Here is a 71,343-nt window from a genome sequence, read left to right on the forward strand (position 1 = left end):
CCGGCCAGCGGTGAACCAGTTGTTTCTGGTGTTTACGCTGCTGCTTCGGACTGCCATGGCGCCGCCACCGAACAAACGCCTGCGCAAGTTCGTCTCGAAGGTGTTTCACAAGGTAATCCTGATATTGTCCTTCCTTTGCAAGAATTTGATGTTGCATGTGACTGGTTAGAACAACATACCTTGATAGGGTATTTTGTTGGTAGGACCCCCCCTGAAGCTATGCTCAGAGAATGGGTTAACAAAAGTTGGACCCCTCATGGCGTCCGCCTTGACGCTGTGAAAAACCTTACCAAAGGTTTTTTTTATTTCGCTTCGCTAACCCGTCGCAAGCTGACGCGGTTTTTACCAACGGCCCTTGGTCTGTGCGTTCCTCTCTGCTTGTTTTTCAGAAATGGTCTCGAGACTTCTTTGTCTCGGAAGATAAAAAGCTTAGGGTTCCTGTTTGGGTTGAATTCCCAGGTCTACCCTTGCCCTAGTGGCCTTTTATTGAGTCTATTGCCCAAGCCCTTGGCAAAGTTGTTACCAAGGAGCCAGAAAAAAATTTTAATGCTCACCCGCAGCGGCGTGTTTGCATTGAAGTTGATCTTTCTAAAGATCTCAAGGATTCGGTGGAAATCCAGATTGGTGCTCAAACCTTCGCACAAAAGGTGCTTTACTTGAACCTACCTAACACCTATTATAGGTGCCAGTCTGCAGAACACAAGATCAGGGACTGCCCTTTGGCCACGCCTAGGGTCAAACCCGAGCCTAAAGCGATGCCTGTCAAGCAGGTCGAAGGAAAAAAAGAAGAATGGGTTACTGTTGGGCGCAAAGGCAAGCCTGCCTTGAATCCTTTGGCCCCCAAGCCATCCTATGCGGTCATAACCGTGATTCCTCCTGCTTCCATCGAAGTGTCAGCACCTACTAGCGTGAGACGCCAGCGGCTTCTGTTGCACCGATTTTGGTTCCGCAAGTTTCAAACCCTACTGGCTCACAGGGGATTAAGGCAGCCGCCAGGACCTCATCCTTGGCTGGGGCTCGTTCTCCTCTTACAGTCTCTTCCATAGTACCACCAACAACAAGGCATTCTCGCAGTCCTCCTGGACATGCGGAGATATTAGGGGTCAAACGGTAGGCTGTAAGTCCAAAGGATTTTTCATCTGACTTTCACCCAGTTTCTACCTTTTTGTAGAATAGTTACTCCTTTCTCGAGGACGAGGATGATATGGAAGAGTTTTCATGAACTTCCTCTCTTGGAATGTTCGAGGTCTTACAGACCTCCCCAGAAAATTCTATGTCCGGGATACCCGTCATAGACTTGGGAATTTAGATTTTCTTTGCCTGCAAGAAGTTAAGATTTCTGGTTTCATGCTTTCTGCTGCATGCCGCGTCATTTGGCAGGATAGCATCATGTTTTCTTCTCAGCATGAAGCTGGCTGAGGTGGTGTAGTTACTCTCCTGTCACCTCACCTTCATTCTGCTATTATTTCGCACGGTTCTGACCCCACACATCGTATTATTTGGCTTTTGCTTTCCATCAACAATCATTCTTTTGGAGTCATTAATGTTTATGCCTCCAATGATGCTGTGGAAAGGGCGCAAATGTGGGTTTGGCTTGGTGACAACCTGCCGCCAGCTACTTGGATCCTGTGTGGGGACTTCAATATGGTTGAAGTGGCCTCTGACAAAGATGACATTCTGCCTTTTCGTTGGACAGCTGGGGAAAGAGAAGCATGGTTTTACATGCGTCATAAAATGGGCCTCTTTGATCCCAATACTAGCCGCTGTCATGATAATGGGGTTTGGCACACTTGGTCCAATTTTTGAGCTGGTCCTGACCGCATATTGAAACGTCTTGATCGTGTTATGATCTCGGCGCAATCTTTTTTTTATTTTTTTGAAGATCATGATCTACCTATCATTCCCCTGACAGATGTGACGTTGTCAGACCACTATCCCATTTATTTTGGCATTTCTTGGCAAACAGCTATCCTCAAAGTGGTTAAGTCTCAATTCTTCCTCAACACGTCTGTGCTATTGCATGCCTCCACTATCTCCCACATACAACGTGTCTAGAATTTGGAACCATGTCCACATTCCCATTGAGGTTGGATTCAATGGTGGAATGATGCCATTACTAGAATGGCTCATTTTTTGCGCATCTACCAGCGTCAGCTAGCAATTTTTAGAAAATGATCTTATGAAGCCAACACCCTTGCCCTCAAAAAAGCCTCTGAAGCACTCACCTTCAACCCCTTTGATGTGGATTTGCAACTTCAACTTGCCAAGCTTCTCCATGAAAAGCAAATTACTGATAACTATGCTGCCCGAGGAGCTCAAATCAAAGCCCGTCTCCACTAGTTGGAGGTTGGCAACAAAGCCTCGAAGGAGTTCTTCCAGGCTCTTCGAGCCCGTCATACCAATACTGGGATTAAAAAGATAAAACATGGAACTGATGTTCTTTCCAGTCTGCTAGACATCCTGCAAGCTTTTGTTCTTCACTATGAGAACGTTTTTGCTTCGCAGGGCCATTCGGTTGCTCAGGAGGAGGCTCTCAGAAAGTGTATTACTGTTACTCCAAACTGCCTCGCGGTTGAGCAACGTGCTTTCTGTGAGCAACTTCTTTCCCTTCGAGACCTTAAAGAGGCAGCTTACTCCATGGCGGATGACAAATCCCCTGGGTGTGATGGATTTCCCTGTGAATTTTACAAACATCTTTGGGAGCAAATTGGTCCTGATCTGCACAAAGTCTATCTTGAAGCATACCATTCTAAAAGCTTAGGAGAGATCATAAATAAAGGCAATATTAAATTCATACCTAAAGCTGGTGATCCTGAGGACATCTGCAACTGGAGGCCCATCACCCTCCTGAATGTGTTTTATAAGATCATTGTTAAGGCGCTCTCTCTCAAAATTTGCCGTATGCTTCCTCTAATTGTGCGGCCTAAAAAAACTGGCTTCATCAAATCCAAGTATATTCTTGACAACATCATTGTTGTCTGGGAAGGTATGGAATGGGCCCGTAAGTCCAAGCAGCAGGCTATCTTTTTAAAGATAGATTTTGCTAAAGCCTATGATCGCATTGAATGGCCTTTCATTTTGGTTATGCTTTAGGCTCTGGGTTTTGGTCCCAATTTCCTTCAGTTCGTGGAGATGCTCTTTGGTGACACTAATGCTTGCATCACCATCAATAATTCACAATCTGAAGCTTTTGGACTTTTTCGTTCCATCAGACAAAGTTGTATGTTAGCTCCTACGCTTTATGTCCTTGCTGCCGAAGGTTTTGGTTATTTACTTGTTCACTCTGTGTCTTCTGGGCTGGTCTGTGGCATTTCCTTTCCTGATTCTTCCTCCTAGTTAGTCAATGGTCATTTTTCTGACAATTCTTTTCTCACTCTTCTTGAAGATGAAGAAAACATAAAAAATGCATTACATTGTATTGACACTTTTTGTCAAGCCTTTGGCTCTGCCATTCAATGGCATAAAACGCTCTGTTACCGATAGTCTTTTTCCCCAGCTCCACCTTGGCTCAGCCAATTCCAATGGAAATGGGTTACTCATGGAGAAATTTTCTGCTTTCTTGACATTCCCTTTGCTTTCCAGGCTTCCCCTATGGAACTTTGGAATGTTGTGCTTACAAAGATTACCAAAAAGCTTGATTATTGGATCACTAAGCCACTTTCTCTTGCTAGTAAATTCTAGATTTGTTCTAAGATTTTGGCTACCACCCATGTGTTTTATTCTTCTTGTTGGGCTCCCTCCAAAGCTTCATACCTCAAATTAGAACGTTTGCTCAAAGATTTTCTTTGGGCCTCTGATTCTAACCATCATGGTTTTCACAGAGTTGCTTAGGATTTCTTTTGTCTCCTGAGGGAATCTGGGGGTCTCAGCTTGCTTTCCACTCGAAAGCAGGGCCTTTCCCTCTGTGCTAAATGGATTATCAAAGCTATTTCTGTAGATGAAGCCTGGAAAATTCTTGTCAGACATTGCATCTCTTCAGGCTTCCCTGCTAACAGACTGGCGTGGAAGGGAATTGGTTTTCAGACCCTTCTCACTATGCGAGAACCAATGGTCATACAGGGCTCTTTCATTATAAAGAGCATCTAGAAAGCCTGGGAAGCTGTTAAACCTTGGCTTCGTTGGGCTGGTAATGAGTTCCGCAATGGGTTGTCCTTAAATCAGTAGAACATTTGGTGGTCTCCCCTGTTTGCCTTCTAGGGTATTCCTCTTGCCAAGACTCAAGGTGCCAGTGCTCTGCGTTTCTATAAACGTGGCATTCGCACTACTAAGGATATTTTTTCAAGAGTCACCATGAATTTCAGGTCTTGGGAGGATATGCAAGTTCAATACTGCCTTGTACGTGCTGATCGCCAGACTTATGAGCTTCTGTTGTCTTCCATCCCTATGCACTTACTTCATAAAGTGGGGATTCAGTCTGTTCGACCTTGGTGGTATCATTGGAAGTGGTTTCCTGCCACTCCATTTACCAATTATAAGCCCAATATGGGATACAGATGGCTTTCGCCCCACCTTCCGATGGTGGACACGCTTAATCAACGGTGGCATTTGCATTCTTTGCTTTCTCAATGGAGAAAATGGTTCGACACCATTTGGAGTGCCATTACAGAACCTAAGATTGCTCACTTTTCTTGGTGCCTTGCTTTCCAAGGTCTTCCCTTGGGGCCTCAGCTCAAGCACATTGGGGTTCCTGATCCCAAATGCCCCTTCTGTGGCCAACTTGAGTCCTTTTTGCATATTTTTTGGTTTTGCAAATATGCTCAGAATTATTGGCACTGGATCCATGATTTTTTCAAGCCTTTCAGGCTTGAACCTTTTTCATGGCACATGATCTTTTCGGGTGATTCCCCCATATTTCCTTGGAAGTTTTCCCAAATTTGGCATACTTTCAGGATGGAAATTTTGTTTTCTCTATGGAAAGATAGGAATGCAGTTTTATTCACTCACAATTTTTTGGATGTTAACATTGCAATGTACACTAAGGCATACATTTGTAACAATGTCATTATGCAAATACAGGTGCAAGCTAATAAATTTTCCCTGGAGGTTGCCCACTTACAAGAATTGTTAAACCACTGGGGCAATGCTCCTTGTACCATTGCCAGAGTGCCTCTGAATGCCTCGACTGATGCTTCCTCATCTCGTGGTCATCATTTCAGATGCCAGTCCTCTGGCTGCCATTCGCACACGCCGCGCTCCCAGGGTCCCCGCCACCACTCTCCCAGCGGTGGTCATGGTGGTTGGAGGCGCCGCTCCGCTTCCCCACCATGTGGTGGTTTTGGCTGGTCCCCGGCTCCCCCTCCTGGGAGGGCTTCTGGCTGGTCTCCAGCTCATCCCCCTGGATGGGCACACTCTGGCAAGTGTCCCCGGTTAGCCTTGGCAATCTCTCCTTCGTGGCCAGACAAGAAGGATGCGGAGACTGCAACTAACCCAGATCCTGTGGATGCTGCTGACGGCTGGACTGTTCCTAGTCCGCCTCACAATCCCACTGATGCGTGGGGATTTCCTGATAAAGATGATCCTCCTCCCTCTGTTGGTACTGCCTTGGCAGCATGAGGTTGTTCTAAATATTTTTTTTGATGAATAGTTTATAGTTGTTGGCTGCGGCCATGTTGTTTGCTCCGGCTTTGGCCGATTGAACTCATTCGCGGGGTGATCCTGTATCCCCCAGCCTTTTTTTGTGAATTGTAATCTTAGTAAATTTTATTAATTGAAAAGGACTATTCATCAAAAATTGGTAACCAATGCCATAATGTCATATAGCTTCTTGGAGTACTATGAAACTATTATGACCTTGCACATGTTTTCCTATTTCTTTTGCCTTGATAGTATTGCTATGCATAATTTATAGCCAATATTATAATTATTTTTTAATGGTGGATGGCTGAGAGGATTCACTTTTCAAAGTATTACTTTCAAGGTCATTATTGAATCCCTTCCCCATGCCCTTTTTCATCTAGTGATGGTCAATCATTGGTATTAGTGTAATGTTTTTTTATGGAAATATTAATTGCTTGAGGTAGATCCAAGATGGCTAGTGAAAGTGTCTACAAGGTACCTAAATTGATGGAATAGATTATAGCTTTTGGAACAAGAAAATGGATTCACATTTCTTGATTCTATGACATATGATGTTCTTGACATTACCAAGAATCGTCATGTTCCTTTAGCATCTCATGATCCTTCTATAGTAGTTGAAGGAAAATCTATGGTAACAATGCAAAGGTGAGAAATTTTATTAGTAGTAGTTTAGGTGATTCAAAGTTGTTAAAGATCATGTGCTATAAAATTACATTTGACTTTTAAATAAATCTTCATAACATTTTGAAGGAGAAAAAAAAAATCAAGAAAACTAAGTTATAAAATCTAAAGCATAACATTGATTCCCTATAAATTTCTTAAGGATAAGAAAAATGAAAGATATATGCACCAAGTAAATAATATTTTCAATTATATTATAGGCTCTAATGGAACACTAGAGGATAATTAGGTAATATTTTAAATGATTACAACTAAGACTAAGATGTACAAGACCATTTTAATCGATATTCAACAAAGTTGTGATGTGGAGAAATACAATTTGTAACATATCTATCATGTTGTTGTTACATTTAAGTGGGGTGAACTTAAAGAGTAATAATATGATCTAAGATGTTTCTGACAAGGGAGCCAAGAATATCAAAGATTAATCTAATTTGAATAAAGAAGCCAATTTGGTTCGAAGACTAATGAAAGGATCCAAAAACCACAAAGGTGAGTAGTAGGAAACTATTAGCCTAAATTTATTTTTAGGGGGAATAGGAAGATACATGATGAATGTGATGAAATGAAATGAAGATACATAAGATGCAAAAAGAATGTAAGGGAAAATACGAGTGATAAGGAGAAGTTTTTTTTTTTTTTTTCGGCATAATGGATACTCATTCTATAAAGGATGATGAAAGGCATGATCCAAATAATGAAGAATTATTTTTATCAATCAAAGGAAATGATAATGACATATCTAAATGATAGAATACTAATTGACATGTGATAAAAGAATCCAAATCCAAGATTATTGATTGCAATTATTCAAACCATATGACAAATGAAAAAAGAGTATTTGTAAAAATTAAAAGCTATGATAAAGAATCATTCACTCTTTTTAACAAAGTATATACACCTCTATTTGGTAAGGGATTTAAAATTTCTATTGATAGGATGTTTGAGGCTATTGATGTTTACTATGTTAAAAGTACATAAGGCAAAGCATTTTTAAAGTAAGTTAGTTATACAATAAGGCATTTGAGGTTAGCTTTCTCAGAGAAAGATGTGAAATCTAAAAGTTTCTAGAAATATTTTTGGAGAAGAGATAAGATACAAAGTAATGTCTATTATATACAGAAGTACAATTGAGGAAATTTTTTCCTAGCACTAAATTATGAATTTTACTTCTAGCACAAAAGAATGGGATGTGTCAACTTTAGCAAATTGATGAGGATCAATTCTCTTACGATTATAAAGGACATGCTAAAGATTAATAGAACTCAAATGGGAAAAAAATGCATATAAAAATTCAAGAAAAAATCATATTTAGCTACATGTCTTGTAGAGACAATACATATCTGTGTCCATTTCTAGGGGATCATTCTACATGTGAAATTCACTTTTGGTGGAGGATACTTTTCAAGGGAATGTTTTCAGAAACTTAAAACACATTATAGGTATGAATCATAAATTTAAAATATGAAATTATGGGTAACTAAGAAAGGATAAATTCTAGATGAGATATAAGAATAAAGAATTGTATCAAATATAGAAGAATCAAATATGAATATTGATACCAAGATGATTGGATACAAATATAATTGGAAATAACTAGGTACTCTAAAATAAGATAAATAAAGCTAGATAAGTCATTACAAAACAAAATAATATTAGTATGTTAATGTTATACTCAAATTAATAGAATAAATTTTGAAGAAACATTTTTTCTACTAGCTAGCATGGAAGTTGTTAGAGAGTTTCCAAAAAAAAACTTACAAAAAAATCAAAGTATATGAAATGGACACTAAGCCTATTTTTTTAATGGAGAGATAGAAGAAGTTTAAAAAGAAAGACCTAATGGTTTTATTCTATTAGATATATAGATATGATGTAACACCCCGCTAGGGAACCCAAAAGAAATTAACTTAAAGTTTCACTAAGTTTGTCAAACATTTTTTTTAAAAGATAATAAACTTAACAACATCAAAGAAAATATGTTGGAAGCATTAACTCACATACACAACACCATCATAAACAAATTACATCTCCTAAGGGTCCCATGACGTTGAATCATATTTAAGTTTAATTAATACTAAAACCAATATATAACACATCCACATTAAATAATAACTACAAGTACAAATCCATTTGAATAATATACAGTTATCCTAAATGCCAATTGGAAATAAATAGAATGCACAATCATCCACTATACAGGTCATAGGGTATGAAAGGCTGAAAGAATATACATCATAAAATAGATTACATCATCTCTTAAGATCGATGAAATCAGATACAATACACTTAGAGTCTAACCATCCATCATAGAAATACAAGATCAGATAAAAAGGAACATCTACAGAAACACATCCAATAATGGTATCTGATAGTCAAATTTTAATGGTATAAGAAAAAGCACTACCACCCTACCTTATGGAATCCAAAAAGGCCCACTCCCACCATGCTGAGGAGATAAACTCAAGTCCCAAATAGGATAACAAAACACAAGTCAAAACCAACATCTAGGTCTAAGGAATCCCTTGAAAGCAAACCATATCAAAGGGTACCAAGACACAAGTATCAACTAATCCTAGAGGCAACACAGACATGTAGGAAATATACTATGCAAGTGGGCAAGTGTCATCACATGAGCCAACTCTAATGTTACCCTAGCAACCACAACAGGCTCTAGACCCCCTAGTATCTCTATGTGGCATCAGTATCCTTTGTATAGACAAGGCATACTAACAAGTCAACTCTAAGGTTACCGTGGTAGTCTTTTAATACTCTAAACCCCCTAGTGACTTTCTATGGTACTAATATCTTATTAATTCATTTTAAACCCATTTGATGAAATGTTATCACTTATTAAAATAACCTACAATGGGTTACCTGTCAACCTCTTTAGGGCCTTGGCCTCCATTGGAAGCCACTTCCCAAGATGACATACAAAAAACCTACCCTAAGGTTAGCAAAAGAAAAAGATCTCAAATGAATATAAACCACACATCCATTCTTAAACAAGAAATTGAAATGTACTAAAAATATTATTGATCATAATCACAAATTCCACCAATATGATCATCCTAATAAGATTGATCCATAAACAAGTACACATAAACCAAACCCATGTCATAACATGACACTACAAAGAACAAATCACATAATCAACTCATTCTTATACAAGTGATTGGGAAGAAATAAAAAATAATTGGTCAAAGACTCAAAAGGTTATACCATAAAAGTTACACCATTCACTTCAATTCTACACAAGAATTGGAAAGCACATCAAAATCTCTGATCAAACTCATCATAGCACACACATGAAATATTACCATGGTCAAATATAAAAGATAGTAACTAGAATATCATCATGACACCATAGAACAAAATTCTCAAGCCTCCGGTAAACATCTTGACATGGTAAAAGCTAAGTCAACACCCAAAACCCCAACATCAATAAACCACACATCGCATATAGTACATACAAAAGTGAATTTCATAATTTATTAGGTTTTGAAAACATAAATGTTCAATTTTCACTTATAAGTTTTCAAGTTTTCATTCTTGTTTCCAAGTGTCATAAATACCAAGTTAAACCCGAAATCCAACATGAGATACATCATATAGTTCATAAAAAATTTAACAACCATTTTCATAGATCATCTAGCTTTCAAAACAAAAAGTTTCTATATATAATCAAGGTTTTAGTTTTCATTTTCATTTGCAAAACACAAAGATTCAAAAATGACTAGGGTTTCAGTTTTCTTTTCCAAGTATTATTATTTATAGAGTTTTCAATTCCAAACAGGGTTCACACTTTCATTTTCATTTCCAAAAATTATAGTTCATAATGTTTTTTTTTATCTCAATCAAGGTTTCAATTTCTCTTTCTCTAGTTACTAGATTCACTATGGTTTCTAAGTTCACTAAAATCCTAAATGTTTCAACAATTCATATAAAGTTGTTATAAAAATGTTTCATGGTTCAACACAATATCAAAACACATTATTCAATAAACAACTAGTTAACAATTTTTTGTCTTTCAAAGTATTAAGATTTCTAGGGTTTTCGAAATATAAAATTTTCCTAGTGATAAAAATCATTTACATTTAAAACTGACTTGCCTTGAGAAAAAATCTAAATTTTATTAGAATAATCATCTCTCCAATTACAATTATCAATTATTGTACATATGCATTTTAATAATACATTAACTAAAACCTCAAATAATATTATTAAAATTAAAATCAATAATCAATAAATTATTAAAGATAATAATTATTGATTTATTAATAAAATAACTTACATTAATTTACAGGCAAGAACCTACAACAATACGGTAAATTGTGAGCCTCTTATCGAAGAGGTCTTGGGTTCGAATCTTCTTGCACTTAATAAATAAAAATAATAATTAATCACATACATAATAATTAATCTTGGCTTCAGCCTCTTACCAATTAATAAAAATAACTTAAATTAATTTATTAATAAAAAAATTATTAACTAATAATAAATAATTATTATTAAAAATAATAATAATATAAATGACTTTTGACATTTTAAATTTATTAAAAATTTATTAAATTTAATTAAACAGAATATATATAAAATGTTATTTAAATTTTTAATAAAACAAAAACAGAAAAAAAAAAAAAAAAGCATAAATTTAAAAGTGATTTAGGCCCACTAGCCATATACGACAAAGCTGCCATGATAGCGCTACTACAGCAGCAATGTACTATCGTAAAGGCAATACTTGCTACTACGGCAGTAGCCCTAGCTATTGTGCAGCCCCTCCACAAGATCAAAGTGTGGGTGGGGGTTTGGTGGCCCTACCCACCATTTACTACACACACACACACACACACACACACACATATAGGTAAAAGTACAAAGTTGTGTTACCTTTCAGGCTAACTTATTAGAATAACTGAATTTGAGTATTTCTATCTAAAAATTTTTTTTTTTTTCAAACATATGATCTTGATAAAATTATTCTAGCTAAGTTATATATGGTCTCACACTTTTCCAATTGCAAATGTCTATTAAATGCATATTTTGTAATAGTTAATATCCAATTACTTTAAAAATACAATTATTTTAGAAAATTGACTTTTCAATAGCTCTTACTATTTATTGTGATATTTTTTTAATAACATATAGTCACCATTTTATAGAGCTCAAAGTCAAGAATATTCTCATATAGAGTTCATAGTGTTTTAATTAGATATAGTATAGTGTAATTAAAAAATTCTACAAGTACGTATTTTAATACTCGAGAAGATGCCAATTTTGAGAAAGAAAAAGTATCAAATAATATATTAAAAAACTAAATATTATATGACATTCTAGAGGAGAGAGTCCTCTTCTAGAATCTATAATTTTTCTTTTGGTTGGAATAGACTTATTTTGAGAAATGTGGTGGGAGATGAAAACTATCGATTTGAATAAGTTGAAATTTGAATCGTTATAAAAGAGAAAATATAGGTCTAAAGCCCATTTTTATTTTTGATTATTCGAGCTACATATATTATCAATAACATAATCTAAGATCAAAGGGAAATAAGTTCATTTCCATATAGTTAAATGTGATGGGAACTAGACCCCTAATTTCCAAGGTTTTTTAGCAACTAAAATTTATCTTTCAAAAAAAGAAAACTATATAATTTATTATTCCAAATAATTATTAAAAATATAATCCTAAAATTCATCCATTTATACACATTTCATTAGTTTACTTCATTTTAAAATTCTAACTAATAATACCATTTTTATGTTATTGAATATGAACAACTATACTTTTGTTATCCTTTTCCTTTGTGTGTGTGTGTGTATTATTATTTAATAACATATAGATACCATTTTATACATGTCAAAGTCAAGAATATTCTCATATAGAGTTCATAGTGTTTTAATTAGATATAGTATAGTGTAATTAAAAAATTCTACAAGTACATATTTTAATACTTGAGAAGATGTCAATTTTGAGAAATAAAAAAGTATCAAATAATATATAAAAAAATTAAATATTATATGATGTTCTAAAGGAGAGAGTACTCTTCCAAAATCTATAATTTTTCTTTTGGTTGGAATAGATTTATTTTTTAAAATGTGGTGGGAGATGAAAACTACCAATTTGAATAAGTTGAAATTTGAATCGTTATAAAAGAGAAAATATAGGACTAAAGCCCATTTTTATTTTTTATTACTCTAGCTACATATATTATCGATAACATAATCTAAGATCAAAGGGAAATAAGTTTATTTCCATATAGTTTTTTGGTGGGAACTAGACCCCTAATTTCTAGCTATTTTCAGCAACTAAAATTTATCTTTCAAAAAAAAGAAAATATATAATTTATTATTCCAAATAATTATTAAAAATTATAATCTTAAAATTCATCCATTTATACACATTTCATTAGTTTACTTCATTTTAAAATTATAAATAATAATACCAATTTTATGTTATTGAATGTGAACAACTATAGTTTTGTTAGCCTTTTCCTGTGTGTGTGTGTGTGTGTGTGTGTGTGTGTGTGTGTGTGTTGTTTTAAAAAACAAAGGAAGCCCTCCACCATTAAATTTGACTTTAATAATGTAATTACATAGCAATCACAAATTACTATGTAATTGCATTATTTAAATTATTTTTTTAATTTCAAATTTTTTTTAATTTAAATTATTTCAAAATCCATTAAAATTTTCATTTTCTTTACAAAACCCACAACCCTTCAAATCCATTGAACAAGGGTTTCAAATTGATCCCTATTCTAAAAACAAATTTGACAAAGAGCAATAATCTCAATACGAGGGTTTTCAAACTCTCAAAGTTTAAACAAGCATTTATCAATCAAGGAATAGTCAACTCGCATACAAGGGTTTCAACCTAAAAACATTCTGAAACCAGACCACATAATAGGCATAGAGAAGATAGAAGTTCGAAGAACGAAAACTAATATGCAAATAAACCATAAGTTCCTACCTAGATCTTATGCTAAAATGACAATCACATAGAGCATACAATTATTTCCCTTTTTCTGAATGCCTTCCTCCCTAAAATTACTCCTCCAAAACCTGTGTCATTGCAAAATGAGCTCTAGATATCTGATAAAGAGTTCTCCCCTAATTTGAGGCTCTGATTGTGCAATCACGCGAGGGAGCTCACTAATCAATTTCTTTTAATATTTTACATTTCCATACACAGCTCTTTTAGATATTTAATTACAAAAAATCTTTACTTAAATAATTATCTTTCTCTCTTTAATTAATTTTTGAAGCAATTTTAGTAATATATTTATTAATTTAATTAATAACATTATTTAGAATTTATTATTAAAATAAAACTCCTAAATAACTATCATTAAATTAAATAAATATAACTACACCACAATTAGAACCATAACTTTATCTTTGAATTTTATTCTTTTATTTAATTAATTCAAAAGAAATTTTTAATAATATATTTATTAACTTACTTAGTAACATTATTTAGAGTTTATTATTAAAATTAAACTTCTAATAATTATCATTAAATTAAATAAAAATAAATACATCCAAAAAAATAGACTTTAATAAAATCTTTTAAATATAATTATTTTATTAAATTAATTTTTCAATTAATTAAATATAATTAAATATTGAATTTTCTTTGTAAAATTTCTATTAAATTAAATCATTAAATTATCTTTTAATTTGAATTAATTAAAACAAAAAATCATCTCAGAACCACAAGACCAAAATATGAAAAATCCAACATAAAGTACAAAATACCAAAACAAACTCTAGGGTCAAAATCATGAATTCACATCTCTTGACGAATTCAAAAAGGTGAAATTGACTCAGACACTTGTCTTATTTTCTAGGATAATTGGCTTAGGTTAGGATTTGGAATCAAGAGTTATCTCCCCACTTATATCATTGATGGAAGTCGATGTCTGGTACTTGTAATCTACATAAAATCCATGCATGTACAAACACATATATTCTAAACTAAATAGGCAATGACAGGAAGAGGTACATCATTTAGATTCTAACTGGTAGGTGACTATGACTCTATTCCTCAACCACATCATAAATGTCATACATAAATAAAATGTACACATACACCATACACATGCAAGTATGGGGTAAGTAACTATAGAACTACATATAAATAATCCATCTAACTAATCATCATGAGATAACTAAAATCACTAATTGAACATACATATATCATCATTGAAAGTATAAACGTCAACACATGAAATAACTTAACAACTCATCACATAAATCAACTGAGTATGAAATGACATATAATCATCCGGTAACCAAGTACCAATAATCATATAACACAATCAGAAAACTAGCCTAAAAGAATCCCACAATACAATTAGAAAATTCAACAAGGGGTAGGCATTAGATAAGATATGAAAACTCTACAAGGCAATATATGAACTTAAGAAATCCCATGAGGCTTGGTATGATAGACTAATATTTTTTTGCAACAAAAATTTAACAAAGTTATGTAAAAAGGAGATAATATTTTCATTTCTTAAACTAATTATATCAAAGATGTGTTGAAGTTTAGAATGAAAAACCCTAAGCCAATTGCAACCTCTATGGCTACTAGTTCTCCATTCAGCATGGATGACAAATTTGTGTACATTGATTAGAAATTGTACAGATCTATGATCATATGTGGACTACTAAAATTATTCTTGGCCATAAATTATGTCTATACAATCTACTTGGCTGCTAGATATCAAATCAATATGAACAATATCATGAGGTTCTAGAGAAAAGTATATTTGGATACTTAAGGGGAATGTTGAAAATTTTCCTATGGTATAAAATGGATGGAAAGTTCCCATTGAAAGATTTTATAATGGTGATTGGGATAGATACATTGATTATAGAAGAAATACAAGTAGTGGTGCATTACTTTTAGGAGATGGGGTGATCTCTTTGACTAGAAGAAACAAGACTCGATTTCATTATCTACATAGAAATATAGAGCATATTGCAAAATCATCTTGCTACATTAATATAATTTGGATGAAATATACTCCTAAGGATGTGAAGGTAGTTTTTGATGAAGAAAAATTGATAACGTGTAAGTGTTGCTAAAATATAAAAGAGTTAACAAAGGAACTCAAAGAAAAAACACATTTCAATTTTCTATGACTTTCGAAGGGGAAAGTTTTCAAAAATAAATTCAAGTTGAGTATGTGTGTATAAAGAAAAAATTAAAAATATCTTCACCAAGGCTCTAGATAAGTATTCTTTTGAGTAGCTTAGATGGAAATCAAGGGTTATTACCCCTCCATTTTCAAACTATATACATAAGAATAGAACATCTATCTAGGGGGTAATAATCACTGACTACCTTATGTCTCTTGGATTAATGTCAAGACTTTAATCTCAATGAGAGAAGTATAGTTTGTAGGTTGTAGAAAAGGATTTTCAAGAATTGGTATCTTTAAGAGTAGAAGTTTAAAAATAGAAGTATTTTCCAACAATATATTGAGAATTTCTATTGTAGAATGTAAGGGGGAGAAACCTTTGTATCTTTTGATCATGATTTTGAAAAGGGGAAGGGAGTTATCCTTGTTTCTCTTTAATGTTTCCAAAAATGAAAAAGGGAGTATATTTTTACAATTATTTACTCTATGTGGTTATTAAAATACTTTTTGTGGCATTGATGTTAACTTATCAAGGCTAATAAATTCCTAAGGGTGTAGTTTTGATTGATGAAGAAGATATGAACACTATTATGTTGAAAAGAGTATTTTGTGATTGAGATGTTTGAATGAGTTTTTAAAGAATAGTGATTGTTTCACATTGAATGTCCAAATGATGATTCTTAGTAAGTATGGCATATATCTAGAAATTGTACTCTGTAGGAAAGATTATTCAAAGACCTTACAGAAGCATGGTCAAATTTCCCCATATAAAATAATTTTTTCATCTAGAATAGTTATAGAAGACATCCATTACAAATATTGCACTGCCACATTTTTTGGATCCCAACTAATCATTTCATAAAGTTATGATTTGTTAAAAATTTAAAATAGTGTTGGCTATGAGGAAAGAATTAGATAGTTTTGGAGATATTTTTTATCGTTATTTTAAGGTATGCAACTTGGCATACATGCTCATATTATTTGGATGATGTTTAAAATTAGATCTATATTTTGATAGATTACTTTGCTAGTGAAGATTTATTGTCACATGCATGGTATAATTGCTTGTGTTGTCTTTTGGAAAGCTAAGTTATTTGTGGAAACAAGATTTGAGTAGTATTGAGTAGGATATAGGATAACGAAATTTCTCAAAGGTTAAGGATGATCCTAATGAGGTATTTCATACTTCATATGGTGGTATATTATTTGGGAGTATTTTTAGGTCGAAATGTAACATGTCTCTTTCTATGTATTTCATATGGGTCTAGTATTGAAGATTAATTTGATGTATATTCTTTGATTATATCATTTGTGGAAGAATTTATACAATTTCTTGAGGTCCCCTTTATCTTATCAAGTAGACTGCAAACTATATAGTTGTACTTAAGATGGTCAGTTTTGAACTAATAATGCTTTTATCCTTTTTACCAAATTTGTTGAAGCTTTTGATAGAAAACTCACTTTATACACATGAGAAAAAATGGATGAATTGAGTGTCTTATGGTTTGAGGTTATTTTGAGGGTTTTTGCACAAAGATGGTTGTAAAAAGGGGTGTATAAGTGGACACATATTTTTTCTAAAATCAAGTAAACTTGATCCTGGAAGGCCCATTTAAGAGCCATGCACTCAAAATGACGAAATTTGTAAGGAAAAAAAAAGGGAAAAATTAGTACTCTAAATTTTTTTTTTAAATAATATTTTTTTTTAAATAGATAAGATTAAGAGGGTCAAACCCCACATGCACAAAAACTGCTTCCTATTTTTTGATGAAAAACATAACATAATTTCGTTTATATGTGATCCACAAAACATATCTAGTTATATTTTGTATTTTGAAAAACCCTTTGGTAGGAAGATCTATGTGAGAGTGAGATTTAGAAGTTGTGTATTTTTTCATAATTTTTTGATGAGAAGCTTTTTTTCTAGGATTTTTTTGAAGTGACTGCATCCTAAAATTTTGGTACATCTTTGTAATGCAACGATACAATATAAGGTCAAGATATAGGAGCTCAAAGATTCTTGTGGTTAAACCAAAAGATAAATTACCTTGTGAAGAAATGACAAAGATTATCTATGAAAGCTCTAAGGTACACCGATTCATTTTAGTCAAATTTCTCTCTCATTTTTATCATGTAGGAAAATTAAGTGATGGATTTTTGTGTGTATGTCAAAAATAGGATGAAGAAGGGTCTAAAATTGAGCCAAGGGTGCATTACCGTGACACACAAGGAAACTTGCAACAATATTCTTCTAGAATGGCTAGAAAAATTATTAGATCTCTTGCTTAGATGAAATTAAAATTGATGGGACATTGATAGATAATTTAGTGTAGATCTTGAAACAATGAAACATGTTGATAAGTGCTCTGGTAAATGTGTGGATATAATTATGGACTTGCCCCAATCTCTCTCTCTCTCTCTCTCTCTCTCTCTCTCTCTCTCTCTCTCTCTCTCTCTCTCTCTCTCTCTCTCTCTCTCTCTCTCTCTCTCTTCATGTTGATAAAATCATGTTCCTCGATAAAAAGTAATAATTAATTCTATACAAATCAATGAAATCAATAAAGAAATAATTATAATAGAGAGGGAATTAAAAACCCATCAACCAACTTGTATGCACATGTACACTCAAAAAATAAATTTGAAACAAGAGAGATAAGAATTTCTATGATGGTCTAGTAGCTTCAAGTGTCATCTTCATCACAATTTTTCCATGACATTCTAGTAGTTTCAAGTTCCATCTTCATCACAAGTTTTCCATGATAGTCTAGTAGTTGCAAGTGTCATCTCCATCACAAGTTTTCCATGACAGTCTAGTAGTTATAGTTGTCATGTTCAATACAAGATTTCCATGACAATCTAGTAGGTACTATAAAAGGACAAGGAGGTCTAGTTGGGATAATGCTTCACAACTAGTGACATAGATTGAGGTGAAATGTCTAAGATTATGTTTTCCTTCTTGATTAATTAAGTAGGATGATCCTTGCAGTTCAAATTATACCATTACTTTTTACTAGGGTTTTTCCCTTTCTTCTCTCTCTCTCACTATCTCCCTCTCCCACTCCTGGTGTATCCCTACCCCCATTTTCTCTCTCCTTCTATACCCCTATCATTCCTCTCTTTGTAGATATAAATTTATTACATATCTAATGGGAGTGTCTCCTCCATTAAAAAATACAAGTGATTACATAGACTTGTTAGCTATAATGTGTCAAAAGGGGTTGTGAGGGATCCTAATGTATCAAAAGGGACATTAGAATGCATTATGATCCCATAAGATCCCCTGAAAAAAAAATTATAAGTACATGTTCACTAAAGATCATTTGTCACTATTTGAGCTACTAGTAGATGGTGAGTATTAATCATTATCATTTGACATAGGTTTACATGTATACCTTACTTCTTTCCTTTGTTTCTTTTTCCTGCCTAGCTCTTCAATCCCTTATTTGTAGCTTCTATCATTGGTCCAAGAAGCTCTTCCCACTCTTCCTCATTAACTAGGTGGGATTTATCTCTTAACCTTGAGTAGTTCATTAATAGTTTCATTCTTAACAAAATTGATAAGTAGATTCTCCATAGCTAGTATTCTTCTTAACCATTGTATAGTTTCTCCTCAACTTAAAATTTTGTTATCAGTTGATATACACTCAAAATTTTCTCTTGGTCAATCCTTTAGACATGTGATTGAGCCTATAGATCCAAAAAAGGGTTAAAATCAAGATATAGTGGAAGAATAGTATTAGATCCTTCAATTGTTCCTTAAGGGGTCATAAGACCCATTATGGCATACTTGATGGCTATAACATGTTGAAAGGGGCCATAAGGGGTCCTAGAACTTCTCCAAAGAGACATTACCTAACCCCTTGGGACACACTTCAACCATCAAGTGTGCCTTAAGTGGTCTTATGACCCCTTATGGTACACTTGATGGATCCAATACTATTATTCCAGCAAATTTATATTTTGACCCTTTTATGGATCTATAGGCTCAATCACGAGCTTAAGGATTGGCCAAGAGAAAATTGTGATTGTATATCACCTAATTACAAAATGCTTAGTTGAGGATAAAATATTGTAGTGATTAAGAAGAAAGATAGCTATGGATAATTGAGTTATTAATTCTATTATGAATTAAACTATTGATGAATTAATTGAGATTAAGAGACAAAGCCCACCTGATTGATGGAAAAGAGTGATAAGAGCTTCTTGGACCCATGACATAAGTTACAAATAAGGACTTGAAGAGCTAGGAAGGGGAAAGAAGCACAAAAAAAGAAGTAAGATATGAATGTGAGCCTATGTCATATGATGATGATGATGATGATGAAATCTTACCATCTAATAGTAGCTTAGGTAGTGATAGAGGGTCTTCAATACACATGTACTCAGAAACAAAAATTTTAGATAGAGAAGTGACAAGTGTTGTGGAATTATCCATAGAGTAATGTTCTCTCTCTCTCTCTCTCTCTCTCTCTCTCTCTCTCTCTCTCTCTCTCTCTCTCTCCTTTTCATCTCCTTCCCCCCATTCTCTCTATATCTCACTCTCAATCTCTCCATTGAGCTTCTAATTCTACATAACCTGATGGGGTTATGGAGAACTATATGCAATGCTTCTAGTTCTTAATAATGTAATCACATTTTATTAAGAATAAAACAATTTTGTTATGGCTAACATCTATTTTTTTAATGTTATTCTCTTGACTTATCAAAAAGTCAAGCCCCATTTAAAAATTGATAAAAAGTGCACATAATGTGATCACATTACGTGTAGTTTTGACTTTTTTCATGGTGTTGAATTCTTTGTACGCCATATTTGTGCATATTCCCTTGAGGTATATATGAATCAAATGTAAAGATTAAATAATACAGATTAAGAAGAGAAGAACTATGGATTTCTAAAACTTAGATGGAAAGGTTATAGAAGGAAATCAAGAGCTCCTACATATTGTCATATTTTCTTATGTCTTTTAGAATGAAGTGTGTTTAATAAATAATATTATGAAAATTTAGTTATTTTGTGCACATTGTCTTAGGGTTAATTATATCCTTTGCATTTTTCCTAAACAATTAAGGAAAATGAGTCCAAGGTTGGCTTCTAGCCTAAAAAGTTGTAATAGATTATTTCATGTAGCAAGATTGATCTTGCCCATAGTTTTTCCACTTTGGGTTTTTCATGTAAAATTAGTGTTCATGTGTGTGCTTTCATTGATATAGGTTGTTTGGTTAATTAGTTGGATGATAAATAATTAGTAATAAAAAAATGATTGTATAATTATTAAATATTTATTTATGTTGAATCAACCCACTCCTCCACATCTCAACTTATGGTGGTGTTTAATTTCTCTTACCTATTTCAAACCCCAAGAAGGATCTTACCTCTAGCTTACATTAATTATTATTAGAGAGACTATCTCATCTATTCAAATCTTTCTTAAAGTTGAAGCAGATGCTAAACTAAAATTTTAAAATGAAATCTTTTGTTTGATGATGTAATTATTTTTAATTAATACATCCAACTTTTGATGTAATAATATGATAAACCTCACAACATCTATCATGAAAACATACTTTCAAACATGTAATATCATTCTTTATTTTTACATGAATGCATATCTAACCTTGAGAAGATATATTGTATCTTGAGATGAAATTTATAGATATAATATGATACAATGATTTATTAGTAATTTCTTTAATAGGTTTTTCATGAGATGCATTTATATTTTGGCTTACTTAAAAAAGTCATGTCTACATTTTTTAGAGTTTCTCTAGTAATATTAAGACCAACGCATTACTCTCCCAAGTTTTGGGTCAATTTTTTTTTGACTATGTAGCTCTATGAAACATATTTCAATTAAAATGATTAAAAATTTTATTAAAACAAGATAATAGGGCTCTAATATTATATTTGGAATTTGTATTAGTATCAACACCTGTTATGTGGGGTTCAAGCTCAAAGTAAGATAGAACTCGAAATAATCTTAAAATGACATAGGAAAAGGGAACACTAAAGTAATGGTCTAAAAGGACTAATAAATTGTAAGATGTTAAAATGTACAATGCTTTATCTAATCTTCCTCTCATTTTGCCAAGTGCTTCAATTTGATCTAGTCTTCTAAAGAACCACTTTTAGCAAATAAATTACCTATATTAAAAATGTTAATTCTAAATTATGTCTCTCAAAATTGAAAATTCCAAGAGTAGTAAGGCTAGGTGACCTTTGTTCATTGACCAAACTCTAAAGAATGTAGTCTAGATATGAAGAACAAGTTAAATTTTGGAAGTTCGCACATTTTATTTGAGCATATTACCTCATGAATTCAGTATTGAAAACCATTATTAAATTGTAAATAGATAGACCATTAATCCTTGTTAGGGAATTCATCCTTAAAATAATTTAAATCTCATATGCCATTATATTAGAGATATAATGGTTTGTAAGGGACTATAATTGATACCATTCCTATCGATATTGGCTAGCCACTACCTAATCATTATCATCCTTGGTAAGGTGGGCTATGGTTGTAATTTACATAATTTCCTTGGAGAACACAATAAATATGTGGGATGGGATAATGTTGAAGAGGACTTTGTTAATTGGTGGTAAGGACCCAAAAAATCTTGTAGACTTAAAAGACATTGTATATAGACAACAAAGTGCCAAGCCTACAACCAAAGGGATTGTGTTCCAATACATAAACCCCTGCCAATTTTTAGATAGAAGTGATGGATGTTTGGTTTAATTTTGAGTGTTAATAATGTGGGCTACCATGAAATATCATATCACAATGATCTAAGGATGCATGAGCACAAGTAACATTTGAAAATTTGATTTAAAAAACAAAAACTATGTGTTTTCTTGCAAAGATTAAGGAAACTTAGACAACATGGAGATGAAACTATGAAGAATATCTAAGTTCAAGGGCAAAAGATGAGAAGTGAAAAAAGGATTTAAAATCTAAGAGTGATACATTGCACTGTAATTCCTAGATTAATCATGTTTCCTTATACATATTCCTTGTTACTCCTTCATAACATAGGTTCTTCTAAATGGACAAATTAGTATTTTTAAATATTGGTACGTAATGAATAATTGCATAAACATGTGTTTCTAATGGCTAGTAAAAGACGTGTAAGTTCAAAAGATGTGACTTTCTAAATTTGAAATTAAAATGTTGGTGTTAAGTGACTTGATATTGATCTTCAATGTCATTATACTAGTCTTCGAAAAGAAGACATAATGAGTATATGACTAACAATAATGAATATGTGAAAATACATATAATAACAGAAACAATAGAATTGAATGTATAAAATGAAAAATAGATTAAAGATTAAATAAAACTTCACCCCCATATATAAATTTGCGCACTCCAAATATACATGTAAGCTGAATGTTTAACCCTGGTTAACAAATTATTTTATATATCCGTAAGTCTCGTGGTGGAAAAATACCCTAGTCAAATGTATCAGACCACGTGTTTTGTAATTCAATGCACATGTGGACATTTCCGAAGTGCATAGACTTTTGACGGTTTAAGGTATTCAAGTTCAACGCGTGGGGACTCGGAAGCCGCGGAATCAAATTTCCCATGGACTATCAAGTTTCTATATAAATCGTCAGCAAACAACTTTTCCATGTACCCCTGGAAATCTACATTCTTTCCTCACAGCCTCTTGCAATGGCTCTTTCCTCTGCCTTGGCTTTCAATTCGAGCTTCTGCCTCAATCCTCACCATGCTCAGCCCCTCAGTATGCCTCAGCCTTTCAGTAGAACATTGGCATGCGTGTGCGGTAAAAGGCCTGAACTTATACTAAATCAGACCTTACCTAAAGTTGAGATCCCATTTCAGAGCACAAGCAACCGACATTCAAACTTGTGGAGAGATGATTTTCTACAGCCTATTGCCACACATCCTCATCAGGCAAGCCTATTTTCCACTATTTTATCCTTGCATTCAACTCATTTCCATGTCAGCTTTGGTTTGAGAGGTTTAGGATTGATGTGGGAGTTCATTTATGTGGGATGGGTTGTATAAATTTGGTAATCAATCTATTTATTATATATTTCAAATTATAATTGGTCAGTGTGTGGTTATATTGTTTATGAAAATTGAACATAAATTTCAATAGATCTACTTTAATTCAAAAAATTTGGGTTTTTATAATGATTTGAGTTCAGAATAATTATTTATAGAGGATGTGATTTCATAAACATAATTATACTAAATTACCAAAATACAATAGATTTTTAAAAATAATTAGTATAAATTCATGTTGATTTCAATAGTAAATAACAAAAACATCACAAAGTCTGAATCTAGAAAAATCTATGTTGGAGGATAGCCCCGCCCTTATGACTCCATTTTACTAATAATTTTACTTTTTATAACATGAAGTAGCTTGTTTGGGGAGCGGCTATACTCCCTACAAACTGTATAGTTGACCAATTTTCAAAAAACATTTGATCTTCATGATAGTTTGTAGTATAAAACATTTTTATTTTATTTTTGTCTTTAGTGCATTTTGTCTAAAGATTAGCTTCTCCCATTTTGTGGTTGGTAAGAAAACTTCTCCTATACAATATTATTATAGTGAGGTAATAAAAATTATTATAGTTGGTTGGTAAGAAAACATATCCTAAATTAAATCATTGTTTGATTGTTTGACTTTTTTCTTTTCTTTTTTGTCTTTAGTACATTTTGTCTAAAGATTAGCCTGTCCTATTGTTTGGTTGGTAAGTATAATTTGTCAGTATGTGGTTATATTGTTTATGAAAATTAAATATAAATTTCAATAGAAAAAATTTAGATTTTTATAATGATTTGAGTTCAGAATAATTATTGATAGAGGGTGTAATTTCACAAACATAATTATACTAAATTACCAAAACAGATTTGATTTTTAAAAAAAAAATTAGTATAATGTCATGTTGATATCAATAGTAAATAAGAGAAACATCACAAATAGTAAATAACAGAAACATCACAAAATCTGAATCTAGAAAAAATCTATGTTGAAAGATAGCCCGGCCCTACGATTCCATTTTTCTAATAATTTTACTTTTTATAACATGAAGTAGTCAATATAACTATAGTAATAACATGGTGATTGTTTGGGGAGCTGTTATCCTCTTGACCATTAATTTTCAAAAAATCAAAAACATCATTGATTTTTCTAAAAATTTCATCGTCTGATCTTCATGATAGTTTGACTTTTTTTTGTCTTTAGTACTTCGTCTGTAGATTAGCCTGTCGCATTGATTGGTTGGTAAGAAAATTTCTCCTAAATATATTATTCTGTGATTTTTTAGGCTCCTTCCAATGCTGAACATTCTGAGAAGCTTATTAGTGATATCAAAGGTATTTTACGTACAATGGTTGCTGCTGAATCACATGCGAACGATGTTTTCCGACTTCTAACCATGGTCGATAATATTGAACGTCTTGGAATCGATCGACATTTTCAGAAGGAAATAACAGATGCTCTTGATTTTATTTATAGGTTTGTTTCCACGTGTTATAATACTAAAATTCATCAGTATTTGTTTGCATTTTCTCCGCCTAACATTTTTAAGGCTATACAATCGATTAGCAGGAATTGGGGTGAATGTCAAAGAGATCTCAATATCACAGCTCTGGGATTTCGGATTCTTCGACTTCACAGATATCCAATTTGTTCAGGTAGTATATTATGTTTGAAATATCAAATATTTTCTTAAAATTGTAATCTTTTATTTACAGGGACGTTGATATTAAATCAATAAATCAAAACTTAAGCATTGTTTTGATTTTAATTGACTGATCTCATTGTGTACTGGGAATTTGAGTATTGATCACTTTATAGTATAATATAATAACATAAGATTCAAGCTTTAATGTATGTTTAATCCATCCCATGATATAATATAAGCAGGAATATTGGGACCCTTGAAAACATCAAATGTGCATTTCTTGTGCTCCACTGCTCAGTCCGAGGAAGAGAAGACCAAAGGTATTCTAAATTTATATCGGGCTTCACAGATTGCTTTCCCGGGAGAAACAATTTTGGACGAGGCCAAAAATTTCAGTATTACTTATCTAAGTCAAGCTCTTCACAAGACTGGGATCAGCTCCCACCTTTTGAAAGAGGTAATATTACGGAGTCACTGGTTGTGGATGTTTATTCATTTGTTTGGGATTTTCTTTGTAATGATTAAAAACTTTTTTGAGTGTTATTTGATTTCTACAATCTATTAGTAATATTAGAGTTTTTCTGGAATTTAATTGTGTATGAAATTTTTATCATTAACGTTTTATTTTAGCTATTCTCTTGCTCTTCATTCTGATGATAGATCACTGTGTGTGATCGGAAACGTTGATGCTAAAAATTTCGTACACAATCAAATTCCACAAAAACTCTGATATTAGTAAAAACTTTTTAAAAAATTTTAGATATATATAATTTGAAAATATCTGGGATTTTTTTTTTATTAATTTGTTACCTTCTAGAATCTAAACGAAGAGAGCCAGTTATTTATGCCATGGGATCTAATAATTATTATATAATATGCATCCAGATATCTTTCAATTTGGAGAATGGCTGGTTCACCATTCTTCCCCGATTAGAAGCAAGGAAATATATTGAAATATATGGAGAAAATAGTTCGTGGATCAGGTAATAGCAATACATTCAATGCAGTTTTCATATTTATTTAAAATAATTCTGGGATGTTTATATATCATTTATATGTTTATTTTGTTATGTGAAATACAGATTTATGGTGGCATTTTTAATTCGAAATTAAAAATTAAGAAGTGAGAGATTTTTTTTCTTCACAATTCTTTGTACATGATTTCAGTGTCATCTCTTGTATTATAGTTTCAAATATTTGAATCTCTCTCTCTATATATATATGACTTAATTAGAATTAATATCATCACCTTCAAGAATTTTATATTTGTGATAGTTAAAACATTTTGTCATTGTGAAAGTAAAACTGTACTGAAGACGAATGTCTTTCACATTTTGAAATTTTAATTTATCGTAATTGGTTTTTTTTTAAATTAGAATTAATATCATCACCTTCAAGAATTTTATATTTGTGATAGTTAAAACATTTTGTCATTGTGAAAGTAAAACTGTACTGAAGACGAATGTCTTTCACATTTTGAAATTTTAATTTATCGTAATTGGTTTTTTTTTAAAGGATGGATGATAACGAGAAAATTTTAACCCTTGCCCAAATGGATTTCAACAAGATCCAGTTGTTGCATCAGGAAGAGCTTAAAACATATTCCAGGTGAACTTATTTAAATTTTATTTTGTTTGAATGTATGATTAATTTGAAATTTTTTATAGAAAGAGTTTAAAGCCATAACATTGCAAATGCTTACGTTTGGGGAAGACCCTCCCTGAAGAATAATATAATGGTTGCTTACTTTCAGCCTATTTAAGTATGATAGATAAGAGTTTTTTCATAAGAGTTGTATATATAATTGTTATTTCAAGTTATTTTAAAAACAATTGAGTGGCTTTTCAGATGGTGGACAGATTCTGGTTTATGTAAATTAAAATGCGCTCGCCATCGTTATATGGAATATTTCTTCTTAGCATGTGCAATTTGCGAAGATGAGAAATATTCCAAGTTCAGATCTGGTATAGCAAAGTTTTCTGCAATTGCTACTTATCTTGCAGATACATATTATACATATGGAACTCATGATGAGCTTGTACAGTTCACAAATGCTATTAAAAAGTAAGTATTAAAATTATATTAAATAATTATTTGTAGTAATTCATTCAAAATGTCTGTTTATCTAATAAAAATGATAACAATTTATTAATAGTAATTTTTACATTAATCATAATCTCAATATGTCTATTAGGTGGGATCCAACTTCTGCAGATTACCTCCCAAAATATATGAGAATTATATACGCTGCATTATATGAAGCAATTAATGATATGGATGCAGAAATCAGAAGGATTCAAGGCCGAGAAACTCTATCTTCTGCAAGATATGCTGTATGAATATAATTTTAATTTTATATATATATATATATATATATATATATATATATATATATATATATATATATATATATATATATATATATATATATATATATATATATATATATATATATATATCAATTAGAAATCTATTTTATTTTAGGGAATGTATTTTAGTTTTATAGTATGACAAGATTTAGTTTTATGTTTTCTATTGAATCCTTTAGTGTATTGTTTGATATTTTTAATTGTTTATGTAGTGGGAATCTTATATAGCTGTAATGATGCAAGAAGTTGAGTGGCATGTTTCACAAGAGATACCAACTTTGACAAGATACTTACAGAATGGAAAAGTTAGTTCTATAGCAAGTGTGGTGGCTTTACAACCTATAGTAGCAAATGATGGGATTCTTCCTGGGACAATCCCTCACAATTTTGATTGTCCATCGAGGTTCAATGATCATATATGCTTGAGTCTTAAATTAACTACAAACATCAAATCATCTAAGGTATGTAATGTTGTTGAATTTACTATTTGCAATATTCTAATTAAATTCATAAATTAGGCATTTATGTTATAGGTATAAAAATAATGATATTTTATTATTAATTTCAATTGTTTCATTTTGAAGGGCAATGTAGCAGAAGTAGCTTCATCTATAACATGTTACATGAGAGATAATCCTAGAAGCACCAAAGAAGATGCTTTAAATTACATCAATAACTTAAGAGATGAACAGTTCAAAGAGTTGAATTGGGAATACTTGAAATTTGATCAAGTCCCAACTTGCAACAAAAATTATGCCTATGACATCACAAGGGGTTTCCTACATTTCTACCAAGATAGAGATAGTTTTAGCATTTCAAGGGAAGATATAAAGAATCACATTAATCAAATCCTTGTTAATAATGTAACAAAATAATTTGTTAATATAGTCAAATATTGTCTACAATTAATATAAGAAAGAAAAGTATGGGATAGAAAGAAGGACACCCTAGCTCTTAATTAAACATCTACTAGAGAAGGGTCACTTTGATGTAGTCTTATTATTCATTGGGCATGGGAGCTTATAGTCATACATGTTGATGTTGTAGGTTGGCAAAGATTATGTCGATTACTTGTTTTTTATCTAATATTATGTGTGTTCTTATTATTTCATTTTGGTGTTATATATTTATAGCTTTGCATAAATGTATGTGATCTTTTAAAACACTTTATTATACCTTAATAAAAATTAATGTATAAAAGTATCACAATCCATAAATCATTTAATTAAGAAAAAATTGATAATATAATTACTGACTTGATGTTATAAATGAATGGAGATTCCTAGTATAATATTAATCTTCGTGATGAGGTATATTTTGTGTCCATTTTCTACTACACCTATATAGTAGCTAACACATCTTTTTACTACTCCACATTTAAAGAAGCCCTCTTAATGTAGTTAGAATCTAGTCTAGTGACAAGGTGGTGCAAGAGCACCTAACCCTCCATTCTCCATAGCATCTATCATTCTAACTCTTCATGAGTTCTACTCAATGGCATTTGTGCCTAAGAGACTTTTGTAATAGGTAGAAATAGTTGTCTAATAAATCAAGCCTACCTATAAGGCCTAGTCGCCAATGGTGTTTATAAACCATGGGTTTTTTACTATGGTCATTGGTCACATCATATAACTAGGATAAGATTGGTGTGTTCTTAGGTTTCTAAAACTATGTACTCAGCTAACACTAGGAATCCTTTGTTAACTCGACATGGTCTTGGACCTCAACATGGTCTAGGAGCTCAGCAATGCTTGAGAATTGACTGGTCTAGAATATACACTGACTTTCCTTCATTAACCAACCCAACTCAATTGGCACTATTTCCAAACTCAGTTAACACTGAAATACTTGGCACATACTGGGGAACTATCTTCAATGACCGAGTAGGCTTGGCTAATATTAACTGCTCAGCAAGGCTTATAGTTTTTTGTTACATTTTACAAACTTTCACCGAATCACTCCCAATGGTTACAACCTTTGAAAATTGGTTGGCATAGCTAGGAAAGGTCTTCAAATATCCCTTTCGCATGGGTGGAAGACACATAGAATATGTAACTTTGCATTTGAATCAATAAAAAGATCATTTTTTTCTTGTAAAACATTGTGTTTCCATAGTGTACAGACTGGTACAGATTGGCACATGTGAATAAGCGATTGATTTGGAACTATGGAATCTTCATGTCACTTGGAAAAATCCAAGTTAGGAGGATGTACAACATGATCCCTAAAGAATGGGAGATGGAAAGAAAGGCAATCAATTTTGCTAGCAAGCCTTAGGCCAAACATCTCTATGTGTTTTGTCCAAGACAGCAGGTATTGAAGTGTTGCAGGCACTTGGGGGATGGATGAAACCAATCTGAGGGTGGATAATGATATCTAGTAGATCCCTACATGTTTCCTACTTGGTCATTTTTTGACATTAAGGTCAATTTTTCTATTAGTGACTCAACACTTAGTTAGTTGGTTACATTACTACCGAGCTCTATAGTTGCAACTGAGCTTATCATTCATCTAGTAGTGTTGAGGGTGGATAATGATATCTAGTAGATTCCTACATGTTTCCTAGTCGATCATTTTATTGACATTAAGGTCAATTTGTCTATTAGTGACTCAAAACTTAATCAGTTGGTTACATTGCTACTAAGCCCTATATTTGCAATCAAACTTATCATTCATCGAGTAGTGTTAACCACATGTTTTAGTTGTTACCAAGATAAATAGTCATTTTATAGTTCATGCCAAGCTACACAGTGTTTACCAAGTAGTTGAGATAGTTTGCAGTATAGCCCAAGTGGAGTAGTGTCTACCAAGCTATCCAGTAGAAGAGATGAAGACTCTAGTGTTAACCGAGCTCTGTAGTGTTAATAAAGTTCTATAGTGTCTACTGAGCTTGCAATGTTAAAAAAGTTAATCTAGTGTTGACCAACTTATGCAATGTCAACTGAGTGATTCAGTAGCTATTGAGTTTCTCAATGTTCACTGAGCCACACAATGCTAACTGAGTTCAAACTACTCAAAAGTGATCAGTATGGACTGAGCTTCAACTTCAACTGAGTGCCAAAAAAATTTCAGCATTAATAGTGTTTATCGTGTATCAAAACATCATCAAGCTTGTCTTCAGAACCTAATTTATAGCAGTTAGGCCAACTTTGTGAATTATGATGAAATTGGTATTGTAGCCAACTCCAACAAGTAGTTATTTGGATTGATATATATGTAACTCATTGTATCATATCCAATTATGTAAAAAAGGAAGGAATATGAAGTGTATGAGTGCAAATTAAAGAAGGCTACAAGTAGTATAAGGGACAACAAATATTTATCTATCATAGCTAGGTGATCATTGAATTACAAGGAATCACATTTAGCAAATCAAAGTTATAGATTAGAGATCAACCACTGATTCATCCTAACAGGTGCATCAGTCAAATCCTTTAACTAGGTAGACTTAACAATCTTTTGCCAAATCTCCTAACTGTGTGCATACTTCATTGTATGTTTGTAAATCCTTTAACAAGGTGAACCTTACAGTCCTTATTACTCCTAATAGGGAAGATCATCAGAAGTGATCAATTGTAAGCCTTAACAAGTTAACTTTATACTACAATACTAAAGCTTGTGGGTATCAACCCCACCCTAGTCTACTTTCTAATTGGAAGGATTCTAGGTCACCATGTCTTGTGTCAAAGTTTTATGAATGTTTTATTACTTTCATTCTTTCATGTATGCAATTATATCAGAATAATTAATGAAGGATTAATTAGAGAAGTTAAAGTTTTATTCATTCCTAATTCACCCCTCCCCTCTCAGTAACCTAGCCTGCCTTCTATTTCCAATAATTTGTATCAAAGCATTTGGTTCTCACATAAGAAGTTTAAAATCTTGAGAGAAGATTAGAGGAAATGGAGGTATACAAGATAGATAAGCCTATTGAGAATGAAAAGTTGGATTTGGAATTGGCCATTGGAAAACTCAAGAAAGAAAAGGAGCAACTCTCTCGATAATTGAAAAGAAGGAAAGATCTTGCAACACAAATTGATGAAAACCTCTACATTGAAGAAAGAATTGAAGACTTATGTCCATAAAGAAATTTAGATGAAGCTGATTTAGTAGTCAAAGACCTATTAGAGAAGAATTCCAATCTTCAAGAAGAAGTTAGAAAGCTGAAAAGAGAGCAAGAAATCCAATTGGTCAAATTATGTGAAGTCATGGAAGAAAAAGACAAAGAAAAAGAAGTGATAAAAGAAAAGGACAATGAAATTCAAGAACTATCCATTCAATAAGTAGACTTTATTGATCAACTCAATGATGCAAATAAAGAGCTTATCAATCTAAGGAAAGAGAATGAGATACTACAGAATGATCTCAGTATTGAAAAAAAAAACAAATGAAAGAATGATGAAATCTCAAGAAATTATGAATTAATTGAATGGGAAAAATTAGTATAGACACAAAGGTAAAGCTAGATTACGATATATAGAAGAAGGAGAATCATCTCAACAAGGAACTCAGAATAAAAAAAAGACCTACTTGCAATCATTTTGGTAAGATAGGTCATACATCAAACAAATTTTGGAGCAATAGTAAAGAAAAATTCAATGGAAAGTGTTATAGTTGCAACAAGCATGGACATAGAGAAAGTGAATGCACAGAGAAACCTACGTTTGAAGGAAAGTGTCACAATTGCAATAAGAAAGGACACAAATCTTCTAAGTGCAAGACCAAGAAGTGGAAGCCAAAAAAAAAAATTGTGAAAGCAATATTTGGATGGGATTACAACACATGGTGTAGATGTCACTACTATGGTGAGTTTGGGTACATTGGAGCAAACTATGTAAAACATCACATGAGGAAAAGAGACATTACAAAGAGATGTTCTATTTGTACAAAACTTGGACATCTTGCCAAAAATGATATGAACAAAGGAAGAATTGAAGATGAAAAGAAAGCCAATGTTGAAAATGTCAGAAAACAAATAAGGCAGCAATGAGTATAGAAATCTCCATAGAATGTAAGACAAAGTTTTGAAATTGTTAACATCCAAATCAATGAGTTGGGTGGCTCAAACATTTCAACTTAGTTCCCTATGGAGGTCACTAGGACTATGATTCAAAAGAAATCATCTAACATCAGTTGCAACTATCAAGTAGAAACATTCATATTAGCATTCAAGATGCACAAGGATCACCAAGTAATAATAGAAACTCAAGAACTTACCACACAAAGTCAGGTCGCAAGACCTTACCGAGCAAGGTATGGTTATATATCTTTTCAGGTTGCAAATGTCGAGCTAGTGACTCTACCAAGTACCAAATTCAAACTAAATGGTGGTAATCTTACCAAGTTCAAAGTTCTTTGAGTTAGTAGTTCCTACTGAGTCAGAAGACCTTTCCAAGTTGAATGTCTCTTCCGACCATTAAAGACCAAACCAAGTGGAGGACAGTATGTCACCAAGCAAGTATGTGTACAAAGAATTAATGGTAATCAAAAAGAAGAAACTCTTTAAAAGGAAGAAACCAATTGTATTGTTTCATGATGAATTTTTAGAGCATAGAGTGAAGAGAGAATTTAGAGCCTCCAAGAAATTTAAAGTAGTTGATGTTGAAGATTCTCCCATATTCGAAACCCTACCAAGTGATGGCATCTTTAAGCAGTAAAGTCAAGAAAGTTTTTGAAATGTTGGTTCATGGAGTGGATTGCAAGGCTCCCACATTCAAAACTAAATCCATCAATTGCAAAGACACTAGACCCCACTAGAGCACAATCACAAATTCCACCAAGGATACTTCCTATCCATGACATTCATTCATTCTATTAGTGTTCTATTCACGAGCTTGGAACCCTAGAGATGAACGAAGCATTCAATGAATTATGTATGGATGGTGTTCTCAAACTGGAGACAAAGGGTTTAATGCATATTCTACATATGCCGAAAGGTTTTCAAATAAAATGGATCAAATTTATCCTAAGTCATGTTGACAATGGACAAATATGGTTAGATCATCGCATTCTGATAACCAAGAAGATGATACATAAGATCATTGGATTGCCAATGTTGAATAAAGAAAAGACCACTAAAACCCTAGGTCAAGTTGAACTGACAAAATGACCTCTTTCCAAGTGGGATGGAAGAGGCATGAAGATAAGTGGTGTAACTAACATGGAATTTAAGTTTGACATCCATGTAATTTCTCACAAAATCTATAGGTCAAGTTGGTTAAACAATGTTTCATGTGAAGCGGTTGACCTAGCATACAAAGTTGTGAAGAATAATCTTTCTTTCAACCATGCCAAGCTATTGCTAAATCAATTCAACAAAAACATGGAGAGCATCTGAGTGTCAAAGAATAATCCATGTAAGTTTGATTCTCTCTTTACATGTTTATTCTTTTATGTTCAGAAGTTTTTCCCTACTAAAGGATTCATAGTGTGGAAGAAAGATGCTCTAGTACTATACCAAATCAATGAATCATAGATGAGATGGGAGAAAACTTTGATAGCATTATGGACAACTATTTTGAGACTTTTAAGGAGAAAATATGGAGTAGATTTAGGATTCCTAGGAAGCTTGTAGAAGATTATGAGCAAGATAACTATTTTATGGTTGACTATGACAGGGTTTACATTTAGGAAGTTAGACCTAGAGTGGCATGGGTTAATCCTCAAGAATATTAAGCTAACATAATTGACACTAAAGATATTGTTGAGGTTCTTTTGAATGAGCCTATGGATCCTAAGAAAACTTATTTTGGAACATATGGTGAGGCTAAGGCTAGAATTGAGCTTGAGATCAAGCTACCTTAAGCAGTAAATAGAGGAAGGAAGAAGGTATAGAAAAAAGAGTACCAAGTCATCAAGTTCTCCTCTCATGATTACTGAGGGTAAAGGAGATGATGTAGAGGATGAAGATGAAGAGGATGAAGTAGAGGAAACTAAATTTGACAAAGAGGAGTCCCCCAAGAAGAAGGGGAAGGTTATAATAACCAAACTTGCTAAATCCTCTCCTATAGTGTTTATAAGAAGAATAGAAAAATCCAAGAAGAAGCTAAAGTTGGGTGAAGATGAAGCTTAATAGATTATCTTTAAGAGGTTTGCACATACCTTTCAAGAAAAATTGAAGAAGATGGAAGAAGAGGTATGGCATGTTTTAAGTCTCTGAAGTATGAGACTAGGAATGAAGAAAAGAAAAAGTAGATTGAGGACACCCTTGGGTAAGTGCACCAAGTTGTGATGCCAAAAAGGTGACACCATTTTTATTTTTTCTAATTTTGAATAGCGCATACATGCTTTAAAAAAAACCTAATTTTTATAAATGGGCTGCATACCCACAGCCAATTCATTTTAACTCTTTTTGATACTTCGCCTTGCTACAGAGTGTACACGGATTACAAAAATACAAGTTTTCCACCACTTGCCTTGCCAATATGCCTCCTTGTCGTCGAAGTTCGAGATCACAAGCATGCCATATGTTATCTAGCTTTCTTTTTGCATTGTTTTATATGTTTTTAATATTGTTTTGTAGGTTTTTTTTAATTTTTCTTTCAATTTGTTTATTTATTTAGATTTCAATTGATTTCTTATCAGGAAATGTCAATAATGAACTAGAAAATCCCCAAGAAGATCCAAACCAAATCCCTCAAGAAGATCAAAACCAAAACCCTCCACAACAAGAACGACAAATTCTGCAACCTAAACCAATTATAAGACCTCCTCCTGGCACACAAGAAAACATAATAAATGAAATAGAAAGAGGCAAAACTAAATTAGAAGGACTCATTGGTCGGTTGAAAGAATGTGGACAAACCAATCCAATGAGAGCTCAATTGGCATTGTACCTCGAATCCATTAAGACCCAGATTGCTTTTGTTAGTGGTCAATTAGATTTTTGGCGGGTTAAGAGTGATGAACAAAAAAGATATTATGCAAATAAATTATCATATCAAGATGTTAAAAAAAAAAAGATATACCAAAAAAGGTAGAATAGGTGCATTATTTAGAAAACATGGTGAACAAGATACTGTTAGAGAGAGTACTAAATAGTTCCCCATCCATTGGTGCATACATGATGCTATTAGAAATAATTTTTAGGATAGATGGTGGATGGTTTTTGATGCCCCCCCTGCAATAATCACTAGGTCCCAATGTATTTCTTAAGGAAATTGTATTGTGAGTTTTTCCTTGGGGATATCCCTAATTATTTTGATATATTAGACTCTTAGGGTAGAGGTGGGGGGTCATCATTTGAGAGGCTGGGGGCACGTCGTGACCCTAATGTAGTTAGGGCACCTATGGTCAAGCCACAAGGTGAGCATGTGACTATTCCTTCAGTTTTGAAGGAACATGTAGATACCAGTGCTCTAGGGACTATTAGAGCTTTGATATAGACCCTGAGTCATTGCACAAGTCCATTAGTCGACGAGGAGCCTTATGTATGTCATGGTCACATGTGCACATCATGTGGATCCTTATGCACATTTGGAAGTCATGCTAAAGATGGTGCGGATGATGGCCTAGTGATTGATTAGTTCCTAAATGAGACATTTGGCATTGACACATAGGTAAATTACAATTATAATAAACTAATTTGATCACATTTCATATGTATAGTGAATGACTAATTAATTAACATGTATTGACATTGTTCAAAATTTAGGGTCAAAGTGTTGGTGGCCCTAGTAGTGATCCCCCGGCCCCATTTTTTGTCCCCTTGACGAGTCCAGAGGTATGTATCAATTTAATTATTTAAATGAATACATATATTTATTAAGTAATCATATGAAGGATTGAAAAAAAATATTATGTGTGTGCATCAGTTCTCTATAGGACCGTCAACATTCACTACAGACTCTAAGCCTATATGTGACACGAGCTTCGTAGAGGTACATTTGTTTCATGTTAATTTAGTTCATTTGATTATATTTGTCTCATGTTTCATGTTACATTTAACATGTATTGTATGACATGTAGCTCTTGACATCGAAGATTCCTCCTCATCTTCGGCAATCTGTCGATCATGAAGTGGCTGTAGCTATGGCTAGTTCATAGCCATTGACTGAGGTATGAAAGATTTTTTTTGGTTTTAGTTGTTGTTTATAATAGTTAGTATCAAAATTTCTAATGTTAGTTATAAGTGATTATATTGATTCAATTGTTGTAGGGTCTTGTCACACCTAATCATCCTTGAGCCTTCGAGGTGGACTTGCAGAGTGACTATATGATGGCAGTAAGAAAATAATTATTTTTGTGTGTACACATATTTGATTGCAATGTATAATAATTATTGATTCATATGTACTTTATTTGTATCAGCTTGAGTTAGAGAAGAGCCTCAACAAGAGGACAAGCGAGCATGTGAGGAAGACCCCATCATCGCCACCATCTCCCTCCACATGACAACCAAAGGCCTCTAGAGATTTTTTTCCTTCCCCTCATGGGAAGGAGAAGATATAGTTGATGGACATACATGTATAGGCATCAGTGGACATATATGTTGGATTTTATGTTAGTGGACATATTCTATATACATTATATGTATATATGACATTTTATATTTGATGTATGACATTTATTTGATGCATGACATTATTAGACTTATGACATTATTGGTTAATATATGATATGTTTGTTCATGTACAACATTATTGGTTATCATAATATATTATGTGTTTTTTAATGTACATGACATTATTGGTTATCATTTCATATTATTGGTTATCCTTGAAACATTTTAATTTATTACTCCTACTATAAATAGAACTAAATGTCTTCTATTCTATTAGACATGATTACTAGATTTATTAAGATTGTTGTCTCACTATGTCTAACTTTGAATATTTAAACTTTTAAACTTTTAAAAATGCTTAAAACCTTGTTAAATTGGATTTTAGGAACTCCAAAGGTTTTCCATAACCTAGGAGACAAGTAATAGCATCACTCTTATAACTTGAGCCTATCCTAAAACATATATTGGACACTAATGGTCCAAATTACATTTATTTAATCCTTTTAAGGATATAAATTCATTCCTAAATTTAAATGCCACTTCATGGCATCAAACCGTTATAGAAGCCAACACATTATAATTTATTGGATTTACATCATTTAGAACCCAATAGTCTTTCTTGGAACATTGATCTTCATTAGGCAACTCCCAAGTCTTCATAGTCTTCTTATGTAACTTGATTGGCTTCATGAATTGCTTGTTTATCCTCGGTGCCCCTGCACCATTTGCCATGTTTTTTACGATATGACTATAATCTATGTGATATAGTAGTAAACTAGCTTTAAAGAGGTTTTTCATTATACTTTAATCAATCATTGATCTCAATTGGACAACTCTATTCCATTTGCACATAACTACTAGATAGGCTTCTCACATGTACTTTTTCACTAGTTTGGATTGAGCACTATTGTTGTGCCTAGTTGAAAGAAAAGTTAGAATGATTTTAAAGATTGTCATGATCATACTTTGTCACTTGACATTCTTTTACTTATTCCATCTACATAGTAAATGATTCCACTTTCTTTAAACCTACCACAAAGCCTTACAAATGAACATGAATATTAAGTTTAATACAATGTCATTGTTTTCATGGAAATTAGCATTTTGATAAAGATTTAAGAGTTTTTCTAGAGATGTTGATAGTTACACTACTACAAAGGTTTATAGAGTTGTTCATCGCACTCACTATTGTTGCCTTGAATATTTTCCTTTGATCTCATTCCTTCATAATGCCCTTACCTTATGCATTGATTATCATTAGCATTGTCTCTATAGTGATGCATTGATTATTCCTTCGTAAACCCTCATAATGATGCAAAATAGTGATTTTTATCATTCCTTTGATAGTTTTGACACAATCTTATAAACCTACAACACATTAGAAATTGTGCCATATTAAGCCTACCTCTAATAAGCCCCTAAGATCATGAGTTATGATGAGGAGAAAAAAATTTGAGCTCTTTATAATCTTATCCTTCTACACATCACACCATGTTTTCTCCATGATATTTTTAATGTGGGGGAGATAAATAGAAACTTATGAACTCTTGCAAGCCCCTTAATGTGTCATTATCTTTGTTAGAGATGTTTCAATTTGGCATGCCTGAGAACGTTTTAGTGCTCAATGAGATAGGAAGAGGTTGGGGCTAGTGTTTACCTAGCCACCCAGAGCTAACAAAACAGACAGTTCAATCCTAGGATGAAAGGTGAGAGAGATTTAGTAGTTGGCAACTTTGTACTAGCCAACACTACAAGTTTCAGCATCACCTAAGATGGCGTTGCAAAATCAAAATAGAGTAAGATCTCCAAAAAGAGAGAGAGGTTACTATAGGTCTCTGCAACATGGTCCTATAGGAACTAGAATCGCATCCATACCTCACACAAGCTCCAAGATATGCCTCATCAAAGATTGTTGCCCTATGGTATTTAGTGACCCTTAGGGATGTTTCGGTTTGACATGCCCAAGAACATTTGAGCATTGAATGGGATGGGATGAGGTTGGGAATAGGGTTTACCCACCCACCTGGAGCTAATAGAATAGATAGTTCGATCCCATGATGAAAGGTGAGAGAGATTTGGTAGTTGGCAACTTTTTACTGGCCAACACTACAAGTTTCAGCATCACCCAAGATGGCATCGCAAAATCAAAATGGAGTATTATCTCCATAAAGCAAGAGATGTTATTGTAGATATCCATAATACAATCCTATAGGCACTAGAATCACATCCATATCTTGCAAAATCTCTAAGATATGCCCTGTCAAAGATCGTTTCCCTATGGCATTTAGTGCCCCTTAGGGATGTTTCAGTTTGGCGTGCCCAAGAATGTTTAAGCACTGAATGGGATAGAAAAATGTTGGAGATAGAGTTTACTCGGCCACTCGGAGCTAACAGAATAGATAGTTCAATCCCACGTGCAAAGGTGAGAGAGATTTGGCAATTGGCAACTTTGTACTGGCCAACACTACAAGTTTCAACATCACCTGAGATGGCATCGCAAAATCAAAACAGAGTATGATCTCCAAAAAGTGAGAGAGGTTATTGTTGGTCTCTACAACACAGTCCTATAGGAACTAGAATTTCATCCATATCTTGCACGAGCTCTGAGATATGTCCCATCAAAGATCATTGCCCTATGGCATTTAGTGACCCTTAGGGACGTTTCGATTCAGCATGCTTGAGAATGTTCAAGTGATGAAAAATATAGGACAAGGTTGGGGATAGGGTTTACCCACCCACTTGGAGCTAATGGAACAAACAGTTGGATCCCATGATGAAAGGTGAGAGAGATTTGGTAGTTGGCAACTTTGTATTGGCCAACACTATAAGTTTTAGCATCACTTGAGATGGCATCGCAAAATCAAAATGGACTATGACCTCCAAAAAGTGAGAAAGGTTATTGTAGGTCTATGTGATATGATCTTATAGGAACTAGAATCACGTCTATACATTGTATTAGCTCTGAGATATGCCCCGTCAAAGATTGTAGCCCTAGGGCATTTAGTGACCCTTACAGATATTTTGGTTTAACGTGCCCAAGAATGTTTGAGTGTTGAACAAGATGGGAGGAGGTTGGGGATAGGGTTTTCCTAGCCACCCAAAGCTAACATAATAGATAGTTTGATCCCATGACTAAAGGTGAGAGAGATTTGGTAGTTGGCAACTTTGTACTAGCCAACACTACAAGTTTCAACATCACCCGAGATGGCCTTGGAAAATCAAAATGGAGAATGATCTCCAAAAAATGAGAGAGGTTATTTTAGGTCTCCACAAAAAAAGTCCTATAGGAACTAGAATTTCATCCATACCTTGCACGAGCTCCGAGATATGCCCCATCAAAGATTATTACCCTATGGCATTTAGTGACCTTTAGGGACATTTTGGTTCGGCGTGCCCAAGAATGTTTGAGCATTGAACCAGATAGGAAAAGGTTGGAGATAGGGTTTACCCACCCACTTGGAGCTAACAGAATAGACGATTTGATCCCACGACCCTTTTTCCACTAAGTTGCAAATTTGAGCAACTTTTAAAACTTTCAACAATGCAACTTTGCACAAAATTTGCAATTTTTACATTTTTCACTTGATTCCAATTCTACGACTTAGAAAAGGTTTGGTAACAATAAAATAACTTATTTCCAAATGTTCAGCCCTTCACCAATTCCCAAACTCCTACAAAGTTTTCGACATTTTTGCAATTTTGCTTTGACAACTTTTGCAATTTTTGACATCTTAACTCCTAGATGCCTAAAACTTAACCTAATGACCGTAAGAACCTTTATAACCTCCTAAGAAACATAAAAATCTTTGTTTCCTTGAAAAATACCTATATTGCTCATTTTTATGCCTAAAAAGTGGCCCATAGTGTAACAGTAGAGACTTAGTCCAAAACAACCATACCTCACCTTTTGATATGTTATAGAGGAGCGAAATGGGTATCCTAATCTTCAATTCATTTTCTTGATGTTATGAAAAAATGTGGAGAAAAATTCAAGAGGACAACATTTTATGTAAGAGGACAACATTTTATGCATTTTTTTCTCTTTTTACATCATCACAAATGGAAGAAATGAGGAAGGAGCTCCTGTTAGCCAAATCTCCATAAAATAGTTGAAAACAACCCTGTACAAACTCCATAGAATGTGATCAATCATCGCTGATGTAAAAATGGTACTCCCTCAAAATCTTCTCGTCATCCTCTATACTTGTAGGTGAATGCATGAATGTTATGTGAACAAATATGGAAACCTATTGAGAAGTATAATACTTTTCTTGAACCTCATGTTGTGGTTGTAGTGTGTAGTTCTCTATGAAGTCTACAACTGAAATAATGGTATCCAATGGAAACGTATCCTTGCACAACTTGAATTGCAAATCTAGCCATCAAGCTCTAAGTGTATGCCTTGCATACTCGTAAATAATCTTTTCACAAAAAATCTTCATGAACTCATACACTAGAATCTTTTCAATGACTAAATCACATCGTTTACCATGCTTCCTATCTTATAGAGCATATGTCACTGTCTTAAATTTTTTGTAATCTTCTATTTCATTTCCAATTGCATGTTTACTATCCATATGTTCACAAGTAGATAAAAGTTGCAAAGAACCACAAAATAAGCATGTACCATCCAAGCATGATGTCTTGTAAAATTATTGGCTGTCATCTATTTCACATCAAATGTTGGATATGAATTCCCTTGAAGATCTTGGTGGCTCAGTCATGTCACAATCCTGCAAAACAAACTCAAAATGCAAAAACACACATATATGCCTAAAAATATCAAAATGGTTAGAAAATTCAATATGTATCCTACAACAAGAAGTTTTGCATGTGTGATTTATCTTGACATAAAAAGGTTTACCCATCTCAGAAAATATTTGACTTATTCAAATTTGAGGATACATACCAATAAATTTTGTAAAAAAGTGTGTATGAATTGAGTCTAAAAAATGTTTCACATGTAGGTCGCGATTTTGGCTACCAATCCTCCTTCTTACAACATCTCTTTGATTAGGGGAAACACGTGTGTTATTTTTCCAAAAATCTTCGATCAATGATTTCAAAGGTTCACTAATTTCTTTATCCTTTCTTGGTAGTCTACTACTAAATGTTCATAACTCATTTTTTGTTGGATCTTCCAATCTCTCACACCTTAGCATGGCTCTCTTTAGAGTACCGCTACCAATTTTCAATGTTTTTCTTGTCTGTCTCATGAGTCAAATTTTCTTCATTTGGGTACTTACTATTGTCAATGTAAGTACTCATCTTGTATCTATTACTATCGTGCTTGTGATATTACTATCTTTGGTGCATGATTTAGAACCCACTTTTTCATAAGCACTCATTAGATTCTTTACAATGCTTTTTTCATTTGAATTGTCCATCGTTCTTAGTGCAAGAATCTTCATGATAGGCCTAAATTTCAAATTCCTCATCATTTCAACAAATAATTGGCATTGACCTTCAAATAGTGTATTGAATGATTGAATTTGGTGTTTGTTAGCTTCAAAAAGTCTTCAAATAGTGTTTTCTATGTTGAAACCCATGTTTTCTATCGGAACAATAGAATGCACAATAGACAAAAAGCAAAGAATGGATGAAATGGGACCCAAACTTTCTTTGTGACCATTTTTGGGTGATTGAGATAGTGTGTATGCACTATAACATGTACGCACTATAGTGCATACACACTATGTCAAAACACATCTCTCCCTATCCCACCATCCCCATCCCCTACTCTCTCTCTCCTCCCCCTATGTCTCTCGTCGTCCTCTCCCATCCCCTACTCTCTCTCACACTCTCCCTCTCCTACTTCCTCACCCATCACCTACTCTCTTCTCACTCTCCCTCTCCTACTCCCTCTCCCATCCCTACTCTTTCACTCTCTATCCTCTCCCATCCCCTACTCTCTCACTCTTTCCTCCCCCATCCCCTACTCTCTCTATTTCACACACTCCTATCCCCCCTCTCTCTCTCTCTCACTATTCCTCTCTCCCATCCCCTTCCTCTCTTTCTCTCTCTCTCTCTCCCTCTCCCATCCCTACTCTCTCTCTCTCTCCCCTCTCCCATCCCCTACTCTCACTCCTCTCCCATCCCCCCCTCTCTCTCTCAAACTACTCTCTCTCCCATCCCCTTCTCTCTCTCTCTCTCTCTCTCTTCTCTCTCTCTTCCTCTCTCGTGGCTCTCTCTCTCTCTCTCTCCCCACCACCTACTCTCTCTCCCTCTTCTCACCGCCTACTCCTCTCACCTCTCTTCCTCTCCCATCCCTACTCTCTAGATCTCTCACACACACTTCGTCCCCCTCTCTCCTCTCCTCTCCCACTCCTCTTCTCACCACTACCTACTCTCTCTTCCCTCTCTCTCTCGTCCATCTCCCTCTCTACTCATCTCTCCATCTCCATCTCTCTCTCCCTTCTCTTCCACCACTACTCCTTCTCCTCTCTCAGCTCTACTCTCTCTCCCTAGTCTTCTCTCCCATCTCATCTCCACTCCTTAGGTACTCTCTTCCCATCTCACTCTCTTCCCTCGGTCTTTCTCATCTCCTCTGCCTCTCGCATCCCCTACTCTCTAGATCTCTCAAATACACTCATCTCTCCACCCCTCTCTCTCCTCCCATCTCCCTACCTCTCTAGACTCTCTCTCTACTCTCCTTCCCCTCCTACTCTCTCTCTCTCCCCTATCTCTACTCTCTCACTCTCATCTCTCTCTCTACTCTACTCTCTCCATCCCTCTCTCTCTCTCCCTCCATCCTCCATCCTTTCTTCTATCCTCTTTCACCATCCTACTCTCTCTCACACTACTCTCTCACACCCTTCACTCCATCTCCTACTATCTCCTGTAACCACTAGCACACGTCACACACTCCTCCCCCCCGCTCTCTCTCTTCCCATCCCCTCTCTCTAGATCTGTCACACACACCTTCCCATCCCCCCTCTCTCTCTCTTCCCTACTCCTCTCTCACATCTCTCTCATCCCTACTCTCTCTCACACTTTCCTCCCCATCCTTTACTCGCACTCTCTCCCTCTCCCACCACCTACTCTCTATCCCCCCATCCCCTACTCTCTCTTCCCCTCTCCCATCCCCTACTCTCTCTCTTTGACACGCACATTCTCTCCCTCTCCCATCCCCCTATCTCTCTCCCTCTCCCACTCTCTCTCCCACCACCTACTATCTCTCTCTCTCAAGTTTCTCTCTCCCTCTCTACTCTCTCTCTACCATCCCTTACTCTCACTCTCTCTCTCCCATCCCCTACTCTCTCTCACACTCTCTCCATCCCCTACTCTCACTCTCTCTCCCATCTTGTATGAGCTCTCTCTGCTACCACTACTCTCTCTCTCACTCTCTCCCATCCCTACTCTCTCTCCCCTCTCCCTTCCCTTACGCTCTCTCTTTTACAGACACATAACACTCCTCCCCCTCTCTCTCTCTCTCCTCTCTCCATCCCCTACTCTCTAGATTTGTCACACACACTTCCCCCCCTCCTCTCTCTCCTTCTCTCACTCCCTCTCACACCACCTACTATCTCTCTCTCTCATGTACTCTCTCTCCCTCTCTACTTTCTCTCTCCCATCCCCTACTCTCACTCTCTCTCTCCCATCCCCTACTTTCTCTACACTCTCTCGATCCCATAAGAGCATATGACTCTTTCTGCCACCCCTACTCTCTCAGACCTAACTCTCTCAACGCTCACTCTCTCTCCCATCCCCTACTATGTCTCTCTTACACATATTCTCATTCCCCCTCTCTCTCTCTCCCTCTCCCACCACCCTACTCTCTCTCCCCCACCCCTACCTCTCTCTCGTCCCTCAACTCTCTCTTCCCCGATACACTCTCTTCCAATACACACTCGCTATCTCCCTCTCTCCTCCCATCCCCTACTCTCTAGATATCTCACACACACTTCGCCATTCGCCCCTCTCTTTCCCTGGCCCGACTCCCTCTCTCACTCTCTCCCTCTCTACTCTCTTCTTCCCAATCTCCTACTCTCACTCTCTCTCTGCCACTCCTACTTATCTCACACTCTCACACTCTCTCCCATCCCCCTGCTCTCTCTCTTACACACACTCCCATCCCCCTCTCTCTCCCTCTCCCACTCTCTCTCCCATTGCCTACTCTCTTTCTCTCCCATCCCCTACTCTCTCTCTATCTCTCTCCCCTCTCCCATTCCCTACTCTCTCTCTTTCACACACACACACACCCATCCACCCCTCTCTCCTCTCACATCCCCTACTCTATCTCTCACTCACTCTCCCTCTACCACTCCCTCTCCTACTGCCTACTATCTCTCTCACTCTCACTCTCACACAGTCTCTCTGTCTCTCACTATCACTTTCTCCCTCTCTACTCTCTCTCACATTTTCACACTTTCTCCCATCCCCTACTCTCTCTCTCTATCTCTCTCTCTCTCTCTCTCTCTCTCTCTCTCTCTCCACACACACACACACACACACACACACACACAGATTTCTATCCCCCCTCTCTCTCCCTCTCCCACTCCCTCTCTCGCCACCTTCTCTCTTTCTCCCCTATCCCCTACTCTCTCTCTCCCCCCTCTCCCATTCCCTACTCTCTCTCTTTCACACACATGCACTCCCATCCTCCTCTCTCTCACTCTCCCTCTCCCACTCCATGTCCTACTACCTACTCTCTCTCTCCCCCATTCCCTACTTTCAATCTCTCTCTCCCATCATGTACTCTCTCTTTCCCCATCCCCTACTCTCAATCTCTCTCTCCCATCCTGTACTCTCTCTCTCTCTCTCTCTCACACACACACACACACACACACACACATCCATCCCCCCCCCCCCCCCTCTCTCTCTTGCTTTGTGTCACTTCTTCCTTCTTTATGCACTATTTAGGTCTCAATAGTGCCTACGCACTATAGCACACATGCATGATTGAGACCCAAATTCAAAATGCTTTAAATAGTGTGCATGCGCTATTCAAAGCTTTGCATTAAACTAAGCCTAAAGCTTGGTTTTGCCTTCGAGATCCAGCCGAAAGGTTTGGAGTCTATAAACAGGTATGAGACGTGTTTAGCTACAAACATATAAAAAATGATTGATTTTTCTTGTGTGCTCTCCTTCAAGATTCCTCGTGGTTGGTCATCGATAAGATTAGGTTACATGACATTGTAGGTCTCTATGTTAGATATATAACCATATAATTTATTTTTAATTTGAACTATTTCAAGCCTTTCATTTATAATTTATTTTGAATGTATGTCCATTTTTTTTCAAAAACCACCATGTACTAATTGGGCTATAGATTTTAGCTCATTCATCAAATTTTGCAACAACTTAGCTTTTTAGAAACTACACTCCATTCTACACACTTTGAAAAAAAGAAGTTTTGATTTTAGATTAGTTTTCAATGATTTCTAGGGGGAGCACATAGATATTTCACATTTTTGGGATGTGTCTAGTTAAAAAAATCATTAAAAATAAAATACACATTATAAAATTACCTAAAAAAATCTGGGATAAACTACATAGTGTTAAGTAACTTTTGACTAGAGCAATTAAAGAATTTCAAAAAAAAATTAAAATTTTAGGGGGGCCACACTTTGTACTATATTATGTTTTTTTGGAATGAACAGTACCATTTTTTATGGCCCCTTTTTTTGAGGACCTAAAACTAAACCAGTTTGAAAAAAAAAGTAGTAGTTTAGAAACTAGATTCAAAGGACTGCTACTTTTTTTTTTGTCATATCTTAAAATTTTGAGCATAACTATCTTCAAATTCTTGTCAAAGTTCAAAAATTGCTGATTTCAAAAAAAAGGTGTCCACTTATACCCCCCTTTTGGCACCACAACTTGGTGCACTTACCCCCTTATGAAAAAATTGTGTAAGTGAAAATACTCACCTTATGAGCTTTCACAGCAAACTTTTGAAAGTAGTTAAACCTAGATGGGATAGTGCAATGAAGACTATTAAGGAAATCTCTAAACAAACCTTGAGACAGCTTATGTCAAGTCTCAGTGAGAAAGAGATGATGGAAACTTTAAAGTAGGATGAGAAGAAGCTCACTCTCAAATTCAATACATGTCTGATACTTCTTAAAGACATTAAATCTACGGTGAAATCTACTACTACCATATGGGAAAACATGTATGGGTTGCACAAACCGAGTGACTTTGTTGTGCATGTTGATGACAAAGATGGTGAAGACAAGGATGCAAAAGAAGTAGAAATCAAGGATGATGAGATAGATGATGTTAATCTAGATGATGAGGAGGAAGAAAAGGAAGGTACTCGAGGAAGCCTTGTAGAAATATAGAGTATTGAAGAATCTAATGTAGAGAAGATTGTAGCATAGATTATGACTTCCTTTGCTTATTCTCTGAGAAAAGCCTTAGTGTAATCAGGCTCAGAGAAGACTTCTACCAAGTTGGTTGTGGTTACCACTAGATTATCTTGCACTAAACCAATCTCTAGATCTATACTACTGAGTGTTTCATTGACTAAAGTGCCCAGCACTTCATCTATTGAGAAGCTAATCCCTCCAACATCAAGTTCTACCAAACAACAACCAAGTACATCAAGTATTCCATCCATCACTACATTTATTGCTATTCCATCTATTTATACTATTGTATAAAGTGTATATCCATATCTAGTGTAATGATAGTTGAGACTTGGTCTCTACTAAGCAATTAAGTTCTCAATAAAATAAAATAAATTATTTCATCAATTATTTCAAAAGAAGAGGATAAAAAGGAAGAAATTGATCTAGATGAGGACATTGTTATTCCAAATTGGGATATCTCTATCCTCACTCCTAATCAAATAGATCCCCTAGGAGAAATTTTGAAGAAAAAGGATAAGAAATAGAAGCTTAGAGAATAGAGAAAGAAGGAAAATCAAGTCCTTGAGGACATAAAGAGCATATTTTTTGATGCTCTAAATATCGAGGTTGATAGAAAACAACTTATTTTGGATCAGTTAGCTAAAATTGTCCACAAGTATAATGAAGAGTTGAATGGACAGGAAAAAATGTTGTAGAGAGTTGAAAGGAAATTTGAAAATAAAGTGTTGGAGCAAGTAGCACTAAAAATTTCTATAGATCAAGTAGAACTATCTAACATTCTTGCTACACTAGAAACATATGTCAATAATGTTATTTCTTTATTTGTCAAATTGAGCGACACATCTATCTTCACAAAGGAGATTAAAGATAAATTGTCCAAGATAGATGAGGATATGAAGGCAAGTGCACACCAGTTGTCACTTGATCCAAGTTATAGTTCTACACACTTCACAAAGATCAAATATCTAACAAATCTCCTAGCAAAATTATTGAGGGAAGAATCCAGAATTAGAGCTGCACTTGCAGAATTTAAGGGCATGATTATTCCAACCATGGATGCACTACAAAAGCACATTGAACATGCAAAGACTCTCATCCATGTAAATAACTTCTCCATAGCTAACCACATGATGGAACTCTCAGTAGAGGTATGTTGATCTCATATTGGTTTTGACAAGTGAGTGTCTATACACTTAAGTCATTTACTTACTTTATACCGAACAAGTAGCATATGTCAAGCACAACATGTATAAGTTAGAGCATGTTGAGTCAATAGCTAGTGTCAAGTCACTCATGTTCCAAGTCACTCAAGTACGAAGTAGATAGTATATGTCGAGTGATTCAGGAGCCAAGCAAGTAGTGCATGTCAAGTCACTCAGATGCTGAGTGACAATAGTAAAATCAGTATGTATCAAGCATTAGGGCCTTCAGATGTTGAGTAACACAATTTTGTCAAAGTTGTTTGTATTGGCACAAACTACTATGTAAACCATTTTTGAGTCAACTTATAGATTGAATTAGAATATTTAAGTTATAAGGACAAAACTTAAGTTGGAATCCCTATGCATCACATGCACACAATTAGGTATAAGGAAGGTTTAAGCAAAAATATGGGCAAATCATAGTCATTAATTCATACCTAGCCCTAAGTCACCTAGGTCTTCTTAAGGAAGAAAAACCATAAACTTTCTATGAGCGTGAAAGGAAATGAATGAATGATCAAGGAGAGTTTTACATGTGCAAACTAGGACATTCATGGTGACCAAGGTATTATGATCTGAATTGTATTAAAGAATCAGTTAGAGGATAACAGAGGAAGGAAATAGTGAACAGTAGAGAGACATCTAATCAAAAAGGATCAAGTACATAGTATAATAGAGGTGATCTGTTATCAAGCATAAGAGTGTTAATCATAGGATCAATGCTGAGACATTCTAACAGGTAAATTAGTTAATCGCTTAACAAAGTAGTCCTAACAGGCTGTATTGAAATCCTCCAACAAGGTGCTTACTTAATTATGAGTTGAATTCTTTTAACAAGGAATACTTTTAATAGGGTGTTGAAATCCTTTAACAAGGTAAGACCTAACAGTCTTTGTAAGCCTTTAATAGGGCAGACCTTTCATAGGGTAGATCATGGTTCATGATCAAACATTGTAACCTTCATTGGATACACTTTATTACTACAGTATTGAAGATTTGTGGGTGTCATCCCCACCCCTATTTTACCTTCAGGTAAAAGCATAGATCTGTGTCACCGTTTGTGATACAAAAACCTGTTTTGGTCAAATCTCATTTCTCTATCAAAACTCAATTTAAAAAAAAAACTAAAAATACCCTTTTATAGATTTCAGATTCAATATCATCATTATATAAATTTTTGAGTGTTTTGATTAGTTATAATATGCTATAATCTAAAAATATTATAAGTCAATATTTCAACATTTCAGAAGATGCTCTCTCAAAAAATGAAAAAAAATAGTAAATCATATCAAAAAAATTTAAAAAATATATTTATCACTAGAGGAGAGAATCATCTTCATGAATATATAATTTTTTTTCAAGAAGGTATAGATTTGATAGGTAAGTTTTGACGAGAGGAAAAAATGGTTGGATTCTGACAAGGTCGAACTTGAGTACTTATAAAAATAAAATATACATCAAAAATAATTATTTCTTTTTTCGTGCACTAGCTATACATGTCATCTATAAAATATTTTCAAATCATAACGAAAAAAGATGATTTGCACATACTTGTTTGACGGGAACTACATCCTATATTTTTTACAGTTAAAAAAGGGATTTCAAAATAAAATAAAATGAATAAATTCTTAGTCAAAATAATAATAAAAATTATGGGCATAAAATTCATACAATTCTACACATTTCATCAATTTACATCATCTTCATATTTTAAACGCAAATACCATTTTTTTTGTCATTAATGTTGAACTGTCACATTCTGATATCACTTTTCTTTATAAAAGGTGACACGGGTTTGTGCTTTTACCCCTTCTTATTGGAGGGCTTATGGGTAATCATATCTTTTCTCATATGTGTGAATTCTTACTTGTTTACATGTTTTAGATGTACATGCTTTACATGGTATTTTAGTTTACTTATTGAATATGTGAGATGCATGTTTTGTAAATATTTTATGGGTCAAATTTTGAAGAACTAATTCACCTCCCCCCACCCCCCTTAGAACTTTACCTTTCCTATTGTAATTCCAACAATTGCTATTAGAGCCTAGTTCTCTAAAAGTGAAGCTTTGCAGCTTTGAGAAAAGATCTTGGAAATGGAAGTCTACAAGTTGGGAAAGAACATTGAGAATTAGGGAATTGAAATACAACTCATTCTACATCATTTGAATGAAGCAAGAGATGATCTAAAGAAATCATTGAAGAGAAGGAAGGAAATAACCATTGAGGAGAATGACAAACAATATAGAGAGATGGATACTATTAAGTTGTTTTTAAATGGAGACTCCAACAAATTTGATCAGCAATTGGAAATCTAATGGAAAAGAATAGAACCCAAGCTGAAGAAATTATAAATCTCAAGATAGAACAAGAATCACAAGCCATATAACTATGTGAGGTGATCAAACAGAAAAAGAAAGTAGTGGAAGAAAAAGCCATGATTGAAGATGACAAAAGAGTTTTGACCAGCCAATTGGAAGAGAGGTCATCAGAGGTAAACAAGATTACCAACATGCAGTTAGAAACTTTGGGTCAATTGATGAATGCCAACCATGAACTAAATTACAAGGACATTGAGATAACAACACTAAAGTTTTAGAATGAATAGTTTAGCAATGACCTAAAAAGGAAAAAGGAGTTTTCTAAAAGTTTCAATAAACCTAGTGAAGCCATCAAGTACTCTGAACAATTGATGAGAACCCCTAGATCTAACAATAATACATCTAGATTAGGATATGCAAGTACTGAAGAAGGAGAATCATCTAAAAGTGTTGAAGAAAGGAGTAAAAAAGGAAAGAATTCCAAACCTAATTGTCATAATTGTGGTAAGAAAGGACATACTACCAACATGTGCAGGACCAAGACTGTAAGTTGAATGTTAAGTAGAGGAGCATGGGTCACTAACACAAGTGCACAAAAAAAAGCCATTAGGTACATGAATGTAGAACCAAGATCATGCACACTCAAAGATTTGAAGGATATTGTTACAACTGTCAAAAGTATGGACATAGAGCTTTTGAGTGTAGATCCAACCCAATATGGTCATCAAACAAGCAAGCAAAGGTAAAGAACAATGGAAAATTTTATAATTGGGAATATAATACAAGTTATAGTTATCATTACTGTCAAAAGTATGGACATATTCCTAAGAACTATATTAGAAAATACTTCAGGAGTGACTACAAAAGGTGGTTGAGTCAAACCATATGTTTTAGCTATTTAAAGACTAGTCAAATTAGTTGATATTGTCCAGCAAGGTCAAAGGCACCAAGTCATGAGTTTAATAAAGGAAAAGGCAAGGAAGATATTGAAAATGTCAAAAATGAAATAAACAAACATCAAAGAGAAAGGAGGATTGTAGCACATCAAGTGGAGAAGGGATCACTTTACCTAATGGGTCAGGTGATCACACCTCATCAAACTAAGCAATCAAGAGGGATGTGGGACTTATATTTAAAACTTATACCACACATTAACTCCAAAGGATTTATTTTTGAAAAGATTACATAAGCATGAATAAAGATGCAAAGTGTTATTAGGAATATATTTAACTTTTGTCAGTCTTTCATGTTACTTTCGAGCATGAAAATTTTTCTATGATTATCCAGTGAATTCTAGCAAATATCAAGCTAATAGATTGGCTAGTTGATGCCAACCTCATAATGGTTGCCAAGAAAATAAAAAGACAATTGGATGCCAAGTAAGCCAAAAATTAGTTGATGCTGAGCTTATAGCTGTGTAAGCACTTGACATTAATTGAGGCATTTTAAAGGGGTATGTGATCGATTTCTACTCATTTAACATCATTCAAATTTGAGAGAGAGCAAAAAGAGCTAAAGATGATCTAGAAATTTCATCTAAAGCATTTATAGGAGATTTGAGTGTTGGAAATGATTGAAATGATCATGAATGAAGAATAATGGAACTGGTAAAGAATGTTTCAATCATTGTTTTGTCATTGATGTCAAACTTGCTACTTGTAGGAATGACAATTGCTTAAGTGATCCAAATACTATCAATTGGTTGATTTAAGGAGGTGGCAATCAATAAGATATAACTAGAGCACCTAGAGAAAGGTTGAAGTTATGATATTGTAATGAAGTATAAGGATCAACTAAGCCATTGATGAAATAGTGTATTGATGACATACTCTAAGAGGTTGGACACACTAAGACATATCAAAGATGTAATGTTTAACTAAGTCATTTGTAAAGCTTAACTAAGTTCATTGGAGAGAGTCGAGCAAGCTAGTAAGAGCCAAACAGATTCTTAGTTGAAGCTGAGCAAGTTTAGTGTGTGCCAAGTGATCTTCAGATGCCAAGTAGCCTTTAGGTGCTAAGTAAAGATTAAGTGCCAAGTGACTTCAGGTGTCGAGTGAAGATCAAGTGCCGAGTGACTTCAGGTGCCAAGCAAGATAGAAGAGTGGAGTGATATTCAAGTGCTGAGCAAAGCAAAAATGCTATAGGTGTCGAGTGCCAGTAAAATAATAGTAGAAGCCGAGTAACATAGAAGGAGTTGAGCATCAGTAAATCAATGATGTCGAGTTGATGCATTATTTGTTAAGTCAAAGATTCGCCAGATCAATAGCGATAAGTTTGTTACATCAAATTTTGTGAATTAGTTGGATGATAAGGATGATGAGTAGATGTCACAGAATTTTATGTAAACCATGCAAACCAATTCAAGGCGAATGCTAATGGATTTATCATAAAGTTTCTAGAAGAAATAATTTGGATGAAAAAAAATACCATTTTCTGAAGATCAAATTAATATTTGAGTGGGAAATGAAGAATAGAACTTCTTTATAAGGAGTTATAGATCAGAGATAAAATGTGAATGCATGAGAGGGAGTTGGTCATAAAGTATGGTCATGAAAAGAAGCCAAGAGGAGTAAAGAACAGAGCATCAAGACTCTGAGTTGATCAAATGATCATGGAGTGCATTGGCATAATGAGTAGAAGAACTCAAGGAGACAGATCTTGAAGGGTGAACAACCTGTCAACACTGCAAGGGAGGAAATCCAAGCAAAGAAAAGGACTGAAGAGTGATCTAAAATCTGCAAGGGTTAAGTTGCAATCTATATTAGGTCAAAACCCTTCTAATACTTTCTTACCATTGTATTAGACATTGAAACCCTACATTGCTAGGTTAGCTTAATAGCTATGTCGATAAGCCTCAGGAAAAGGATAAAGAGATCCCCAAGAGAAGGATAAAGAGATCCTCAAGAGAAGGATAAAGAGATCCTTAGGAGAAGGATAAGAGATCCTTAGGAGGAGGATAGGAGATCCTTAGAGAGGGATGAAAGATTCTTTTGAGAAGGTGACTATAAATCCCATGGACTTGGGTGAGCCTAACAACTCTATGTAAATCCTTTAATAGGGTGACATTCCAAGTTGAATGTTCTTAAGTCCTTTAATAGGGAACACTCCTAAAAAGGTTTAGAAATCCTTTAACAGGGTCACATTTAGCAATGTGTTGTAGCCTTTAACAGGGTAGGCCGTCAGAAGTGGTTGAAATCAATTGCGCAGTTATTTAGTGGGTATCATCCCCACCCTAGTTTTACCTTCTTATTCTTGGAGGGTTTTTGGGTCATCAAAATCCTTAGTGTTATGGTGTGATGCATGTTTACTTTTCATGATTGTTTAATGTTTAATTGCATGCATTGATAATTTTAGTTTTGTGCCATTAAGGATTAGAAGAAAAAGTTTAATTGGACATCATCAGACCTTTGACAACTGATTCAACCCCCCCCCCTCTTAGTTATTCTAAAAAAATTCTAACAATTGGTATTAGAGCTCACTACTGATTTATTTCAAGGTACTAGCAGTAGAAAGATCAAGATGTCCAAAAGAGAAGTTCCCAAGCTAAACAAAGACAACTTTGTTGCATGGAAAAGTCTGATGAAGCTACACCTCAGATCAATAGGTGACTATGCACAGACCTCAATCACAGTCAATCATGTAGACCTTGCAGGACCTCTCACTGCAAATGACATGAGCAAGAAGAAGGAGCACAATCAAGCAATGTTAGATATTGCTTCAGCACTAAGCTATGCTGAGTACAATGACATAAAAGGATGTGATACTACACATCAAATGTGGGAAACATTATCAAGAATCAATGGAGGAGATAATAATGTCAAGAGAGCCAAAAGAGAGAGCCTAAGAGGAAAGTTTGACGACATAAAAATGGAAGAAGGAGAAAATGCTACTCAATATGGTGCAAGGATAAAGGAAGTAGTAAGTGCCATAAGAATCCTAGGAGGATAGTTAGTAGAAGAAACAGTATGTAGAAAATACTTGAGAACTTTGCTTCCCATCTATGCTATAAGAGTATCAGCCATCCAAGAGCTAAGGTGTGTACCAGGCAAAGCATTGTCATTTGAAGGAATAATTGGAAGACTCACTACCTTTGAGCTATCCAACTTTGATAACTACAAGCCAAAAAACTTTGAATCTGCATTCAAAGCCGAGATGACATTAAAAGAAAATGAGGAGATGCAAACAAAGAAAAAGAGTGGAAAAGGAAAGTATGTATCCAGTGACAGCAACACTAATTAAGATGATGTGGACCAATTAGAGGCATTACTAGCAAAAAGATTTCATAGAGGAAGAGGCAAATTCAAAGGTAAGCTACCAATCATTTGTTTCAATTGTAATAAAGTTGGTCACATTGTAGCTAGATGCACAGAAAAGAAAAATTACAAGGATGGAGGAAACTTCAAGAAGAGGACAACAAGGACTACAGAGGTAAAGGAAAAAGATGCTACATTGTTGAAGAAGACTCTGACAAGAATGATGATGAAATAGTCTATGTGGCTATGAAAACTGAATCAGATGAAGATGAAGCAACTGCCCTGGTAACCTACATGAACAGGAATGATAGATGGATCATAGATAGTGGATACTCTCATCACATGACTGGAGATAAAAGTAAGTTTATTTTCTTTACTCAATATGAAGGAAATAGTGTTAGATTTGGTAATAATGTACCATGTTAGATCAAAGGGAAAGGTAGTATCAAGCTTACTGAAAAGATATCATGTGATAATGCATACTACGTTGAAGGCCTAAATTATAACTTGTTAAGTGTCTCACAGTTAGGCAACATAGGATGTAAGGTTGAATTCAAAAAAGGAGTTGCTAAGATCTATGATTCTCAAGGAAGTCTAATAGGAGAAGGTGATTAGACTAAGAGTAATTTGTTTTACCTTGACATGGAAGATGCTTCTTGTCTCATTGTTCAAACTAATAATGTATGGTTATGGCACAAGAGGCTATGTCATGTAAATTTTGACAATCTCATAAGTATCAGTAAAATGAAGAAAGTTAGAAGTCTACCAAAGTTTTAAAAAACCTGATAACACCATGTGCAAACAATGCCAACTAGGGAAGATGACCAAGTCAACTTTCAAAAGAAAGACTTATACTTTTAATGAAGTATTAGAGCTAGTTCATATTGACTTGTGTGGTCCTATTGAAGTACAAATTTATAAAGGTGATAGATACATAATGCTATTTGTAGATGACTATTCAAGGATGATGATAGTTGTGTTCCTGAAACTAAAATTAGATGCATTCCAAATGTTCAAATGGTACCTAGCAAGAGTTGAGAAAGAGACTGGAAAGAGCCTAAAATCTCTCAGATCTAATAGAGGAGGTGAATTCACATCAAGAGAATTTGAAGAGTTCTGCAATGAAAGAGGAATCAAGAGGCAGACATCAGCACCCAAGACTCCACCTCATAATGGTATAGTAGAGAGAAGGAATAGAGCAGTTATTGAATATGCCAGAACCTTATTGATGGAGAAAAATGTTGCACTCAAGTACTGGAGAGAAGCTATAAGTACTACAATCTACACACTCAACAGAGTTCATGTCAAGAAAGGTACAAATGCAACACCTTTTGAATTATTGTATGGGCATTCTCATAATGTAAAACATTTCAAAATATTTGGATGCAAATGCTATATATAAAGAGTCTAGAAATGAAAAGTTTGATGCAAAGAGTGAGGAAGGCACATTTCTTGGTTATTCTACTAGAAGAAAAGCTTATAAGTGCTTGAATGTTAACACTAACAAAGTAGTAGAAAGAAAAAATGTGAAGTTTGATGAGCTTATAAAATTTCAAAGTGTTGAGAATACCAAGAAAGAAAAAGAATAAAAGACCTTTGTATACTTTTATGAAGGTATACCTAGTAATGGTGAAGTTGCAACTTAGAATAACAATTAGCAACAAAATCTAGCACCTGTCGAGTCACAGACAGTGAATGCCGAATAGTAGACACATTCAAAAGCCAAGCTGCAGAATACAAAAAATGTTCATTCAGATTCTGAGAACTATCAACATGAAGGAAATGAAGAAATATCTGATGAAAATATACATGAAGATTTAGATTGTGAAAGAGACAATATGCAAACAAGGAAAGAACCAGTATTGGCAAAGAATGTAAGAAGAAATCATCCTGCATATCAAATTATTGGAAACAAAGAGGCGGGACCAATGACAAGGAATAGACTCAAAAGTGAAACATGTCTGCTCAGCAAAATGGAACCAAAAATAGTAAGTGAAGCCATAACAAATGATGGCTGGTATAATGCTATGAAAGAAGAAATAGAACAAATTGAGAAAAATAAGACATGGACCTTAGTCTCAAGACCAGTTGACAAGAATGTAATTGGAACCAAGTGGGTGTTTAGAAAAAAGTTAGATGAGAATGGTGAAATCACAAGGAACAAGGAAAGACTAGTTTGTAAAGGGTATGCACAAGAAGAAGGACTAGACTATGGAGAAACTTTTTCTCCAATTACAAGAATGGAAGGAGTAAGGACCTTACTGGCATGTGCAGCTTTCAAAAGATTTAAAGTCTTTCAGATGGATGTAAAGTCTGCATTTCTGAATGGTATACTTGAAGAGGAAGTCTACATAGAGCAACTAGAAGGTTTTGTTGATGAAAAGAATAAAAATAAGGTATGCAAATTACATAAGGCTCTATATGGATTAAAGCAAGCCCCTAGAGCTTGGTATGAGAGACTTCACAAGTATCTAGTGCAAATAGGATTTGAAAGAACTAATGATAACAACAATATGTGTTGGAAATATTCAAGATATGACAAGTTACTGAGAGGGGAGGGGTGAATCAGTAACTTCTAAAATTTCAAACAATAAAACTGCATACTGATATATTCACCATTCATCAAAGTAACCTACTGTAAGCATGAAACAAAATCATTTGCAACACTTGAACACACAGATTTGGTGACCCAAAAACCTTCCAAATAGAAAGTAAAACTGGGGTGGGGATGAAACCCACAAAGCTTCGTTACTGCAGTATGAAGTTGGCCGGTTAAGGCTTACAATGACCACTTCTAGTGATCTGCCCTATTAGGAGCACAAAGGATTGCTAGATCCACCTTGTTAGAGGATTTACAAACATACAATAAAGTATGCACTCTGTTAGGAGATTTACAAAAGACTGTTAAGTCTACCTTGTTAAAGGATTTACAAAAATTGATTCACCTATTAGAATGAAATAGTGGATCTGATTACAACTGATTGCTGATAAGATCCGCTATGCTCTGATTCACCTTGATGTGATAGATAAAACTTTTCTGCTCCAAAACTTGACCTTGCTGAATACCTTCACAACTCAGCACACATACTTTCGCACGCATGTATTTCTTTCACACTTTCGTAGTTTCATTCATTACAATTACTATTCCCATTACATTTGAATGATACAATACATTGCATATATATACCATCCAAATAAACAATACATGCAAGGTCGGCCAAAACAATAAGTGCAAATCTCTATACAAAGTCGGCCCAAGGTAAAAAAACTCGAGTTCACTGAACTGACTCGGTGTCCTTCTGATACTCGACGGCAACTGCGTTATTCGGCATCGTCATGCACTCGGTAGAAGTGAAGGCACGGTCCATACTAAACACTTCGAGTAGTTCTGAACTCGGTAACCACTGGAGACTCGGTAGAAGAGATGTCACTCGGTGAACACTTCTATCTGAACTGTAGCTCGGTGATCAAAGGAAACACTCGATAGAACCTTGTGACTCGGTGATAGTTAGTTTCCTTGATAACCGTCTGAGCTCAGTAAAATTAATTTCCTTGATAACCTCAGGAGCTCGATTATCATGAAGTTCTCGGTCAATACTAAGTACATCTTCACTCAGTCAAAACTGATTCTTTTCTTTACCTTGAACACTCAGTAAACACTGGTTGCTTTGTTCACCTCGATCACTCGGTAAACACTAACTTCTTTGTTCACCTCGATCACTCGGTAAACACTGAGAACTAGGTAAAGCTTGGCTTACAAAGGAATGTCCAATGAGAGCTTGGTAAGCATTCAGAATCCAATAAGTGTTGTAACTAATGACAAAAATGTATCATAATGCCAACAATCTCCCCCTTTGGCATTAGTGACAAAAACACTTATGAGACAAAATTTATCTGACATGCTGATGATTGATTCTGAATATACATAGCTTCGTTATATACAACACCCCCATAGAATGTACATACAGTATTTACATGAGCTGTATATCTCTTCCTTTGTACAATTTCTCCGAAAACACTTATTCACCCATAGTATACATATCCAACAATAATCTCCCCCTTTTTGACAATAATGCCAAAGAATAAAAGAATATATATACTTATATAGAAACACCAAAATGAGAGATGAACTCTGAATGTACCTGAAGAATAAGCTGGAGAGTCTTTTCCCAATTCTCTTGCAAAATTTTGCAGGTGGAAAGAGCTACTTGAATTTCAGCCGAAAGTTCAATCACATGATCTGCAATGGAGAAGTTATTATCATGGATTAATGTCTTTGAATGTGCAATGTGCTTCTGCATTGAATCCATGATGGGAAGGATCATGTTTTGGATATCTATCAATGTAGATCGGATCCTTGCCTCTTCTATCAATAGCTCTGCCTGCTTCTCTGACAAAAATTTGATCCTGAGGTGATGAGATGAGCTTGAACTGGGGTCAAGCTTCAAGTTTTGTGCGCTCACCTTCAGATCCTCATCAATTTTATTTAGTTTCTCTCTTATTCCCTTAGTGTACTCGGTAACATCACAAAGCTTAGCAAAAAGAGATGTTACATTATTAAAAGAATTTTCCATATCTGCCAAAACTGAGGTTAATGCAACTTGATTTATTGCAATGTTCTGGGCAATGTGCCCCAACACCTTATTATCAAATTTCTTTGTTGCACGCTCAATCAGCTTTTCTTGTCCGGAGGCATCTTCATTGAATTTATTAACTGCTTCTTTCAATTGAATCAAAATTTGTTGAGAAGTATCAACATCAACACCTATAGCCTCAGTAATTATGTTCCGAGCATCCTCAATTATCTTGTATTCCTTATCCCTTTCCGATCTTAACTGCATCTGAGTAGCCTTTTTCTCAATAAGTTGACTAGCATACCTCATTTCTTCAATGGTAGCATTATCAAAGTCAATCTTTGGAATTACTATCTCTGTGTCCAAGTCAATGTCTTCAGGAATTTCCTTTCCAGTGATCATAAGTCTTAATGGTTGCTTTTGTTTGACTTCTAAGATGACTGGTTTGACCTTTGGAATAGACACAACAGTAGAGATAGAAGGACTAGCAGTAAAAACTGGGATGCTTGAGGTTTGAGTGCCAATAGGAGTATGTACAGGGTCAAAAATTTGAGTACTGGCCAAAAATGGTGATACACTCGGTAATATAGTATCTAAGCTCACTGTGCCTGAAGTAGATGGCAACAAAATTGTAGAACAAATTGGAGTAGTCAAAATTGGAGAACTCACAGCAATACCAACTGATGATGATGGAGTCGAGGAGGCCAACTCGGTAGATGAAGAGGGGTGTAGCTTGGTAGACGAAGAGGGATGCAGCTCGATAGATGAAGTGGTAGTCACTTCCACTGATGATACCTGGAGCTGAGATATGGCAGTTGTAGATGGTAAATCTGGTGTAGATGAACCTACTGAGGCTGACTCCAACCTTGATGATGTCACAGGTTTAGCTGGGGAGTGAGGAAGGGATGCAATAACTGTTGCGGCAATTTTTACCGGATCATCCTCCTTATCTTCCTCTTCAGCTTCTTCCTCTTTGTCTTCTTCCTCTTTCTCTTCCATCATTGCATGCAACTCTCCTGGTGTAACTGTGATGGATGGAGCGCTATCTGATTCATCTCTGCTGCTGCTACTGTCATCATCCTTTATTTCTACTGGGTCTACACTGGGCTTATGTAGATGATAGATGTTTTTCCACATGTTTGTAGCATCATTTACAACATGCTCTATATCTTTGATCAAAATAAAAAAAGTGTGAAATCTGATCATCATTTTACCTTCATGGGTTTTCAATTCAGATTTTACCTCTGCTCCAATGAGACTAGGTCGAAGATTCCTCAGGGATTGCTCATATATATCTTTTACCATCTTGGTGGCTAACTCCCATCTTGGTTGTACTCTCTCCAGTAGTTCTTTAGAGATATGAGGATCAATCTGGTCCGGGGAGTATTTCCATTTTCCCATTTTGTTAAGTACCAGTTCCTCAATTTGCATTTTCTCTGCATCAGTCCTTGTCTCAAATTTCAATGCCTTGAAATTTGTGATGCCAGCTCCTTCTTCCAATGATTTGAGCCTTTGCTCGAATGTAGGTGCAGGCTTGACCAATACAGGTTCCTGAATACCTCTTCTTGTCCTTCGAGTAAATACTGCAATAGGCTGCTTCTAGGTCTTGGTAATGATTACCTTGCCTTTCTTCTTTGCCAATTGCTCTTCTTCTTATTCTTTTTCTCCTTCTTCTTCTTCTTCACTTTCTTTATCTTCACCTCTTCCCTTGGTGAGCATAAGAAGACCCATTGCAGTTTTCAGTTTGGCCACTTTTCTCTTACCTTTGCTGATGGCCTGTGGAATTTTGATTTCCAGTTCAATTCTGGCCTTTGCTTCATCATAAGTACCAAAAATCTGTTGCCTTGGGTCTACTGGCTCATTTACCAGTGCTTCAATGATATCCCTTGTTTCATCAATATTTACCTCATATGGAAGAGGTTTCACCCATGCAACTCGGGGTCTAACTGCCTGTATGTACACCTTGTCACAGTCAACCATAAAACATACATCATCTTTATATTCTTCAACAAGCCTAGGAGGAATTCTGAATCGGTTATTCATCCTCTCCTTAAAGTCTTCAAAATAGTTATCCATGATACTATCAAAATTTTCTCCCATCTTTGCTATAAACTCTTTAATCTGATACAAAATTGGGATATCTTTTCTCCATTCTACGGTTCCCTTTGATGGAAAGAATTTTTATACATAAAATAGTAAACATATTAACAGAGATCCAAATTTACAGGGGTTATTCTTTGATGTCCTTATACTGTCCATATTCTTGTTTAACTGTTTCAACATTACTTCTGACAGATCAAACTCAAGATTCTTCTTTACAATTTTCAGGGCCAAATCCATAGCTTCACACGGTACACTATTTAACCTGCTGGTACTATATAACTTATATGCAATAATATGTATGCCAAATCTTAGTTTCGGATTTGTTATAGTGTTAACCTTCAAACCTCTACCATCCCACTCGGCTAGGGTTTGCCTCTGTAACTCATCCCGTCCTAGGGTTTTAGTGGTTTTGGCTTTGCTGAGCATCGGGAGACCCGTGATTTTGTGAATCATCTTCTTGGTTATCAAAACGAGTTGTTCCAACCACAACTGACCATTATGCACTCGACTCAAGATATACCTAATCCATTTGGTTTGGAAGTTTCTAGGCATATTCGCGATGTGAGTCAAACCTTTAGTTTCCAAATGTTTGTGCTTGATTTTGAGAGAACCATTTACACATAACTCTGCTAGGGCATTATCCATGTCCAATGTCCCTATTTCTTGAATAGCACACTTAAAATGAGTGCGAATGTCGTTCACGAGGAGTACCTTGGGTGGAATTTGTGATTGAGCTCCATTGGGATCGAGTGATTCAGCGATGGCAGGAACGAGCTTGAACGTAGGTGCCTTCCATTCTGTTCCCTTCACAAGCATTTTGGAACCCTTCTTCGCCTTGCGGATGCCATTGCTGCTCGGTGAGTGAAAAGGTTTCGTAAGAATACTTCGCTAGAAAATCTCTTCAAATTGCTTGAACTCGCTTGAAAGCCCCTTTTTTTTTTTGTGTAAATCTCGAATTCGCGGTGAAAAATGAGGTCGAAATCTGCCCTTTTGATGAAAAATTTACCATTAATGTTCAGTACGGAGGTAGCTTCGATCGACAGACTGTCATCCACTAGCTCAGTTTAAACTTCGCAACTCGGTGACCAAAAGAAAATAGGTTAAACCGACCTTAACTCGGTAAGAGAAGAACCAACCATGCTCGGTAAGTGCAACTTGGTGAAAGAAGCCTTATTGCACCCGACTGAGCTCGGTAAGGTCATGTACCGACCATGATCCTGATGTATCTGAAATACTGATTTGATCATATTTTCATTCTAGGACTGCTTAGGATATTGCTTTGTAGATACAATCCTGGTCTTATCCTGATGAGTCTTAATTGGAAAAGGTAGAGTCACTCACTTCTTGAGTGACCATTCCATCACTTGAATTATTTGGCTCGGTAGACTTAGGAATCCATTGCTGCTTCATTTGCTTTCGAATATTATCTACTTTGATTTTCTTCTTATCCTCAACTTTCTTTATGCTCATGCAGTTTTTAGATATATGACCAAGTTCTGTACATGTATAACATCTTACAGCGGTATCCCTTTTTCTTAGGTGATGCCTTGCACAGTTTATGCCAGTATGACCATATTCTCCACAATAATGACATCTGCACCAAGTGTTGTAGTCCTAACCAAATATTGCTTTGACAAGTTGTTCAGCTAGATTAAATGATTTGGATTTGCATTGTGATGCCTTATGACCTTGCTTTTGGCATTTGTGACATTTACCTTCAAATTTTGATTTCTCTTTGCATTCATTGGCTTTGTGTCCATGTTGATTGCAAGTGTAGCACTTTCCATTAAATTTGCCTTTTCCATTGCTCCAACATATGTTAGATGTATGACCTAACTTACCACAGTGGCTACAAGTAGGTCTTTGATTCTTTTGAGTACCCTGTTTGGAGGATTCACCTTCTTCCTTGTATCCAAGGCCTGCTTTACCATTTTGTTTATGAAAGTTTTCTTCATTTTGTAGATTCAATTGATCCATGTCCTTTTGAGATTTTATCATTCTCTCATTGACTTGTTTTTCAGAGATTAGATCACTTTGTAGGCTTGCATTGATTTTCCTTTCAGTAATTAAGTCATTTCTCAAATTCTCATTCTCAGATCTTAGATTCATAATTTCTTCATTTGCATTAGATAATTGAGTTACAAGATTTTCAAGCTGAGAGGATTGATTATTCCTTACCTCTAAGTCTTCAGCTGCCTTGTTCCTTTGCTCCAAGATTTCACATAGCCTGATGGAATGGATTCCTTGTTCCCTTTTGAGCTTTCTTACTTCTTCCTGTAGAGATCCATTCTTTTCTAAAAGTTCTTTGATTGCTTTGTCAGCTTCATCTGAACTACTTGATGGCGAGATATCTTCAATCTTTTCTTCAACATACTGATGGTCATTCATTTTCTTTCCAAGTTCTTTTCTTCTTTTCAAGGATTGTGAAAGATGCTCTTTTGCTTCATTGAGTTGAGCCATGGCCATTTTCAGATCTAGCTTTTCATTCTCAATAGTTTTGTCGAGTTTGAATATCTCCATTGTCCTTGATCTTTGCTCAAGCTATGAAACTTTTATCTTGAGAACCTTATTGCTCTGATACCAATTGTTGGAAATATTCAAGATATGACAAGTTACTGAGAGGGGAGGGGTGAATCAGTAACTTCTAAAATTTCAAACAATAAAACTGCATACTGATATATTCACCATTCATCAAAGTAACCTACTGTAAGCATGAAAAAAAATCATTTGCAACACTTGAACACACAGATTTGGTGACCCAAAAACCTTCCAAATAGAAAGTAAAACTGGGGTGGGGATGAAACCCACAAAGCTTCATTACTGCAGTATGAAGTTGGCCGGTTAAGGCTTACAATGACCACTTCTGGTGATCTACCCTGTTAGGAGCACAAAGGATTGCTAGATCCACCTTGTTAGAGGATTTACAAACATACAATAAAGTATGCACTCTGTTAGGAGATTTACAAAAGACTGTTAAGTCTACCTTGTTAAAGGATTTACAAAAACTGATTCACCTATTAGAATGAAATAGTGGATCTGATTACAACTGATTACTGATAAGATCCGCTATGCTCTGATTCACCTTGATGTGATAGATAAAACTTTTCTGCTCCAAAACTTGACCTTGTTGAATACCTTCACAACTCAGCACCCATACTTTCGCACGCATGTATTTCTTTCACACTTTCGCAGTTTCATTCATTACAATTACTATTCCCATTACATTTGAATGATAGAATACATTGCATATACATACCATCCAAATAAACAATACATGCAAGGTCGGCCAAAACAACAAGTGCAAATCTCTATACAAAGTCGGCCCAAGGTAAAAAAACTCGGGTTCACTGAACTAACTCAGTGTCCTTCTGATACTCGGTGTCCATTGCGTTACTCAGCATCGTCATGCACTCGGTAGAAGTGAAGGCACGGTCCATACTAAACACTTTGAGTAGTTCTAAACTCGGTAACCACTGGAGACTCGGTAGAAGAGATGTCACTCGGTGAACACTTCTATCTGAACTGTAGCTCGGTGATCAAAGGAAACACTCGATAGAACCTTGTGACTCGGTGATAGTTAGTTTCCTTGATAACCGTCTGAGCTTGGTAAAATTAATTTCCTTGATAACCTCAGGAGCTCGGTTATCACGAAGTTCTTGGTCAATACTAAGTACATCTTCACTCGGTCAAAACTGATTCCTTTCTTTACCTTGAACACTCGGTAAACACTGGCTGCTTTGTTCACCTCGATCACTCGGTAAACACTGACTTCTTTGTTCACCTCGATCACTTGGTAAACACTGAGAACTAGGTAAAGCTTGGCTTACAAAGGAATGTCTGGTGAGAGCTTGGTAAGAATTTAGAATCCAATAAGTGTTGTAACTAATGACAAAAATGTATCATAATGCCAACAATATGTACATCAAATAAGAAGAAGGTAAGGATATCCTTGTATTTGAAATCTTTGTGGATGATATAGTTTTTGGAGGAAAGGAAGTACTTTGCAAAATTTTTGTTGAAAAAATGAAACATGAGTTTGAGATGTCAATGTTTGAAGAAATCAAGTTCTTTGTAGGATTGCAAGTACATCAACTAAAACATGGCATATTTGTGACACAATCAAAATACATCAAGGAGATGCTCAAGAAGTTTGGATTGGAAAACTCCAAACTAGTCAGCACACCAATGGCAATAGGACATAATCTATCTAAAAATGATGAATGAGCTAAAGTCAATCAAACAATGTACAAATCCATGATTGGAAAACTACAATATGTTGTACATAGCAAACTAGACATAGCACTAGCAGTTGGAATAGTGGCTAGATTCTTTCCTAATCCTAGAGAAAATCATCTCATGGTAGTAAAAAGGATAATGAGGTATCTCAAAGTAATTGATGATTTTGGCCTATATTACAAAAAGAATGAGAATTTTGAGCTCAATGCATACATAGATGCAGATTGGGGAGGCAACATTGATGATAGGAAAAGAACAAGTGGATGAGCATTATTCTTAGGTAAAAGGCTAGTTACTTGGACTAGCAAGAAACAAACATGCACATCTTAGTCCACTGTAGAAGAAAAATATGTGGTAGCAGTATTCAATTGCACAAACATTGTGTGGCTCAAACATCTATTGAAAGGAATGAAAGAAGAGGTAACCAAACCTATGATACTATATTGTGATAATACAAGTGTTATAAACATATCTAAGAATCCAATAATGCATGCAAAAACTAAGCATATTTCAATCAAGTATCACTATGTTAGAGAATTGGTAGAAGACAAACAAATGAAGATGGAATACATTCACACAAAAGAACAAACTACAGATATCTTCACCAAACCATTGCCCAAGGATCCTTATGAATATCTTAGAGGCAATTTGGGGGTAATGCCCCTAACTCAAGCAGTCTAAAGGAACAAAGAAGCTGCCCTACATCAACAAGAGTAGAACATTGAAATATTAGGAGAGTGATGTAGAAGATATCAATAGGAACAAAAATTCTAGATCAGTCACAAGCATGTTGATAGAGGGTGAAAACATGAAGATGAAAAGCTTATATTTAGCATGTTGAAGATGCTACATCTTTAGCATTTATGTCAAAGAGAGAGATATAAGAAACTGATCAAAGAAAGGTAAGATGAAGATGTATATGTATGAAATGAGAGACGACAGAAGGAGATTCAGAAGAGATAAGAATTAGCAAGCAGCTATGAAGGATCAGGAATACAAATTAAGGATGCAGCAGTCTAGACGGAGTAGTAGAACAAAGGATTTAGTTTGTATCAGTTTGTATGTAATTTTGGTGGTAACTAAGTTGATTAATTGGTTTGGTTTTCCATCAATGCCAAAGAGGGAGATTGTTGGAAATGATTGAAATGATCATGAATGAAGAATAATGGAACTGGTAAAGAATGTTTCAATCATTTTTTTTCATTGATGTCAAACTTGCTACTTGCAAGAATGACAATTGCTTAAGTGATCCAAATACTATCAATTGGTTGATTGTTAAGGAGGTGGAAATCAATAAGATATAACTAGAGCACCTAGAGAAAGGTTGAAGTTATGATATTATAAAGAAGTATAAGGATCAGCTAAGCCATTGATGAAACAGTGTATTGATGACATACTCTAAGGAGATTGGACACACTAAGACACATCAAAGATGTAAGGTTTAACTAAGTCATTTGTAAAGCCTAACTAAGTTCATTGGAGAGAGTCGAGCAAGCTATTTGGAGCCTAACAGATTCTCATTTGAAGCTGAGCAAGTTCAATTTTAGTGTGTGCTAAATGATCTTTAGATGTCAAGTAGCCTTCAGGTGCTAAGTGAAGATCAAGTGCCGAGTGACTTCAGGTGCCAAATAAAGATCAAGTGCCAAGTGACTTCAGGTGTCGAGCAAGATACAAGAGCCAAGTGATATTCAAGTGCCAAGAAAAGAAAAAATGCTATAGGTACTGAGCGCTAGTAAAATAATAGTAGAAGTTGGCTAACACAAAAGGAGTTGAGCATCAGTAAATCAATGATGCCGAGTTTCTACTTTATTTGTTAAGTCAAAGATTCACCAAATTAGCAGCAATAAGTTTGTTACATCAAATTTTGTGAATTAGTTGGATGATAAGGATGTTGAGTAGATGTCATAGAATTTTATGTAAACCATGCAAACCAATTCAAGGTGAATGCTAATGGATTTTTCATGAAGTTTCTAGAAGAAACAATTTGGAGGGAAAACAATACTGTTTTCTCAAGATCAAATTAAGATTTGAGCAGGAAATGAAGAACAGAACTTCTTTATAAGGAGTTACAAATCAGAGATAAAATGTGAATGCATGAGAGGGAGTTGGTCATAAAGTATGGTCATGCAAAGAAGCCAAGAGGAGTAAAGAATAGAGCATCAAGACTCTAAGTTGATCAAATGATCATGGAGTGCATTGGCATAATGAGTAGAAGAACTCAAGGAGACAGATCTTGAAGGGTGAACAAGCTATAAGCACTGCAAGGGAGAAAAGCCAAGCAAAGAAAAGGACTGAAGAGAAATCTAAAATCTACAAGGTTGAAGTTGCAATCTATATCAAGTCAAAACCCTTCTAATACTTTCTTACCATTGTATTAGACATTGAAACCCTACATTGCTAGGTTAGCTTAATAGCTAGGTGGATAAGCCTCAGGAAAAGGATAAAGAGATCCCCAGGAGAAGGATAAAGAGATCCTTAGGAGAAGGATAAAGAGATCCTTAGGAGGAGGATAGGAGATCCTTAGAGAGGGATGAAAGATTCTTTTGAGAAGGTGACTGTAAATCCCATGGACTTGGGTGAGCCTAACAGCTCTATGTAAATCCTTTAATAGGGTGACATTCCAAGTTGAATGTTTTGAAGTCCTCTAATAGGGCACACTCCTAACAGGGTGTAGAAATCCTTTAGTAGAGTCACATTTAACAATGTGTTGTAGCCTTTAACAGGGCAGTCCATCAAAAGTGATTGAAATCAATTGTGCAAGTATTCAGTGGGTATCATCCCCACCCCAATTTTACCTTCTTATTCCTAGAGGTTTTCTGGGTCATCAAAATTGTTAGTGTTATGGTGTGATGCATGTTTACTTTTCATGATTGTTTAATGTTTAATTGCATGCATGATAGTTTCAGTTTTGTGCCATTAAGGATTAGAAGAAAAAGTTGAATTGGACATCATTGGACCTTGGATAACTAATTCAACCCCCCACCCCCACCCCCCCACACACCCCCCCCCCCCCCCCCCCCTTAGTTATTCTAAAAGAATTCTAACATTGAGTAGATATTCAACATCATTTCATCAAGATTGACAAGATATTTATCATGTGTTGAGCTACACTATTTCGAATTTCAAAAACCCTAGATTTATATAATGACATCTAGTTATTCAAAAGAGAAATATGTAGATAGAAAAGAGGTTTTAAATGTTTAGTTGGTTAGCAACAAGATAAAACAACCTATTTTCAAAGTCATTCTAGACATAGCATACAAACAAGATCCCTCTTGTGCATCATCTATGATATCACTGCAAGTTTTAATGATTCAAGATGTCAAAAAGTGTTATATTTATAAGATTGGTAGTATTGGTGAAATGTAAATTATAGAAGCATATAGAAAACTATGTGAAAATGGTGTGTTGAGGGAAGAATTCAAGATTGTAGAAAAAAAGGTTAACTTGTGTCCTAGATTTACCTAATGTTTTCAAAACTGAGTGGATCAAGATTGTTTTGAGTAGAATTCATGATAGCTCAGTGTGGTTAGATAATGGACAAATAAAAATCACAAAAAGGATAATTCATAGGGTAATAGGGTATCCAACCCTAGATTAGCCAAAGACTATGAGAAGTGAGTCCAAAGAAGTTATTGAAAAGAACACAAGGGCTATGTGGAACAAGAGAGAAATGACCATAGATACTATCATAGACCCTCTAATAGCTTTTATATTAAGGGTAACTACACATAAGTTTTATCAATCAAGTAGACTGAACAGTGTACCCTGCATTGTAGTGGATATGGGCTACAAGATTGTGAAGAAGGATCATACATATGATCTTGTCAAGATGCAGCTACAACAATTAATTGAAAACTTAGGAGCAATAAAGAAAACAAAGAGTACTTAGTGTAAATTTGGGTCTACTTTGGTATGTATCATCTTTTATGTATAGAACACATTTCCTACATTTGGTACTATTGCATGGAAGACAAATAGGTCTACTGTAGTTCAAATAGGAGAATTCATTGAATAGTTAGGTGAAAATTTTGAGTCAGTAATGACTAGTTATTTTGAGAATTTCAAACAATCGATGAAGAAGAGATTAAGGATTCCTTTTTCATTAGTGGAAAAACATTATGATGATGTTTTTTTTCCTAGTTGATGCTGATCAAACATTTGTTTAGGCAGCAATTCCTAGAGTGAGATGGCTAAGGCCATTTAGGTTAAGAGATTAATGTTGATGAGGCCTCTACAGAAATCATAGCATTACTTGCAAAAGAATTGGACAAAAATGCGCAAGCTTTTGGTAACTATGAGTTGGCCAAATCAAAGATTACAATGGATTTGAAGACTACCTCTTTATCAGAAAGAAGGATAAACTAGTAAAGAAACTAAAAGAAAAACTTGGTGAAGGTACCAAGGAGGAAGAAGAAGAGGATGAGGGTGAAGAGGAAGAAGATACTCAGATTGAAGTACCACTTACATTGACATAAGGTTATGGTGAGGATCAACAAGAGGAAAAAATAAAGATTGTAGAAGGTACCAAGGAAAAAGAAGTCGAGGAAGCACCTATTCCTACTAATCAGAAGAGAGAGAGGCCAAGGCTCAAGAAATGACAAGACCTAAAAATGTTGTTAAAACAAGCTAGCCCAAACCTACAACACCTACTACAAGGGCCAATACACATGTTATTGCACAAAAGGCTAAAGAGAAAGCCAAGCCTACAGAGTAGGAGGGTGGAGCACAGAAAAGATTTAGAAGAAAATATGTTGCTCAACTTGAATCTGATGAGGAAAGGACCAAATCTGATGGCATTAGCCAATTCCAAGTGGTGAATCATAATCCATCTTCAAATCTAGATAAATTATGTGAGAATGTTAGAAACAATACTCACTTATTAGGTCTCACTCACATTGATTTTGAAAATCTTGGAAAAGTTGAGAAGAATCAAGTGGAGGAGGCAATATATGCAATGATGGTTACCTTTAAGAAGGCTCCTCTAGAAATTTCCAACTCCATACCTAAAATTTTGTATGAAAGAGGTTGAGAAAAAAATGGCATTATTGTTTGAACTTAGAAAGGAAAATTAGGGAGACATTCCTTGCCCAATTTATACTAGAACTCTGCAAGGCACAAATATCTAGAGCCATAAATAAATATGATGTTAGATTTGTTCCCAAGTATAGGGCATTTAGCATACTAAAAACAACATAGAAGATGTTGTAAAGAAGTCCAAACATATGTGGAAGATCACATATGGACTAGCCATAGTGAAAGAAGGTGAACAAGAACCTATTAAGGTCAAAGATGATGAAGATGATGACAATGAAGAAGGCACAATTGAGGGAGGCACTGATATGCACATAGATGATCAGGCAACAGCTAAGGTAGAGCAACAACAATAAT

General features: G+C 34.9%; 1 protein-coding gene and 1 long non-coding RNA gene across 3 annotated transcripts; both read left to right on the forward strand.

Moving 5' to 3' along the window:
• Positions 1-23,013: 23,013 nt before the first annotated feature.
• Positions 23,014-28,560, forward strand: LOC149577784 (alpha pinene synthase, chloroplastic-like). 2 transcript variants are annotated; one of them, XM_089792174.1, is made up of 10 exons: positions 23,014-23,332; positions 24,721-24,911; positions 25,002-25,090; positions 25,323-25,537; positions 25,966-26,063; positions 26,596-26,688; positions 26,929-27,144; positions 27,275-27,413; positions 27,662-27,910; positions 28,034-28,560. In XM_089792174.1, exons 1-10 carry the CDS (start codon positions 23,090-23,092, stop codon positions 28,322-28,324), a joined length of 1,824 nt encoding a protein of 607 aa, XP_089648300.1. In that variant the 5' UTR covers positions 23,014-23,089; the 3' UTR covers positions 28,325-28,560. The 2 variants fall into 2 exon arrangements, with proteins under 2 accessions (XP_089648300.1, XP_089648382.1); XM_089792256.1 differs by having other exon boundaries at positions 23,016-23,332; positions 25,005-25,090.
• Positions 28,561-36,226: 7,666 nt separating this feature from the next.
• LOC149577785 (uncharacterized) lies at positions 36,227-37,071 on the forward strand. The gene is made up of 4 exons (XR_016354010.1): positions 36,227-36,328; positions 36,417-36,506; positions 36,607-36,672; positions 36,759-37,071. It is a non-coding gene; the product is annotated as an uncharacterized LOC149577785 (long non-coding RNA).
• The last annotated feature ends 34,272 nt before the right edge of the window (positions 37,072-71,343 follow it).

The sequence above is a fragment of the Cupressus sempervirens genome, chromosome 1 (genome assembly GCF_028749045.1).
Source record: "Cupressus sempervirens isolate cs-2001-9-10 chromosome 1, ASM2874904v1, whole genome shotgun sequence".
In the NCBI taxonomy this organism is placed as follows: domain Eukaryota; kingdom Viridiplantae; phylum Streptophyta; class Pinopsida; order Cupressales; family Cupressaceae; genus Cupressus; species Cupressus sempervirens.

Coding starts and splice junctions, on each gene's coding strand:
- LOC149577784 (XM_089792174.1), top strand. CDS start 23,090: ATGGCTCTTTCCTCTGCCTTGGCTTTCAATTCGAGCTTCTGCCTCAAT. Junction 25,091..25,322: donor CAGATATCCAATTTGTTCAG/GTAGTATATTAT, acceptor TAATATAAGCAG/GAATATTGGGACCCTTGAAA. Junction 27,145..27,274: donor TTCACAAATGCTATTAAAAA/GTAAGTATTAAA, acceptor TATGTCTATTAG/GTGGGATCCAACTTCTGCAG.